Here is a 72,089-nt window from a genome sequence, read left to right on the forward strand (position 1 = left end):
TAAGTGAAATCTTTTCTGTTTGTTATTTTCCTGATGCTCAGACTCTTATCTGATACAGTTTGAAGGATTTGATCCTTGAAAAAAAAAAAAATGAAAGTAAATAAATCAAAAGTAAATAAATCAACCCACTGTGGCCAGGGCCCAAAACAAGAAAGCAGTCAGTAAGTTCTGCCCTGCAAACTGGGTGTATTAAAGAACATAAATGAAGATGCTACATGGTGGGGGGGACACCAAAACAAAGCAAAGATCTGGGTTTGAAATCAAAGGTAAATGAAAAGTGCAGTTAAAGAAAAAAAGAGATAAAGCACTTTAAAAAAGTTAAAAAAAGGTTAAAAAGGTTAAATGTCTTTCCCTAAACATAAGAACAAAAGTAGAACTCGATACTAGGTCAAATTAAAGCAGAAAAAGAACAGGAGGAAAATGCATGAAAGAAATGTCCTTTAGGTCTCTTCCAACCTTAGGAATACAGAATACTGAGATGGAGCTTTAGAACCAGAGCTAAATAAGTGGGAGCCAAATAAAAGGGATACCCTGCTTGGGAAACCCAAGGACACTCAATTTGCTGTAAAGCAGCACAATGCAGCAATAAAACTATACAGACACCAAAGAGAACATTAAAGTTATCTGTATTTGAGACAAGGATTCAGGCCTCAGGTGCTTGCAGGAATGGCTGCAACAAGACCTTAAAAGGGTTTTCAAGCCACTAATAGTTTTATTTCCTTGCTTTACTTCTTTCTACATGAGCGGTTGCAAAGTGATAAAGCACAGGATAAGCACAAAGTGATAATAGAATTTGATAAGACAGAACATGTTCAGGGCAGTGCAGTTCATGCCAGATGGTGAAACTAGCAGAAGTTACACACAAATAAAAGAGATTGCTCATTCAAGTCCAAAGCTGACCTCCCAGAATGCTGGGGGGATGTCTGATAAAAAGAAGAAAGCATTTTTGCCCCACAGCATGATTGGAGATGAGCTACAGTACAAGAAAGCTTGTGCCGAGCCAATGAGTCCTCTCCTTCCATATTCCTTACCTGGCTATAGTTTAGCCCAACACCACTTCTACTCTGCCTGCCACTTCAGTGGCCATTGTGGTGTTGGGCTGGTGATCTCAGAGGTCTTTTCCAGCCTCAATGATTCTACTCCAATTCTAGGATCTCCAATGCAGTTGCTAAATCCTCCCATTCCAAGGACATATTTCCCCTCTCTTCCACCACTGTTTGACTTAGTTTCATAGCAGGGAGGCAATCCGTGTCCTGTCCTAATTCAAGACTTATTGTAAACCACACTAAGCCCTCAGGGAGCCAAGAGGAGAGAAGCAGGGGAACAGCAAAGCCACCAGAAGCATAGAGTCATTCATTCTTGCAAGTCACAAAGGTTCCCTGAGCCCATGGTCTGATCTGCTCAAACCCAAGGAGGTCTATTGCTAAAGGGTGAGCTTTAAGATACAGACTCCTGCCAACAAAGAAATACTTCAAGACTATTGATTAACATCAGGGAGACCATCACCTGGTACAGCTCTGTCATTTCTAGCCTGAGCATGCTTCAAACCAGCAGCTAAAAGAGAAGAGTCTTTCTTATTCCCTGTCAGCCAGCCCCTTCCCTGCAGGCAGGACAGGGTTTGCCAATACTTCTGCAATACCCTCATGGGCACAACAAGAAAAAGTATTTCTCTTAACTGGCCACAGTGCTGACTTCACACTTGCTAGCTCCTCTGATCTCGGCTTCCTCTGTTCCCAGATAGCAGAGTATGCTTGTTTGTAGGCTTCAGGCTGGAAGCAGGCACCCTCCCATTCAGCTGGATGCGGGGCAGTGACTGCTGCAGCTGCAAAGCTGTTCAATTCAGAGGTCCCTCCAGCCCCAGAGGCTTGTGCAGCTGTGCCTCCTCCTGGTAGCCTGGCTGCTGCAGTGCCAGTGCAAGCCCAGCTCAGGTGACTGCCCTGCTTCCACAGCTCTTTTGTGAAGAGTAAGGGCATGACACCCCCACCCCCATTTCCTTGGGCAGTGTGCTGTCATTTACTTCGATACAAAGTGAGTACAGAATACTTTTGGAGCAGTACATTAGACAGATGAAAACTACCAAAGTCAAGCTATCAACACGAGATGGTTTCCTCTCAGCAATGCACTTCAATAAGACACTTTCAATTTAAGTGCAAAATTCTCTCCTCTTTCTGCACTGTAGATTCAGCAGGGGCCAATTCTTTCACAAGCAAGCCTCTGAGCTGATTTTTTTTCCCCTTTCTTTCAAGGCTTCTTGTTTTCCTCCCAGCCCAGCAAACACAACTGAGGCTGTAAAGGTATCTTAGGAGGCTCACCTGATTCACAAAGTTGGCCACACCAAGACAAGAGATCTGATATGAAAACAGACCGATAGAGGGGAAAGAAACAGGGATCAAAGATAAAGGGAAGGGGTAAAAGTCTTCCATGAGCTATGCATGCAAAAATGCTGTGAAAAAACTGTTGCATTTTTTAGCTTTAATGAGAGAGGGAGCAATGAAAGGGCTGCTGTCTCCCAAAGACAAAAGTTGTGCTTCCCCCTCTCCTGTACATACTATAAGGAAATAAGCCCTGGATGAAGGTCACAGGATGGATTCAGCAGAAATGCAAGAACAGAAGGCAAGAAAAGCAGGGGGAAAAAGAATGATGCAACACAGGTCACATTTATGACCTGTAACTTTCAAGGGCCCAGAAGAGAGCCCTATCTACTTCCTTACTTTTGGCTTTCTATTTTGTTTCTCCTGTGGTTGCCAGTTCTCCAGTTTGTTTCTTTTCCACGCCCTGTACTTTTACACAATGTGTCCTTATTGCTAATTTTACAACTGAAAGGTTTGGGTCGGCTTTTTGGGTTGTTTGTTGGGGGTTTTTGTTCGTTTGTTTCTGTCAGATGTAACATCTTGTGTAAGGGGAACACACAGCTTGAAAGATATTGTGGCTGTACAGCATCTTCCCCTCTACCTACAGGGGTAGGGGCTGTCAGAACACGCTGTTTGGAAAGCCAACAGTGCCTAAGTAATTCAAACATCAGCGATGCTACGTACCCAAGCATGTCTGAATTGCAGTTCAAGGCAAAAGCACACAAGCCAGCTTTGAAGAGAACAGCTTGTGTGCCAACAGCAATGCGTCTCAGCACCACCACGGCTCCTCTTTCCCCACTCCAAATGAATTTCCTGATGTGATCTATGTGAAGAGAATTACAGAGTTCACTACACCTGTCAGTGCAGCCTGGGAAATATCAGTAATAATGGCAGCTCTTTTGTAGTAGAGTCACAGTGATGTGTAAGGGGAATATGCTGCATAGAACAGATCACTTTAATTAATCCTCATGTTTGCTTTCCAGGGGGAACAACATTCTTCCTTGTCTAAGCATTAGAAAGATGTAATCATTACATTTGATGAGTACTCCATCCATCCATCCATCCATCCATCAATCCACCTGTAGACAGGAATAGCTCTCAGAATGATGCATTTCCCTCTCTCCCTGTGGAATCACACTATTTACTGGTAAGTAACACTGAGGCAGGGGACCAGTCCCTGGGCAGATGGTTTGGCTTAGCTACATCTACACTACACAGCACTTAATATTCTTCTTTTGCTGGGCTTTGGTCACCTTAAGTCCTGCTTATCATCCTAATGTTTTCTAGAGGTGTCTAGACTACTGAGCAATCTGTGTTGCAGCCTCTCACTGTTTCACTGTCTGAAACTGGATGTGTTTTGGAGGCTCTGGGCTGTAGGCTGGGTGTGGGCACGTGAGAGTGCTCAAGGATGTCAGTCTTGTAGGGATACTCTTGGAGGACTGTCCAGAGCAGACTGTCCAGAGCAGACCCCCTCATGGACAGGGATATGAGGACTCTCTGACAGATGCTGTCCCTGAAATTCCACCCAGAAAATTCTGCTGGGTACCAAAACCATGACTGGGGGCATGCTAGCAGTTAAACAACACACACTATGACAGAGTAAGTCCTTAAGCCCACTCCCTGGCTCTGGATCATTCAGCAGTGTAGATAGAGTTTATGATGAACACATGCCTGACTAATTTATCCATTTATTTTGTCTTGTTCTTTTATTAATGCCCCAGGCAAAAAGGATTACAGAATGCAACTGAGGCAGTGGTCTCTTTTACCAGGACCTAGCAAACAGGGAAAAAGAAAAGAGTGGGGATGGAAATAATTAAGTATAAAGACAGGAACAAGCATAATTAATAAAAAAAAGCAATTCCAGCATGCCATTACATGCCATTAATGGTAATCCAAACCTTAGAAGCAAACAAAGGCTTCGATAACCACGGCAGCAATATTTCCATTGTTGTGCTGACCTACTCCAACATGCAAATTACTCTGTCCCTGATGTCACAGATCACTGCTACAGCACAGCTACAAACCGTATCTTAAGGTTTAAGGGTTTGATTGCTTTTATTCCCCTCAGAAAAACAAAAACCAAACAAACCAAAGAGCCAAGCTAGAGATCCAACTGCAGAGAGAGACAGTAACAGCAGCATGTTACTGACAAACTAATCTAGCAGTTCGGGTGGATTCCTTGCTGCTTTGCAATTAGTTATGAATTTTGTGAAGCCCTTTTTCTCCTTGCAGCGGAGCCACAGTGGAGATAATGAAGGCTAATCGTGGGGTGAGCGCCAGCGCTCCCATTAGCCGGCTCCGATGCGGCCGCACCTCCGCTAACTACCTCTGAGCGCTGAGCAGCCTCTGGCACGGCAAGCCTGAAGTAAGAACAAATGTAAAGTGTAATCAGATTTATCAAAACACCTATGAAGGAACTGAAAGCTCATGAATATGTGCCGAACAAAAAAAAAGGGGGGGAGGGGGACACACACGTGCCTTGTTTTTCCAGGGCTGCTCAGTGCACCACTTCTTGCGCTGCAGTTCGTCTCCAAGTAAATGAATGCGAAGCCGTTATCTGCTGACCAGTGTAATTAAAGAAGTGATTACTTTACCAAGTAATTGGTAACAAAATGCCTAACCCGTAATCAGAAGCACAGGCCGTACGGGTGGTTTTTTTTTTAAGTATGACCAAATGATTTGCATAGTGTTTATGGGCAATGAATTAAAGCCAAATGAAAAATCTCCTGACAGGAAAAGGAGTAGCAATGAGGGGAGAGCGATCTGTTAAATCCTTCATTCTGGATCATTTAGGTAATGTTCCATTCATTTGAGATTCATGAGTAGAAGCCTTTACAGATTGGGCATGCCTACCATAAATCTCAGGTTATCCATTATTAGGTGGCATTCTGCTGTTTGCAATTGTACATGTTTACTTTGTGCATAATTAACTGCATAATAGCTGTCTGTGCTCTGCCCAGAATTTACACTCAGGCTCTCATCAAAACGAATTACTCCAGAAAGTAGGGCAGTTCCATTAAGCTCTCCCCAATCTGCATTTTCTAATCGTGGTTCTCAGGGAACACATAAATAAATAAATAAATAAAAGGAGCTGGAGCTGTGGGGTTTTTATCTACTTTATTTTTTTTCCCCAACTGCAATCAGAATAAAATTCACCCTTTTGAAGGGCTCCATGTTTGTTTTCAAGGTCTTTTGTTCAACCTCACAGAAGCAGTTGGAACTCCAAGGAGCAGAGATAGGTATTCTCAGCCTCACTCCAACAGAAGCTGGGATGATACATTTCCATAAGCAAAAGAAAAAATAAGTAGCAGAGCAGATTTGGACAGGCAATTGATCACTGCACAGCTCCATGCTATGGATCAAAAACTTCACCCTGCACTTCTATTTCTGTGCATGATTACCACTACTAGGTCAACTACTCCTGCCTTACACTTTCTTTTTACACTCTATGTCAGCAAAAGCCCCCCAGATTTCTTCCTTTGCCATAATGCAGAATTGGACAGAGAATAGAAAATAAATAAATGGAACAATTCTGAAAAAAAAGGAGGGAAAGCTGCTAGTAAAATAAAAGTGAGGCTCAGAGAGGGGGGAATGCTAATATGGAGGTCTGCAGCCACAGAATAAAATGAAACCAAAACATAGGGGAAAAAAATAATAGGGAAAAAAGAATAGGGGAAAAAAGAATAGTAGGGAAAAATAATAGTAGGGAAAAATAATAGTAGGGAAAAAAGAGTAGGGAAAAAAGAGTAGGGAAAAAAGAATAGGGAAAAAAGAATAGGGAAAAAAGAATAGGGAAAAAGGAGAAAAAATAGAGAGAAAAAAAGGACTAAAAATAGAGAGAAAAAATAGAGGAAAAATATAGAGAAAAATATAGAGAAAAATATAGAGAAAAATATAGAGAAAAATATAGAGAAAAATATAGAGAAAAATATAGAGAAAAATATAGAGAAAAAAAAAGAGAGAAAAATAGAGAAAAAATAGAGAAAAAAATAGAGAAAAAAATAGAGAAAAAAATAGAGAAAAAATAGAGAAAAAAAATAGAGGAAAAAATAGAGGAAAAAATAGAGGAAAAAATAGAGGAAAAAATAGAGGAAAAAATAGAGGAAAAAATAGAGGAAAAAAATAGAGGAAAAAATAGAGGAAAAAATAGAGGAAAAAATAGAGGAAAAAAAAGAGGAAAAAAAAAGAGGAAAAATAGAGAAAAAATAGAGAAAAAATAGAGAAAAAATAGAGAAAAAATAGAGAAAAAATAGAGAAAAAATAGAGAAAAAATAGAGAAAAAATAGAGAAAAAATAGAGAAAAAATAGAGAAAAAAATAGAGAAAAAAATAGAGAAAAAATATAGAGAAAAAATATAGAGAAAAAATATAGAGAAAAAATATAGAGAAAAAATATAGAGAAAAAATATAGAGAAAAAATATAGAGAAAAAATATAGAGAAAAAATATAGAGAAAAAATATAGAGAAAAAATATAGAGAAAAAATATAGAGAAAAAATATAGAGAAAAAATATAGAGAAGGATTTGACTGCTCCATGGAAGTGCAAGCTGATGTCTCTGTATTTTTGAATGGTCTAGATGCTATATAAAGAATATTTAGTACCAGTGCAGGTATGCAGTGAATGTTATTTTACAGCTGATCTGCTGCATAAAGGAAGTGTTTTATAACAGGAGTTGTTTGGAAAGTGATTACTAAACATGTGTGGGAAGAAATCTTATCACCTAGCCTTATGTTGGAAAGAAGCATTGAGATAAAATGTGATTACCAGGGTGCAGAATAATATAAACATTCATCCAAATAAAAGATCTCAGACTGGGGCAGCTCAAAGTTAAAAAGCATGAAGAACATAAATGGCTCACTAATGCTAATGAGCTTCCCATTTTCCTCCCATGAAATGATATCCTGGGTCACTGCTACATTTATCCTGCTGGTTTCTCTTGTTTTGATCAAAGATTCCCTTGGCAAAAGGCATTCATTGTCCACTCTGCCTAGCTTTGCTTATTCAAGGTAGCTGGATGTTTTCTTCGGGTAAAACCTGTTCTCATCTGTAAGCTGCGCTGTGATCAGAGTGAAATTCGGAGGCTGCTTTTCTCCCCAAGAATGCTGAACTAATAGGTGTGAAAGGGACGACTGCTCAGATCTGTATTCCAGAACGTCTGCAGAGATGCAAACAAAACAAGTTCCATTTAATGTCACTGATTTCTCCTTTAGCAGGAAGAGGAATTCTAATGCCCTGGGCATTTCTAGCTATTCACCAAAGGATTAGGTGAAAAAGAAGCCCGACCAGCACTGGCATTCATAAGAACCATTCCACCACAATGTGTCTTCCTCTGGATTATGCAGAATTGGCTTAACTTAGATGCTCTTGGTTGATTCCTCCAACCTTTGTAAATCAATTTGCTCACAAAAATGAGCACTCTGCAAGTTATCTGATATAAAGAACCTATTACATTTGCATAAGCATTTAGCGGGGTCACCTAGGCCTGCTTTTCACAAAGGCATGCTTGAATCCATGCTTACAGCTTGTGTTTGAGTTGCTTTCAGAGCGTGGTAGCAGTTATCACCAGAAGATATCTGGAGCAGCAGGAAAGGTAACAAAGCTAACCTGAGCTCCTTCTTCCACTGCTCTTTATGAACACCAAATCAGGAAAATTAAAAGAGCATCCTCAGTTGCACTGTAAACACAGAGGCTTCTCAAACATGCTGCCTCACAGCCAACTCCACTGAGATTGAAGGTGCTTCTCATAACCATAATCCCCTAACCGCTGTGCAATGCTCTGTGTCCAGCACCCACTTCCTTGCACACCTGCAAAGCCAGCCCAAGGCAGGCCCCTCTATGAATCACATCACCAGCACTGATGGTTTAATTTATTTTCCAATCCAAGTGTCTCAGACACACCTGGATGCAATGCATGGCAGCCCATAATGGCTGGTGTCTGTTTAGTAATGGGAATGACAAATGTACAGGCTGTAGCAATTTCTGTCAAAGCAGTGGTGTGTGATTTTGAAGCTGTATTTGGTAGGGAGATTGAGGTGTTGTGAATAGGGCTATCAGTCTCTCTACCACATACAGCATCTTTGGAGACCATTTTCATGGCATTCAAATAGTCTTGTGGCACAGAAACGCTCTGAGATCTGGAAGCAGCACTGATCCACAGGATTTGTTCCATGTATTTTCTGAAACTGGGAGGGGAAAAACATGTTTACTTTTTTTCTGCCTGTCTGGAAATTCTCTTAATGTTTCTCCTCAGTATGGGAAAAAGTCACCAGAAACAAAGTCAAGGCATTCTGCAATGCTTTGTCCAAACAGGTGGTCAGAAATAACACCATGACTTCCCCTAGAGACTATCACAGAATCACCCAGCTTGGAACGGACCTCTGAAGGTCATCCAGTCCAACCCCCCTGCAGTCCAACCCCCCTGATCTCTATGAGATCAGTCCAGAGCCCCATCAAGCCTCACCTTGAATATGTCCAGGGATGGAGCCTCAACAACCTCTCTGGACAACCTGTTCCAGTGCTCAACCACCTTCACTGTAAAGAACTGTTTCCTAAAATCCAATCTAAATCTTCTCTTGTCTAACTTCAAACCTACTGTCACCCACAGCATGATGGAAGAGCCACATATTCTAAAGACCAGAAGATGGAGTGCAGCCTAGAGAGGAGCTTTCACTGACAGAAGGCAGAACTTCTATCGAAACCTAGTGAAGAAATCTCCCTGAGGTTTGGTGAGATCCTTCTGTACACAACAATAGGAAGGACTGCTGCTTGTGTTCCGCTCTGCACAGCAGCTGGGGGCTTCTCTGTAAACAGTGGCTGATCACCATGACAACTTCCACCAGCCTGGATGTTTACAGTTTGTTGTTTCTGACAGAACTTTAAATTCCTCAGTAATCACAACACATGAAGGCTGAATTAAGAGCCCAAGTGCTTGTTTTCACTTTCTGTCTACCATTTATGCCTTTCCTGAGCTCTCTTATTTCAGCTTGCCTGACTCTGACCAGGTCTTTGCTTGCATTAAATTTCTATCCACAATTATGGGAGCTGACATTGCAAAAGGAATGATGAAAATGGGAATAGAGAAGCTGCCTTTAACCCAGAAACTTTTATGAGTGGTAATATCTTAATGAGACATCACTTATATAAAAGAACAAAACAAGAAAACAAGGTAAGAACACAGCTAAGAGATCTGTTGTGCAGCAATCAGAATTCATCTACTGTTTCTTTTCTAATGAAACACTAATGAGCCATCAGCTGGGAAAGCCAACCAACAGAAACTATGAGCACAGGAAAACCAACAAACAACAAAATACAAATTATTTTGCTTTAATTGTTGATTAACTTTAATTTCTCCTGCTGCTGATCAGTTGCTGCTATGAACAGATTCTCTTTCTTTCAGTTTATAGTTTGGGTTTGGGTTTTTTCCTCATTCAGCAAAAGACCTTTTCTATTTTCTTCTTTCATGTGGATCTCAATCCCCTAAAATGAGTGAGGAGTGCTTGAATCAGGGAAATCAGCCTGGTATTCCCAAGGACCCCACTGTGCATCATCTGCTTGCCAGGAGAACTGCAATGGAATTACTGTTATTTTGAAGAAGGGCAACACTGCTCCACATTAATCACCATTAATCACCATTATCCAGCAGTCAGGAGAGGCAGCTCCCATCCTTCACTTCTGTTTTGACACATCCCTGAGGTTTCGGTGTTCACCATGGAAATTTGGAAGGGAAAACATGAACATTTCAAAGTAACACTCACCTGCCCAAGCAAGTTTGTTTCAAGTGAAAACAGAAGGCAAAGAGGAGAGGTTTAAAGCCAGTACCACAGAGATGTGCCTCCATATGTGGACTCCTTCAGCATTTATGTAAAACCAAACTGGGAAAGGGGTTGAGAGAGCCAAAGGTCCTCCCAGATCACTGTGCTGCCTCTGTAATTGTAATGTTGTGCCTTGTGAGGGTGAAAATGAGGCAATCAAGTCTGGTGCTTCCTCCTGTCTTCAGCTATGCTCCTTTCCATCCCTCATTTAAAGACAAAGATGCTTTCCTGTGAGAAATACAGCTGCTGTGTTATCAGTAGAGATTAAATGACCTAGCAATAAGACAGTTCAGCTATCAGCAGCGATTTCACCTATGTGGCAGTAATTTAGCTCTGTTGACTAAGGAAGGAACCCAACCTCTTGGTTGTCTAATGAGTACTTGTTGAAGTTAACTGACACAGATCCCACCATCGTCACCTCAACACTGGGTGGTTCAACTGGATGATCTTAGAGGTCTTTTCCAAGCCAACAATTCAATGATCATAGAATCAGCCTCACTGGGGCTTGGTATTGTTTTCTATTTTAGCTTCCTAGTACATCCAGTGTTCTCTATACCCTTTGTTATTTGCTGGGAGGCAGAATAGGCTGGAGATCCAAAATGTGGACACTTTTGGAGCAGGAGATCAGAGTGCACTCATTGGGGAGCACAGTGGCTTAATACAAGGGCAAACCCCACAGCTTACCATAAACTCAAAGACATTCACTAAAGGAACACCCAAATCGCTATCACATGCTCTCTGGACCCTCAGCTCAGGCAGATATGTAGTTGTGTGCTGCAATAGGAAGCTCTGCTACTCCCCAGCAGTGCTCCAGAGGTCTGTTCACTACAGCTGGACAATGAAACAATTTCACTTCCAAAGCAAAGTCCCATCACTGTTCCTACCACCAAACTAAAGGTGCTCTGCTCCACCATTCCTGCACCGAGGGGAGCCATTGCTTTTCTCTGACAAACTCCTCTGGAGCTCTCGTGTCCCTGCTCGTTGCTGTCTCTCCAGTGGGCTGTAACATTAATTATACATTCTCTATCTTTGTACACTTGAGTTCGATGCAGTTAATGTTTTTCCACTCGACATAACTTCCTGCAGGATTAGATGAACTGAACAGAACCTGAACCAATATCTTCTGAGAAGCAGGAAAGGGGAAAAAACTTTTCTAAGAGACCACTTTCATTTTAGTTTTCCTGTGGGTCACTGAGGGGGGGAGAGAAGGGGGGGTGGGGGTGTCCTAGGTACATTTTCTAGTTGCTGAGAAAATTGTGTCTTAGCTTCAAAGATCTGGCATGAGTCTGGGTCACAGACAAATATATTCCCAAGCATTACAGTGCCAGTGTAAGCTCCACAGTGCTGTTACCAGCAGGGATTGGCTCTTTTGGTATATAAACTCTGGCAAAAATGCAGCCCTGATCCCCCTCTAACACCTCTGCTCAACAGCAGGCATTGCTTACACTTCTCATGGTTATAGCTCCAGCCTGGGAAAGATTTGCTTTTATTTGAGTCTTTATTTTCTGACTTCTGTCTGCATTTCTCCATCTGGGGCTCTACCTTTTCCTTCTCCCAGTCAGCAATTTTCTTAGGAATTTTCAGCCAGCTGGGAACTAGATACACAGATCCCCATAAATGTTCAGCTAGACAGTTCTAATGGGGTCCAGTGAAATACTCAGGCAAGATTTTTGACCTTATTCTAATCTAATACAATATTCCCTACACTAGTCTATTTGTTTGGTTTTAATTACTCCTCTTCCTTTAATAAACACTGCCAGGACTACCCATTTATATCTTAACTAGGCATGTATTTATGCAAAGATCTCAGTGATATCCTTGTGTTTAAGTGTTTTAGCCACACCCAACAGACAAAAGTTGACTGTCAGACAACACTGACACTATGTTAGACCTAATTAATCCACTTACATTGAAATTGTTGCAACACATCCAAAACTTACCTGAGTGGAAATCAGGTGGCAGGATTAATGGTGCCTCATTCCTTAAGGTAAAGAAGTTTCCAGACCAGGCTGAGGTCTTTGTCTTGTTTGCCTTGAGGAACACACAACAGAGAAGAGATGCAAGAGCAGCTTCATCAACCTGGATCCAAAGCAGCACTCTTTCAAAGCCCCTTTTCCTATGTGTTTCATTTACTTTTCTTCCTTAGTCCCTAAATATTTTTCTGCCTTACTGACCAGAACATTGATAAATCAGACTCCTGAAGGCTATTTCAGTCATTTATTAAATCTGAATTGTCTCAAATCTCTGTCAGCAGTTAGCATCCCACTGCAAGTCTAAAATTGCATAACAAATGGCAAAGAGCTAGCTAAAATATCTCCTGGCATTCCCTTCACTAAACACACCTCTCCATTTCTTCAATTTTCTTTCCAAGGGAGTTTTCAAGATAACAGAGACTCATCAGTGTTTCCTCAACTCACTTCATTTTAATTAGGAGCTCATTTCAGCCCTATGTTTTCCAGCTTGCCAGGGAAAGAGAAAAATAAAGGAAGAAAGTCATTAAGGTCATAAGAGAAAAGTTTCATATTCCCCTTACACATCAGATAGAATATTCTCTCTACCTTGCTGTCTCTTTAGGAGCAATTACTTTGGTTTCACCATATTATTTCTTTTGGTGCCTTTTCTAAGCTTAACTCATTCTCTGATCACCATAGTCACGAGGCTGGCTCCCATTGCTGTTATTCTTCACTGCAGCTCCCCTTCCCTTCTGATATTTGGGGTTTGGTTTTTTTGACTGCTTCAGAGAAACACTGAATGCATTTCAGTCCTGAAAGCTTAAAATGTAACACACCCCCTCTCCTGGCTTATTTAGATAGTTCTTTTCATCTGGAAAACCTCTCAGTTGAATCTTGCTTCTGGCAGGAGTGCACCAATATTCTAGCACAACTGTACCTGGAAAACTCCCAGGGAACCACAGAGTGGTAGGGGTTGAAAGGGACCTCTGGAGATCATCTAGTCCAACCTCCCCGCTCATGTGAACATCAAGGTGAGAGAAGATGGAAAGGAGGAGATGGCCCAGAAGCTGGAGCCAGTATTTCCCTGGAGCCCATGGAAGTTTTGGAAGTAACAATGGTGAAACATTACCGTGGAGAGGACCACACCAGAGCAGTTGGGTATTTCCTGAAGGAACTGAAGCCCACAATGTGGATCCACAGAGAAGCAAGGTAAAAGTGAGTGAGGAGGTTGGGAGGAGAAGCAGTCAGGAGCTCCTCTCATTTCCCATCCACCTGTGCTGCTTGATTGGGGTGGAGGAAGCAGAGAAGTCAGCAAGAGGGGAGTGAAGCTAAGCCTGGAAAAAAGAAGGGTGGTGAGGAAGACATTGTTCTAATTAGTCTTGTTTCTCCCTCTCTGTTTTAATTGGCAATAAATGAAATCCATTTTCCTCAAGTCTGTCTTGCCTGTGACAAGAACTGGTAACTGATCTCTGCCTGTATCACAGCCTATGAGCTTTCCTTTTTATTGCCCTCTGTCTTGTTGAGGAGAGGGAGAGCATCTGGGTGGGTGTCTGGCAGCCAGCCAGCCAAGGTCAACCAACCTTGCTCTGGCCAAGTGGCTCCTTGTTGAGGAGCAAGTTTGTGGTTTTCCAGATCAACAGATAGCTTACACTTAGGGGTCAGGACTTCTACAGTAAGCTGTAGCCTCTTTCTTTCACTCCCTCATGTTTCTCAGTTGGTTTTTGGTTCTTCAGCAAGCTGGAAATTTGGGGGTGGTTTATTTAATTAAGGCTATTCTGAGTTATTTGCTGCTCCTTTATCGCTGTGCATCATGATGTAAGGACACAGCAAGGATGATGCTCTGGAGAAGAGTGACCAAGTAAGCAGAGTGTGTTATAATAAACAGGTTCATTCTATTAGCACAGGGTAATTTTGCAGATGCTGATGCATCACTAATCTGCAGGATTTGGAGTGTCAAGAAATGAGGTAGTTAGGAGCTTCTCATTGTCACCACTTTATCAAAGTGCAGCCACTGGAACAGTGCATACAAGTGGAAACCTCTTCTACTGGAACGTGGCAGCATGAAATATTATTCACTAACCATTCCCATTACTCATGTTAGATAGAGGCAGGGTGGCATCAAAAGAATCTAACTGCAGGGACTCGAGTGGTGAATAAAACTAATTAGAGTCACATTTAATATCTTTATGTGGTTTATGTCAAGCCAAGAGTCTGTCTGTACTTCCCAGGGCAAGGAAGAGGCCTCTCAATTCTTCCACGAGAAATCACTGCAGTTCATCTTGGATAATTCTGGAAGAACATGAAATTACAACAATTTTGTTAGAGAAGCATTTTCCTCTCCCATCTACCTTGCCAGAAGGGATGTTAAGGTAGGAAATCACTCTTATCTGTTATGTAGAAATGTTTCAGTCTGAGGTGTGAGGTAATAAGGTTGTGGATAAATAGGTTGTGGAGTCATTCTCTGGAGACATTCAAAACCCACCTGGATGTGTTCCTGAGTAACCTGCCCTAGGTGATGCTGCTCTGGCAGGACTGGATGATCTCTACTCTGTCATACCTCAGACTTGTGAGCTCCAGTTCCTTCATGACTAGACAAAGCCTTCTGCAGATGCTGGGTTTTCAGGCATCTGCTTCTTCACAACATCAACTCCCATAACCAAGTTCCTCAGTTGCAAAGAAAGTTTAATGGATCTTTCTTATTCTTTTTGAGGAGGTTTTGGGCTGTTTTTACTGTTGTGTGCAGTGGGTCATAACACCCTGAACACTCTGGAGTACTATGAAACAAACGCTGAAGTCAGTGCCATGAGCACCATCCCCATCATCTAAAGTATTAATTGTGTTGCAGGGCAGAGCTGCTGGAGTTCAGCCCTGCTCCCACTGACTTTTTCACAGGATCAAGCTCAAGCTGTGTCAAGTCAATTCATTTTCCTTCTCTCATCTTGTCAATATTGACATAAAACTTCTTCATAAGGAATATGAGACAGACAGGACATACTAATTGGGAAGGGGTGAAGAGGAGGTCTTCCATTCTCAGCACAAGCTGTGCTGCCTCATAAACACCGAGTGATCAGATCTAATAAAGACAAACCCTTGAATTCCAGCTGCTCTACTGCAGCAACACACTGTGAAGACTTCAGGCACTGGTTTCAGGGAGACTAAATCCCAGCAACTGGAGGAACTGCCAACAGACCTACAGGAGAAAACCGAAGCTGAACTCCTGCATCTCTATTTCCTGCTGCCTCTGCCCAGCCTGAGGCTACAAAGCCATTTCGGATGCTGATTCTTAACAACACACAAACAATGAGGGGGAAAAAACAGCTTTAAAAATCAGTCTTAGGATGCAAAGAGATTCTCTTTAAAGGAGCCAGAGAATTTGATACGGGGCAGAAAGGGACAGGGAACTTAGAGACAAGTGTGAAGTGAGGATGACTGACTGCCTTTGCTCTGCAGAAATTTCCAGATCTAGGCTTCCACAGCCAGAAATCCTCACTGTATATTAAAAATAATAATAATAATAATCAGCTTTATTATACTGATACAACTAGGATTGATGGAAGGGGGAAAATAAACAAAAGAAAGAGAAAAAGAAAGGAATTTCTAAAAGGGGAAGGAACAAGAAAAGTAAAGATCACAGAATTGTCAGGGTTGGAAGGGACCTCAAGGATCAGCCAGTTCCAACCCCCCTGCCATGGGCAGGGACACCTCACACTACAGCACATTGCTCAGAGCCACATTCAGCCTGGCCTTAAAAACCTCCAGAGATGAGGCTTCCACCACCTCCCTGGGCAACCTGTGCCAGGCTCTCACCACCCTCACAGGGAAGAACTTCCTCCTAACATTCAATCTGAATCTACCTATTTCTATTTTTTCTCCATTCCCCCCAGTCCAATCACTCCCTGCCACCCCAAAAGTCCCTCCCCAGCTTTCTTGTAGCCCCCTTCAGATACTGGAAGGACACAATCTATGCATGGCCCTTGCAATTCCATCTGTATTTCAACTGGAATTGGAATTATTAAGAACAAAGAAACTGCAGAGACCAAAGGAGGATGTTTGGGTGTGGGCATGCCTCTAATGCCACTGAAATACAGGAAGGAGCTTAGAATGACAAAAATGTGCCTTAGGCTGGATATCCCTACTCATAATGAAGTGCTGAGGGAGATGATTTCATAGGAGGAAGGGGTCTTCATCACTGGAGATGTTCAGGGTACACAGAACAAACCCCTGAGTGCAGTGGCGCAGGGTCAGTTAGTGCTGCCCACACAGAGCTGGGCTGTTTCAAGGTTGTCTCCACTCTGATTCCCTAAGACATTACCTATTAAATGCCCTCTCTTCAGAAAGGCAGGGACATATTTAGTGTTGTGCCATGCCAAGGCATCTAGCTACATGATGTATTTCAGCAGGCACAGCTGCCTTCTCCTTAACCTCAGCAGAGAGAGGAACAGCAAAACAAGAGCTGCATTTCTGTTACCTATCTCCTGCCTTTGGTTTTTCATCATCCATCAACCCCTGCATGCTGCTATAGGAGCAGCAGCAAGCCAGGTCAAGCACTTACTGTGCAGTTTTGCAAACCTTAATAACTAAATTCCTCCATCTGAAAGAGATATGCTTCTGGATAATGCAAGGAAGGCTTTTCCAGGGGAAGAATTTCAGGGGAGAAGTTAAAACTGGTAAAATGTCACTGCTTCAATTATGTTGGAAAGCACTTACAAATGTGCCTTCAAAAACGTGTGTGGAGGCAGTCACTCACTGCTCTGCCTTGGTGAATAAAAGCCTCACAGCTGAGAGTGGTGAGACACTGGCACAGGTTGCCCGGGGAGGTGGTGGAAGCCTCATCCCTGGAAGTTTCTAAGGCCAAGCTGGATGGGACTCAGAGCAACCTGGTCTAGTGGAAAGTGTCCCTGCCCATGGCAGGAAGGTTGGGACTACACGAGCCTTGAGGTCCCTTCCAACCCTGGCACTTCTAAATAAAATCACTTTTGAATGCAAAATCTCTTTTGTTCTGTTCCTGTGAACATCCCCCTGGGATGGGGGGATTGGGTGGTGTGGGTGTGGGTTTGCTTTTTTAATGTTTGGCTTTCTTGTTGGTTTTGTTGTTGCTCTTTGGGGGTTTGGGAGGATTTTTCCTTGTTTGGGTATTTCTTTGGTGGGATAGGGGTTTATTTTTGGTGGGACGGGGGTTTATTTTTGGTGGGACTGGGGTTTATTTTTGGTGGGACTGGGGTTTATTTTTGGTGGGACAGGGATTTATTTTTGGTGGGACTCGGGTTTATTTTTGGTGGGACAGGGGTTTATTTTTGGTGGGACTGGGGTTTATTTTTGGTGGGACTCGGGTTTATTTTTGGTGGGACAGGGGTTTATTTTTGGTGGGACTGGGGTTTATTTTTGGTGGGACTGGGGTTTATTTTTGGTGGGACTGGGGTTTATTTTTGGTGGGACTGGGGTTTATTTTTGGTGGGATAGGGGTTTATTTTTGGTGGGACAGGGGTTTATTTTTGGTGGGACTGGGATTTATTTTTGGTGGGACTGGGGTTTATTTTTGGTGGGACAGGGGTTTATTTTTGGTGGGACAGGGGTTTATTTTTGGTGGGACAGGGATTTATTTTTGGTGGGACTCGGGTTTATTTTTGGTGGGACGGGTTTATTTTTGGTGGGACTGGGGTTTATTTTTGGTAGGACTGGGGTTTATTTTTGGTGGGACAGGAGTTTATTTTTGGTGGGACAGGGGTTTATTTTTGGTGGGACTGGGGTTTATTTTTGGTGGGACTGGGGTGTTTTTTGTTGTACTCCTTCCCTCCCTAAAAAACCCCAACTAAACACATCCCCCCCCCACCCCCAGCAAAGCGTTGCCATGTTCTCTTTTTAAATCAGCTACAAAGATCTTATTTCCCAACCCAAGAATCCTCAATCTAATTAAATTTAAGCATGAGCAGGAGAAAGAAAGGACATTAGAGGGGGAAAAATAATAATCCAAACTCTTGAATCTCAATCAAATTAAAATATCTGCATTAAAGTGGCTTCACTCATCCCTAAATGCTGCTGCCCACTTAGCAGCTCTCCCTCTACTCCAAACATCAATGAAACTGGAGCGCTGTCACATCTGAACACGCTAAAAGCAGATATGCTTGACTGTAGTGGGACAAAAGACAAAGGATTTAGTGAGATTTGTGGAAGAAGCCACAAAAGAACTGGGTGATTTGCATTCTCACAGAGGCCTGCCAAACGAATTAGCAATCACTGGACATTCATTTTCAAGTGTCACAAGAAACTCTTTAGCAATCACCTGCCAGAGGAGCACCAGTTCAAAAATCTGTCACGTACAGCAACTGCCACAGTGGGGAATGAAAAATAAGTTCCCTGCAAAATAAGCCCAGTTAACCCTCTGCTACCTCACCACAGGGCTGAGCTCCACTCTGCCCACCAGCCCTGCAATCCTGGACAGCAAAGCGTGCAGCTCACGCAGCAGCTTGTCTGGCGGTGCTTGTTCAGCGGAGAGCAGCAAGGGTGTAAGTTATGCCTGAGTAGAAAGGCTGTCATCTCAGCAAATAAAAAGAGACTCCCACCTGGCAGGAAGCTTGTTAATTCTCCTGGGATTTGATGTCTCTTTTTACTACAGGTTGTTATCAGTTTGGGATCGGATAACTCCTCATCTTTCATGTTGCCAGAGGATTGTCAAGGAAAGAAAGATTCATTAAGGGAGCAGAAAGAATGAGAGCAAAGGCAATGTAAGGTGGCTCAGAAGCAAGTGCTTCTCTGGAAAAGAGGCTGCTGGGGTCCTGGGGACACCAATGAGCTTTGCTGTCCCTGCCCAACCCCTCCTGGACTCCTCTAACCTTGCCTATGGTCCAGGACTCAATTTCAGCCCTGCTCCTGGCTGAGGCAGTGGGACTGGTCTTGGCTGCCAAGATCTGCCCTGACAACCCCCATGGGAAAACCTCACCACCCCAGGTCCTCAGGGAATGCCTACTTCCTGACAGAGAGGAGAAAGATCAGAGTCCAGGATCCATTTCCCAAACCAAACTGAGGTGTTTTGTCCATTTTCTGTTTGCATGGTCCAGAAAAAAGCTCAGAGACAAAGATTTGAATGCTTGACCATGAGCCCCAACCTCTACTTCACGCAACTGCACTGCCTTTTCCTTTTGGTTTTGGTTGTTTTCTTTTGCCTTCAGTTCTCTGTTGCACAGTGGCTCAGCAACAGAATGTAAGAATTGAAGATGATCCTTTTCCTAAAGCCTGCTGCACAGTTTTCTGCATTTCTTTTCCCCCCTCCCCCATGTCGTGCAGGCAGTCTGTGGTAGGGATTCTTGCTGCTCTGGACTCAGAATTTCCCCAGGCACTTTCCTGTAAAAGCAAGCTTTCTGACATGACAGTGACACGTCAGTCAGTGTCTTGGTCAAAACCTGACCCAATATTCAACACACACTTTGTGAGCTCTACCCCAAAACTCATCATTTCCTAGCAGAAGAACGAAGCCCTGGGAACCCAGATGTGTCACTGGTGTCAGTTGGTTTAGATCTTGAAGGATAATGCTATGAAGATCAAAGCAGGATGGAAGTTCTGCCACCCCTCTCTGCTTGTTTCAGCTGCTAGAACTTCAGTGGCCTGGTTTTAAAAAGACAGCTCAGCTTCCAGAGCAATTATGGATTCTGTGTTCCAAATTTTAAGTGCAGAAAGATCAGACAAGAGCAATTTAAAGTTACAATCTGCATCACTCCTAGAATTGCATTTATAGATGAAGAGATATATAGGGCATGTATTGACTCACTTTGGGGGCAAATGTTGGGGGCTCCATTGGTTCCTTCTCTGAATAAAATATTTATGTCTAAAATGTTTTAACATTACATCTGGTAAGACCTCACCTGGAGTGCTGCATCCAGCTCTGGAGAGCCCTCAACACAGGAAGGAGATGGACCTGATGGAGAGAGTCCAGAGGAGGGGCATGAAGACAAACAGGGGGTTGGAGCACCTCTGTTATGAGGACAGGCTGAAAGAGCTGGAGGTATTCAGCCTGGAGAAGAGAAGGCTCCAGGGAGACCAAATAGCAGCCTGCCAGTATCTGAAGGGTCCTACAAGAAGGCTGCAGAGGGACTGTTTGCAAAGGCCTGCAGGGACAGGATGAGGGGCAGTGGTTTGAAAGGAGAAAAGAGCAGATTTAGATTGGATGTGAGGAACAAATTCTGCACCATGAGGGTGGTGGAACACTGCAGCAGGTTGCCCAGGGAGGTGGTTGAAGCTCCATCCCTGGAGCAGCAGAATGCTGCAAGTTTTGCAGTTCCAAGCCAGAATTTGATGTGTCTCTTCCACTAACTCAGACTGAAACACCAGGGGGGAGAAAAATACCAAAGCACTAAGGTTGAGGTTTAAGGAAAAACAATTTATTTCCAGATCAGACACCTGCTGCTTCCAATTTAGATATTGGATAAACTACCTGAAATGAAAGCAGCACAACTGCAAGTGAGTGCTTTCCTAACCCCCTCTAATTAGAATCAGCTGGTTCAGTGCATCTCTAAACTAGAATCATCTCCTCCTCTTCACCTGGCTAGGATGACCCTACCAAACTGGAGGTGTGAAATGTTGTCAAGGAACATCATAGCCTCCAGATAAGGAATGAAGGCTTTGAAGAAACTGTGAACACCCTCTGGGGAAGAAATTAGACTTGTGAACCTAGAGGGGGGGTGGGGAGGGGGGAAAGGCACATAAATGGTTTAAACAAGAACTGAAAAGAGAGGCCAACAAGGATGTTTCCAACTGGAAATCACCTGCTGGGGAAGAAATTAGTTTTGAACACCTAACACCAATCAGCGGAGTAGATGTGAGATGTCTTAAATCACTGGTCTTTGTCAGGAAATCCTGGTTGCTGTCTTCCATGACCTCCTCTGCTCAAGGTAAGTTATTGGAAAACTATAACTTGAGATGAACTGCACTCTAATAATAAGAACACCAACATACAAGCACGACAAGCAAGCACCTGAGAAAAGGTCCCTGTGGCCTGCACCCCGTTTCTGAAAGGGGCTTCTCCTGAATGTATGGTCAGAGAGCTTAAGAACAGCAAAAGCAGAGACTGCTACTTTCTATCACTCTTTTTCTATTTTCCAGCAGTCTGCAGTTCTTTTTCCCTGCTTTCAGTTAAAAGCTGCATCTGCATCCTATTTGATAGCCCTTGATTGATTCTTCTTCCATGAATTTGTCTAAGAGATTTTCAAACTCATTTACACAAAAAGCCTCCACAGGAGCCTCTGGTGATGAGTTCCAGACTTTTCCTGCCTGCTGTGTGAAAGAGCACTTCTTTTTCCCTTTGATTTATACCTGCATCCTGACCACTTCATCTGATGCTGCACTGCTCTGTTGCTGTGGGGAAGGAGGAATAATTGTTCCCTGTTACATTTCTTTATACTACTCTACTATATCCCACCCCCCTACCCCCTGCTTCCCAAGCTGTTTTCCAGACTGAAGAGTCCTCATCTCCTGAAACAATTTTCCTACTCTACTGGTTCTTGCTGGGATGGAGTTGGTTTTCTTCAGAGCATCCCATACGGTTGGGGTTTTGATCTGTAACCCTGACAGTGTTGGGAACACCCCAAGGTTCTGGCCATTGCTGAACACTATTTGTGCAGTGCCAGAGGTTTCTCTGTTCGTCACCACAACAGGAAAACAGGATGGGCAAGAGGCTGGGGGTGGATACAGGCAAGAGAGCTGACCTGAGCTAACCAGAGGGTTAGTTTACACCATGTAGCATTCAGCTCAGCAATAACACCAGGGGAAAGCTTTTCCCAAGTGTCTATTGTTCCAAGGCTGCTTGGCCATCAGTTGGCTGATGACAAAGAAGATGTTTGTACTACTTGGGTTTTCCTTTCCCTTCCCCTCACCCCCTCCTCATTGAACTGTCTATAACTCAATGCACAACGTTCCTTGTGCTAAATGGCAAGCATTAACAGCAGGCTGACCAAGGTACACTGGAATGGGTTGGATCTCAATTTCAAACCAACTCCTCGCACCTCATTGTCTATTATCTGAAGGGTTCTTCACACTGCTTGCCTGGAGAAAGAGCCACAAGGTAAATAAGAGTAAATTGTGGTGGCATGAAGTGATCCTTGACGCTGCCACTGAGGCAAAGCAGTGCAGGTAATCACTGCAGTGTGGGATCTATTGTAGCTCCACTCCAGCTGGAATTTAAACAAGCAGCAGAGGAAAAACAGGAGACACACAAAGGAGGAGGGAGAAAGCATTGCAGCAGGGAAGAAATTGACATTTGTGTTTAAAACAAAACCCCACCAGTAAAAGCTGGAAACAGAAAGGAATCAAAAGGCTACAGCAGTCCAAAAGGAGTCTTGACTTCAGTGTGCTGCTGGATAGCACTGTAGGAAATTTTGTGCAATGAGCAAAGTTTCCTTGTTACTTCCTCGAATAAGATTCTGCCACAGAGAGTTCTAAAGTCAAAAAAAGTCAAAACCAAAGGGAAATTTCTGCCAACTTCTGCTTTAAGGAAGAGTGCAGTTAGGTGTGTGGGGGGGAGGTGGTTTTGCTTTGGTCTTGGATTTCTGTTTCGTTTGTTTGAGTTTGGTTTGGGTTTGGTTTAGTTTGGGGTTTTCCTTAGGTGTGTTTTGGGTGCTTTTTTGTTTCAGTTTGGGGTTTGCTCCGATTTCTTTAGGGGTTTGCTTGGTTTGGTTTGGATTTTGTTGCCGCTGTTGGTTTGGTTTCTTTTGGTTGTTTTGTTCTGGTTGGGGTTTTGCCGTTTTGGTTTTGTTGTTTTAGTTAGGCTTTGTTGGTGGAGGATTTTTGTTGTGCTGGTTGGGGTTTGGTTTCTTTATTGTTTTGGTTGGGGTTTTGCATTTTGATGCTTTTTGTCTGGGTTGGGTGGGTTGTTTGGTTTGGGGTTTGGTTGGGTGGTTTGTTGGGTTTTTTGTTCATTTTGAACTGAATCACTACGATTGAAAAGGACCTTTAAGACCATCAAGTCTGGCCATTGTCTAACTCTGCCAGAGCCACTACTACACCACATTCCTTGAGCACCATAGCTGGATGGCTTTTTAAATACATCCAGGGATGGTCAACTACCAAATACTTGGTATAAATCAAATCTTGGAGCTTAAATCCAGTTCAGACTATGTATTGACTTTGAGACTACATGGCAACAAGAATGCTTGACTGGGACATCACAAGAATCCCTCTTTTCTCTTCCTAAATATGGCAGCTGTGCTGAGAGGAAACTCCACAGCTGATGGGGCCCAGGAGAGAAAGTTGCTGTGCTTTTCTGGGTTCATTACTGAGCTTAATTACTCTCAGATTACAATGCAGAACGCATCTGCTTTAAATGGCATTCCAGTAATAGGCACAGAGAACCAAATGGCTCTTCCTAATGTCATACAAGGGATTTCTTCTTCAGGAGGGTGAATGGCATCAATTTGCACATCCAGAGTGTTCACAACAACTTCACCATTTACTACTAATCGTTGACAGCAGCTGAATGGGGTCCTATCATGTAGCCCAAACCTCAGCACTGTGGGCGACATCTGTATTACTGGATGTACATTTAAGGACAGGCTGAGGGAGCTGGGGTTCTTCAGCCTGGAGAAGAGAAGGCTCCAGGCAGACTTAAGAGCAGCCTGCCACTACCCAAAGGGAGCTACAAGAAGGCTGCAGAGGGACTGTTTGCAAAGATAGGATGAGGGGCAATGGTTTGAAATGAGAGAAGAGCAGATTTAGATTGGATGTGAAGAACAAGTTCTGCACCATGAGGGTGGTGGAACACTGCAACAGGCTGCCCAGGGACATAGCTGAGACCCTATCCCTGGAACTGTTCAAGGCCAGGCTGGACAAGGCTCTGAGCAAGCTGATCTATCGAAGGATGTTGCTGCTCACTGCTTGAGGGTTGGATGAGCTGACCTTCAGATGTCCTTTCAAACCCAAACCATTCTATGATTCAATGATTCATGTTCTCAGGTCCAAGCACTCCCATGACTACCCACTTCCAAGCCCAGCCTGAAAGACTGGTGGTGGCCCAGGCTCCTCTTTCACTCCATCTCTACAGCTGGTTTCCATACAAAGACAAGCAGAAAACCCTCAAACTTGCAGGGGAAAGTATGTAACATGGATGTGTAAGAAAATCTAAGTCTTTTCCACTCTTGCTCTTGCTTTCCAACCAGATTCTCTCTCTGATCATTCATAACAATTAAAGGTGATGTGTCAAGTTTGGCAGCTATGTGAGTGGGCACATGGATAAACACACCACAATAACAACGTGCTAATGGTGATGAGGGCTGGTAATGAAGCATCATTATGGCATTTTAATGTCTCTTATCATTACTGCTCCTGTTGACTTGCAAGAAAACAGTGCTTTCAAGACATAATCCAACCTGAGGTCTTGCTGGAGGCAGGCTTTCCCACTCTACAGCAAATCCTGTTGGAGGTGCAGGTGCCTCATTTCAGATTTATCAAGAATTCGATAGCAGTCAGCCAGTGTTTGTGTTCAGGGGTCCTAGGAAAAGGGACAGAGCAGAGCCAGCAGTTTGAAAACTACAAAGGGGATTTAAAAGTACTTTTACCTCTCCTCAGATCCAAGCATTTGCTGATGTCCAAGCTGTCTTCCAGGCTGCCCACAGACTGGACTCCAAGGCCATGTCTTCACTAGGCACTCATTAAATTTGCAGATGACAGAATATGGACTTTGTCTGCAGCCTGAGGGAGAAGTATCCTTCACTTTCTCCTCTTTACAAAACAATGGGGACAAACCTTGGTCATTTTGACTTAAACTTGAGTCTTAGCCATTGATGGGCAGATGCTGGAAATTTTGGTGAAGAGTTCTAAACATGGGGGGGAAAAAAGGCCAAACAATCAATCATAGTTGTGGTTTGTGAGTGATGGAATGAAATAATGAGATCTCCTTTCTTGTTTGCCTGAGTTTAGTGATTGTATCGCTACAGTTAGAGTTTGTGCCTAATTGTGCTAAATTAGCAATGAAATAAAAGCCTCAATGAGATAGTCTGAAGGAATCTCTGCATACAGCTGCATGCATCCAGCGGTACAGTAGGAGTTACTTGGAGAAAAGCACAGACTGAACTATTTGGGTGAGCTGGAACTGCACCCTGAGAGGAGCACCCCACAATCCCTGCTCTGCCAAGGAGAGAGGACAGACACTGGAGGGGAGTGCTGACTGACAGGTTAAAGGTTTGGGTCACTTTGCTATTTGTTACCCAGATCTTCACAGAACTTTGCCTCACAGCAAGACTCTGCCCTGGCTTCTTTTGAAGCTGAAAGGGACAGATGAAAAAGGAAAGAGGAGAGAATCATGGAATTGTTAAGGTTGGAAAAGACCTCAAAGGTCATCAAATCTAACTACCAACACACCACCACCATGGCCACTAAGCCATGTCCTGCAGTGCCATGCCTACACATTTCTTGAACACCTCCAGTGATGGGGACTCCACCACCCCCCTGGCTGCCCCCCAGTCCCACTGGAGTTAGGAAGAGTAACAGCTCACATTTCTCTTCTCTTTCAATCCAAATGTTCTTTCACTCTGTTTCAGCTTGGTAACTTTGAGAACTTAACAGAACAATAACTTCATCACAGTTGTGACTGAGCCCATAAGATGCTACCCTTATTTTTCCTTCATCTGAGATTTAGAGCCCTTCCAAAGGCTCTGCCTTCCACACTTTATGTGCCTTCCTCCTAAAACTCTCCTTCAGACCATTTTTCTGCCTTTCTTCCAGCAGCAATGAGCTCTTTTCCTGTCTAGTGAAAGCTCTGAACCTTTGCAACCACACTTCTTATAGGATCAACTGCGGTTTTCCCACCAGCTCAAAGTGGTGATGTGTTGTTGGGATCCAGAGGTGCAGCCCATGAGACAGGCTGTGAATCAGAGCTCTGCTCCCTGTCATCACTATAAGCAGTGCAAAAGCCTAGGGAGGGGGAGAATAATCCAGGCTACTCAAACCCTGATTTAGTTCTATATTTATACAAGCTTCCTGCTGGTAACTTCTGTGAGAAAATGTTTATGCTTCATTATTCATCTGCATTATGTCAGCTGAATTAAGAGGTCCAGCTTAGAATAAGCACAACACAGCATGATGAAATCAGGTCTTGTTTTGAAGTGCCTGGTGTCAGCTTCCTGTGATAGCCTTCATAATGACTTACTCCTCTTCTGCATGAGGTTTCTGACCTGTTACACCAGTGTCCATGCCTTATTTTTGTATCTCTTGAAAGCCATTAGAACTTTGCATCAGAGAGAGAGATGTAAAATGACACAAAAGAGCTTAAAGAAAAATGGTTTATAAGGCTGAGGTCCCAAAATAAATAAGGTTATAGTTCTACACCCTGGAATGATATTAGTTCTACACACCCATGGATATGAACATTCTGCTTAATTATAGTGAAATATTGGGATGTAAGATTAACAAGCTGGCACAGGACTCAGGGTATATCTGCCACTTGCCAAACCAAGACCTGGATGCTAGGCCACTGCCTAAAAGGGCAGCAGAAAGTTGCATCTAAATCTTTGCTGCAGTGAAACATCACTTCTTTTGTCTGCTCCAGCTGCCAACCCAACACCACCACAGCCACTAAACCATGTCCCAGAGGGCCATGTCTACATATTTTTGAACACCTCCAGGGATGGTGACTCCAGCATCTCCCTGGGCAGCCTGTGCCAATCCCTGACCACCCTTGCAGCAAAGAAATCATGCCTAAAGTCCAACCTAAATCTCTCCTGGCACAACTTGGTGCTCTTTCCTCCTGTCCTATCACCAGTTCCTTGGAAGAAGAGACCAACACCCACCTGGCTACAACCTTCACAACTCCTTCCAGGTAGTTGTAAAGAGTGAAAATGTCTCCAGACTGAGAACAAACAGCCTACAAGCTTTGTCTTTTATCTTTAACCTCACAGCAGCTCACCCACCTGAGCACCACCAAAACCAAGTCACACTCCTTTCTGCCTTCCAGCACAAGATTCTGCAGCACAATTCCTTTGCCTTGGTTCTCTCCCATTCCTTCTTTTCATTTCCAGAGGTTTCTAATTCCCAGCCAATTAATACTGAATGTAAGAATTAACCTAATAGCAGGATAATTTGTAAAGAGCTTTGGAAATTCAGTGCAAAGCATTTAATAAGGCTAATGTGCTTTTCTCACTCATACAAAAATAAAAGCCAACCATGAGTTTCCCTCCAATTATTTCCCCTGTGAGCAGTTCACTTTGTAAAGGCTTCTTTTGTAATTGTAGGTGTACACTGCCAAGGAAATGAGCAGGTATTTTTAGAGACAGGTAGCTGCAATGCACACCTGATTGGTCTGAGTGATAGCAGAGATTCTCTGCTGCTTGCAAACCTCTCACAGAAGAGTTCTGGTATTTATTTATTTAATTGATTCCAGAAGACCAGCAGAAAGTACTCCAGGAGGAGAACAGCCACAACATAGCTGAATGCATCACCTCAGTGGGGTTAAAAAAAAACAGATCACCCAGGCAGAAAATATATTAAGGGCATAAAAAGATCAGAGCTATGCTGTAGATTCATAACTGTGCTGCTGTAAAGACAGATCCCACTTCAGGATGTGTACTAGAAGATCCAACATAGGACAAGAGAGGTAGAGATCTCTGCCCTGGTTACTGCTAGCATGGAGTCCCTAGCTGGAGGATTCAGGCTCATTTTGGATACCTTCCTCTTAACCATGATGCTGGCAAGCTGCAGAGTTCAGAGAGGAGGACTGATGAAAAACACAGAGATGCAAAGAGGTTTAGAAAACATGGCTTAGGAGGAAAAGCAGAATATGGATTTAGACCAAATCCAAACCACCAGAAGAAGAATGAGCTGGCTAGCAGCAAACATAACTGCCTTTGATTCCTTCCAAAGCAGCTCTAAAGAGGGAGATGAACATTTGTTCTTCACATACAGAGAGGGAAGGACAAGAAGAAATCATCAAAGTCTTCAAGTCCAGAGCAGTAAAGACGTTTTAATGAAGAGTAATGAGGCACTTCAGCAGGCTACTCAAGGATGTGATGAACCATTCTTCACTGGCTTTAAGAACAGATTAGACAAGCATATGGCAGTTCTACATGACCCAGCATCCGTGCAATGGGTTGAATGAAATGCCTTGAACTCTGGAGAGTCTTCCTGACAGCACATGTCCGTGGTGCTTCCTTCTTCATGTTGCCCTGAGAGATCCTTTCAAAACTCCACACAGTGATTGCACCTCTTTGAAGGAGGGGAGTAGCACTCAGTAGACAGTGCCAGGCAATGCTGCAAGCGACACAAGCTGAAGTATTTTCCTAATGAGTCATTCAAATGGTTCCTGCCTTTGCAGGACATCAGGAAGAAGGCTTTCAATGCTGTACACTCACCTACCCTCCCCACAATATCCTTTTTCTCCTCGAGAAAGGACTTTAATCAACTATCCTTCACAAGAGATCCAATGAGTAAAATGAATGTATTTAAAGACAGCAGAAGCAGGCATGATTAAGTGCATAAAGAACTGGAGGTTAAAAGTGGCTACAATAAAAGGTTGAGTAAAAATTAATTTTAGCATATGCTTTGTATAATACTCCATAAGCTATTCTTTTGTTTCCTTGCCTCTTTTTTTGGGGGGAGGGGGAAGGGGGGAGCTTTAATTTTCAGTTAGTCACTGGCTTACATCTTATCTCCCACCATAATGGCAGAAATTAATGGGATAAAAGTACTCCATTCAAAGACAAATTATCGTTTCACTGATCTCCTTCACTGAGTGCAAATTCCCTCTGCTCCCATTAAAAGCTTTAGAGCAGCAAAAAAATGCTAGTTAACTAAAATTGTGTTTCTTTTCTTAGACCATAAAACTTTCATTTATTCTGTCTGTAATACCTTTGTGTAAATACAGTCATTTTGAAGCCTTTCAGGAGGCTGTGATACGTATTTTGGCATTGTTGCATATCTGGATTCCTTTCCTGGCACTTTAATTTTGTGGTTCAGTGAGCAAAACTAAGAGTTCCCCTGAAGGGGTTTGTGCTTAAAACAGTCAGGGGCGTGTTGCCTGCTGAAACAGTCAATCTTTCCCCTTGAGCAGAGTGTCCATCCCCTCTATGAGCTGCATCTTTGCCTGAATTTGCATCACTTCTTAGCAGCGACTTCTTCCAGGCAAGTTACAAGCTGTAGGCAACAGCTAGACAAGGAAAAATATTTGCAGGATGTGATACAAGAAGTGTGGTGTCTGTTGGGAAACTTGAAGAGGAAGCTAGAATTCACAGAATCATAGAACTGTCAGGGTTGGAAGGGACCACAAGGATCATCCAGTTCTAACTCCCCTGCCATGGGCAGGGACACCTCACACTACAGCAGGTTGCTCACAGCCACATCCAGCCTGGCCTCAAAAACCTCCAGGGATGAGGCTTCCACCACCTCCCTGGGCAACCTGTGCCAGTCTCTCACCACCCTCATGGGGAAGAACTTCCTATCATCCACTCTGAATCTACCCATTTCTATTTTTGCTCCATTCCCTCCAGTCCTATCACTCCCTGACACCCTCTAAAGTCCCTCCCCAGCTTTCTTGTAGCCCCCTTCAGATATTGGAAGGCCACAAGAAAGTCTCCTCAGAGCCTTTTCTTCTCCTAACTGAACAACCCCAACTCTTTCAGCCTGTCCCCATAGCAGAGGAGCTCCAGCCCTCTGATCACCCTTGTGGCCCTTCTCTGGACACACTCCAGAGAGTTCAAACAAACACAGAGAAAGTAGAAGCTTTTGCTGAACCCTTGGGGAACTTTTAAGGACCCAGAACAGGAAATGTGGGGCAAGGTGATGGAAGCATATTTCTGTCCATGACAACTGGGGGAAATCCAGTCTTACCTGTGTCATGACTTCTACCTCCCTGGTCTAGGTGGAGGCAGATCAGAGCCAAGAGAAGGCATCCCACATGCCAAGGAAAGGCCTTGGGGCTGTTCTTCACTGAAGCAGCATTTCCCCAAAAGTAATACACACCAAAAAAGAGAGAGAAAGAGAGAGAATATTAAACTTCATTTCCAAAAATAACATAAATTCAGTCTTTATAAACTATTAATCAAGTCTGATTTAATGGGATCATTATATCTGGCATTATGCATGTGCTAATAGCATCTAATGCACAGATGCTTTTTTTTGACTGTTGAATGAATAATGATCTGGGATTCAGGTTTCCTTAATGGTTCCTTAATATCAACCACTTTGGCTAGAGCTGCAAATAAAAATACATGGCATTTATTTTATACCAGCAGCATGGCAAGTGTGCTTATTTGCAATCAAGGTAAAAATCTGACAATGCAGACTTAATGGCTTCTACTGAAGAGGGGATGATTATGGAGAGCACTGCTTCCAGCATATCTATGGAGTGCTGTCACATTCCAAGAGTGATGGGAGAACAAGCAAAATATTGGTAAGCTAGTGTGAATTTACAGAGCAAAAGGGAATTGCTTCTTTCTGGAAGAAATTGCTTCTTAGAGACTGAGCAAAAGCAGGTAGGGAAGCAAGGCCAAGACCACAAATTCAGGGAGCACAGCAGGTAGAGAAGAAAACCCAACCCAAACCCAACCCCTAACAACCCCCAACCCCTAACAAATCCAGCAACAAACCCCCACACCCAGCAACACAATAAAAAGCCCCAAACACAAGAAACTTCAGAGGGCTGTACAAGATATGTGTAGCTCTCCTATTGATTCCTGAGGTTAGCATGAGTAAGTCACTTAATCCTATTGCTACACAATTCCTATGTGTGAAATCTGTGTCTGCCATCTATAGAATACAACTTTTGCAATCTGTTGTATTGTTTTTTCCTGCTATGGAGGAAGCATGAGTGAAAAAAAGCAACATTGATTCTGTAGTTCCATCAGAAATCTGATTTCAGCATGCACAGGCACAAAAATGAGCCTGAATATAGCTAGACAAGTATGAGCAAGCCACTTGTGAATGAGTCAAGGCTCAGCTCAGCCTGTGTATGCCCAAACCAAAGCACAAGCCCCTGGGAACATCCTCTTATCACAAGTAGCTAAGTTAATGTAGGTGTGATGACTTGCATTACAACCATGAGTTGTGTTATTGCTCCTAATTGTTGCACTGGTTTTGTAGAACCACAGAATCACAGAGGCACAGAATGGTTTGGGTTGGAAGGATCACCCAGTTCCAAACCCTCTGCCATGGGGGGGACACCTTCTGCTAGACCAGGCTGCTGAAAGCCCCATCCAGCCTGGCCTTGAACACCTCCAGGGATAGGGAAGCCACAACTTCTCTGGGCAACCTGTTCTGGTGTCTCATTCCCCTCACAGTAAAGAATTTCTCCCTAGAATCATAGAATTGTTAGGGTTGGAAAGGACCTCAAGGCTCAGCCAGTTCCAACTCCCCTGCTATGGCCAGGGTCACCTCACACTACAGTAGGCTGCTCACAGCCACATCCAGCCTGGCCTTCAAAACCTCCAGGGATGAGGCTTCCACCACCTCCCTGGGCAACCTGTGCCAGTCTCTCACCACCCTCATGGGGAAGAACTTCTTCCTAACATCAAGTCTAAATCTACTTTCTTTCAGATCAAAACCATTAACAGCTGTACTTTGGACAAAGAAAGCAAGAGCACAAATGGGAAGCGTCAAATTTGGGTTGGTAAAGCAGAAATGAGTCAGATTTGGGAGGTTAAAGTTGCAGGCTAGAGAAGAATGCCAAAAAAAAAGTTAAGTGATGTTCTTATCTTGGGGTTTGAGTTCTCACATGCACACAAAACCATTGAAAGGACTATCTCAAGAAAATGTGTTTTAGTGTTAATTAATTTTGTCAGACTGCAAGATTGTTCAGTCTGGGTTCTGTTAAATTTATGGATCGTTAGTCTCTTATCTTTTCATTATGGTCTCCTGAGAGGAACCATCATAAAGTTAAATGAACACAGCAGGAAATTATTCCAAGCTTCCTTTCCCTTTTACTCTACCTCCCTCACTGGGTGAGGCAGGGTAGCAGTGCATTCACCCCACGCAACAAACTCCAAACATGATTTCAAGTCTCTAAGGACCTGATTTGTTTGGTCCTTTTATAAGTGCAGTGATTAAGGAGAGAGATGTACTGCACAGGGCTTTCCCTACACCAGAAGTGCCAAGCCCACACTGAAGCTTGGCTGCCAGTGCTTATGTAGAAGACCCAAACAAAAAGGCAAATGTCTGAAAGGGAGAAGAAAAAAAACCCAAAAGCCAACTATTTGTTGTACTCCAGGAACTTAAGATGGACATTTCTCCACCCCAATGGCAGAGCTACAACTGTTGTGCACACAAAATGGTTTTGCCCAGAAGTGTATGCTCCATTCTTTAGCCCTGAGCTTATTTTTATGCCTCACTGAAAGACCATTCAGCAGTTCAGAGAAAGGCAGGGCTATGCCAGTAAGTAAAATAATCACCCCCCAAAAAATATAGATAGATATAGAAATAATTTCATTTCTTGTAAACCATGCTGCCAGAAAATAAACTGGAGGGAAGAGTCATCATTTGTAGGCTAAAATCAGCCCACAGCACTTCTTGTAAACGTTGCAATGCGCAGCTCCTGCTGGCCCCAGGAGCAGAAGGAGCTTGTGGAAACGCAGGGCTCAATTTTCATTGGAATCACATTTTGACTTACCAGACTCTTTGGCTGTATTCATCACAACTGCACTCCTGGAGTTGGTTTGTTTGCTTTTTTTTCTTTGTTTCCATATCTTGCCTGCTTTCAAACATATTAAAAGTATCTAAAAATAGAGGAACAGAAAAGGAAGTGTTTGGTGCACAAGAGATTGAGTGACCCGAACGGTTGTGCCTCTGCGCTTTATCTCCCACACACAGTCGCCTCCTTGGCATGAGGTATGATTCACTACAATGAAAGGATACAAAGTGCAGCTGCTTGTAATAAGGAGAAGAAAGCAATTAAGTGTTCACAAATGCAATTTGAAAGGTTTGTGGTGCACAGAAGGGATTTGTGTTTAATACCAAACCAAACAGACATACTTGACTGTTGGATAGAAGTTACGGCGTTTTCCAGGCTGGGTTTTTCTTCTCCCCCTGTTTATCAGATGGGATGGGAGAAAATTCAATTTCCCTCATTGTCCCAGAGATTTCAACACTGAGATCAGCAAGAGCCGTGCAGCAGCTGATAAGCTGGCCAGCCACTTTCATGTGCCTTTGGTGGAGCTTGTGGCAAGCTACTGCAATCAGAAGTCATTACCGAAAGCCAAACTCAGCAGTCGCTTTAATCAGACGTTGGCAGAGTCAGCAGCAAGGGTGCTAAGTGGATATATTATTTCTGAGATGTGCCACTGTGATTTTAGGAGTGCTCTTGAAGGGAAACAACATGATACTATGTAAAATCAATAATGGCAGAATCAATTACTTCTGTGGATGGATGTCACACTTGATTGTGTAAAGACACTGACCATTGCTTATCCAACGATAGCTGTGGTTAATGACTCACATGATGTGCAGATAAAGTGAATACCTGCTGGGCTTAAGCTAGAAGGAGAAAGCACAGCTTAAAAAAGAAAATAAAATAAAAAGAACGTGAGCCTGATCTCTTCTCGGTTTCAGGCCCACAGAGCCTTACTAATGCAATTTATTTCTGGCTTCCTCTATACAACCAAAGACAGAAAGAGACCCCAGGCATATGGAGAGCTGCAAAGAAACATGGGCCAGTGCCTTCCTTTCCCTGGGCAGCAATTCTTTCATTCTCAGGAGTTAATTAATTCTTCCTTTTCTTTTCTTTTTAATATAAAGGGAGAAGCAAAGATTTCCCAGCTTCTTAAGACAGATAACTTGGCGACATTCTCCCTTGTGCCACGGATTAAGCTTGAACTCCAATTTACTCAGCTAAGTAAGGGTTAAAGTGATGAATGATGCTGCAGCAGCTGGGGATGACACTGTGCCTGTGATCTAACCATTCACTACCAGCAGATCCATGTACTTAGGTAGTTCAGTGACTCACATCCAGCCTTCTAGTTTAAACTGCCTTCTACAACAGCCCACACCAAGCTACAAGACAAGACCCCAAAAATAAGAGGGCAATGGCCACACATTCAGGCTAGCAGTAAATGGATAGATTAAGCCAGCAATTAAAGTACCAAGTAAATAAAACTTGAGAAATATTTTAATCAGATTGAGTTGATTAAAACCAGGAGCTGGTTTAAAAGACCATTAGGGATGAGAAATTTAGGTCTGCTGGTGATCTATTGATTCTTGGTAGCCCAGGAATCACTTTAGCTTCACTCTAGCCCCTAAGTCATCCGTGTTAGTAAGCACAGTGCAAAAATACCAAAATATCCAAAGGCAAAGTCTCCCTGCACTTGAGTTCTTCCAGACAACCACAAGCAGCACAGACTGTTGAATTCAGGAGAGGAGACCCCTTAGAATCCAGGGAATCTTTGCAGATATCGATGCCATGTGTCTGGCTCCAGCTGCAGACAGCTGAGAGAAGAAGGCAGCTTTTCTCCTTTCATGAGCTGGTAACTGGCTTCTTTAGTTCCTATTCACTTCACCTCACTTAGGTGCAGGAATCAGCCAAAAGCAAGGAACAGCATAAAGGGGCATAAATCATCAACTCCAAATGTCTATCGCTCTTCACTCCCCAAGGCTCTCACCAACTTGGCACAACTGGGCTCCTATTTTAGGTGGAGAATGATGAAAGACTGCAATATCTCCTTATTCCTCTGGCACAAAGACTGATGACATTTTTGTTTTGCAGACATCAAGCAAGAAAATTAATAGAGGGGAATATACTTGGGTAAATTTCAAACAGACCTCTAGCTGGTTCCCAGTTTTGTGAAGGATAAACAATGCTCCAGGAGCATTTGCAGCTGAAGATAGGGTCAAATTTTCCTACTCCATTCAAGTCTCTCAAAAAGTATAAGTCAACTTCTGCATGCTTAACATCTAGTGCTTTCATAAAGACTTCACAATTTATTGTCCTGTATTTGATACAGACAACAATTCTATCGAATCAAAGACATGGGCAATCCAAAAATCATCCTCCCTAAGCTATTCTTCTCTGCCAGCTGAGGGTTTCAACATCCTAATACCCAACCTAAACCTCTCCTGGTACAACTCAAGGCCATTTCCCCTTGTCCTATCACTCTGGACGAGATCAGCACTCACTCTGCCACAGCCCCTTTTCAGGCAGGCATTGAGGCAAGGTGGTCTCCCCTCAGCCTCCTCTGCAGGAGGAAACCCCTGTTCACTCAGCCACTCCCATGGATTGTGCTCTAGATCCCTTCACCATCTTCTTGCCCTTCTTTGGACATGCTCCATCACCTCAATATGTTTTATGTAGTAAGAGCCCCAAAGTGAACCTAGTGTTTGTCATACAAGGACACCATGTCAGTCCTGCAGTGGTGCTGATGGTTTGTGCTGGTCTCAGTCTTAAAGGCCTTTTCCAGCCTCAGCAGTTCTGTGATTCTCTTCTATGATTACCTTTTCCTTTCACAAAGCCATTCTGGACAAGACCTGTGCAGCACACCTCACCAGTCACACCCCTTCCAAGCACACACATCCTGCAGCTCTGGGCTAGAGCAAACTGAGTCCAGAGCAGTGGATTCCAGCTTGGACAAGTGGGTTGTCTGGCTTAATGTGGGAGAAGCATCCTGCATCCCAGAGTGGGCCAGATTCCTCCCAGCTGGTCTCCAGATAGTTGGCTGCAAGACCATGTGTTGCCTGTGTCACACATGGAAGATGACTTAGCAATGCTTTGAAAAATGCACTTTGCTCTAGGTAGGCTACTTGGCCACTCCAGCATTGCCAGGAGTCCTGCTTTATCCACTTTTTTTGACAGCTGCCCCAGGCTCAGCAATGCCCAGTGGATTTACATCCAGTCTTCCACAGAGAAAAACATTTACTCACTCTGGTGTTACATAAAGATGTGGATGCTCCAGAAGCCTCCTGTTATTTCCCAAGCTATTTATCACAGAGCTACATTCCTCTTTCTCCTTTGAATACATACAAGAAGCTCTTAGGTAACAAATTCAGAGGGAAAAAGCCTACCTGAGATTTTGGCCATACTGGTTCAGGTACACCAAACCTAGCCTCTTGTCTTCAAGTTGGTCAGACCTCATGGCTCTCTACAACTCCCTGAAAGGAAGGCATAGTGAGGTGGGGCTTGGTTTATTCTCTCTCTTGAGAGGATGGGAGGAAAGGGCTTCAAGTTGCACCAGGGGACATTTAGGTTTGGATGCTAGGAAGAATTTCTTCACTGAAAGAGTAGTCAGGGATTGAAACAGGCTGCCAAGGGAGGTGGTGGAGTCACCACCCCTGGAGGTGTTACAAAAACACCACATAGACGTGGTACTTTGGGTCATGGTTGAATGGCCAAGGTGGTGTTGGGCTGACAGTTGGATCTTAGAGGGCTTCTCTAATGAAAAGGGTCCTTGCAGACATCAAAGGGTAATTGGAGAGGGCCATATTCACCTCTTGTTCAAGTGATAAACGTTACGAGTGTACAGAGCAGAAGGTATTAAACTTCCTTGGAGGACAGAGCACAGGCTCAGGTTGTCCAATTATGAGCACACATAAATTATAATGGCAACAAGGGAAGGGCAAAGTCTGTGTGACTGAGATTAGCCACCAAACAAACCTTCCTACAAAATATGTGCATGTGGTGAGGATTTGATGACTGAATAAATCTTCTGAAGTTTCTGAGATATTCCCAACAAACAGCCAGATGATTTTGCAGAGATGGGTTCAGAGAGCTTCTGGGTATGAGCTATGTGATTCCCACCACTAATGCTTGCCTAGCAGTGGCTAGGCAGATTTCTGCTGCAAATGGAAGCTTCATTTGAGTCTCTGTTGAATCAACTGCACTATGAATCAAGTCTGAAGCTCCACTAAGAGAGACAAGCTGCTGCAGCTGTAGAGCCACACTTTTTAAGACTGCTGTTCATCCCAGTGATATTAACTTGACTTTTAAAGGCCCATCAGAACCATGTGAACCAATGCCTGACTCATGCAAGCACTGCCCTGTGGCACTTCAGCAATCCATTTTTGGAAGAAATTCTTTACCACAGGGGTGGTGGAACGCTGGAACAGGCTGCCCACTGAGGCGGTGGAAGTCTCAGCTCCACAAATATTCAAGGTCAGGCTCGATGGGGCTCTGATCTGGCTTGGGATGTCCCTGTTCACTGCAGAGGGGTTTGACTAGATGACCTTTAAAGACAGAATTAACCAGGTTGGAAAAGACCTTTGAGATCATCAAGTCCAACCTACCACCCAGCACCATCTAATCAACTAACCCATGGCACCAAGTGCCTCATCCATGCTCTTCCTAAACACCTCCAGGGATGGTGACTCCACCACCTCCCTGGCCAGCACATTCCAATGGCCAATCTCTTTCTGTTCCCTTCCAATCCAATGCATACTATGACTCTATGATAGGTTCAAAACAAATACTACTGCATGTACTTCCACATGAAGAGCTCTGTCCAGGTTGCTTTTAGAAGGTGACTGCTCACATTACAAGGATGATAAATCAGCATGCTATTATCAATGCAGTGGGCACTTCCAGCTGACTGACAGGTTGTTCTACCCAGGGACAATGATGAAGAGCCTTGCAACAGCATCAGGCAGGAGGCAAAAATGGATTTTGATCTAAGGAGACAAGAGGAGAACGTTTGCTGCACACTGAGACTCTACCCTGCCCGAATCTGACTTCTGATCTTAATGCTTTATAATTAAAAAGAGAAAACTATTTGTGCCAGGAAACACAGGCAGGGCTCACAGGAGCACTGAGAGGAGTGGGTGAGTTGTGCTTTTTGCTCTTTACCTGATTTTTACCTTGCTTGCAAAGGACTGACTTGGAAAAGGGACCAAGGAACAACCAGGTCTGGAACAGCAGCCCAAGATCCATCAGGAACACGAGGCTTCAGTGGCTTGGCAGAGGTTGATGCCTTCAATAAATGCATTTAAAACTACATCTTTCTAACAGGAATATTATTGACTAGCCTAACATATACCCAACCACCTATCAACATGTGCACACTAGCTACCTGTCTGTAGAAACCCAGAAATATTTGGCCTTTATTTTCACATTTTTGCTCATCCTATGTTAAATTATCCTGCCAGAAGCTCTGGATAACATCAGTCACTGGGATAAATCAATACAGCTTATTTTTCTTCCTTCCCCCCCCACTTTAATTACAGTTTTCCAGAATCCTAGAAAGAATAATTGCATGCAGTTGTTTCCTCTTGATAAATGTTTTATTATTTCTCATCTCATTTAATTTTAAACTCTCTTCTTGCTAATTCCACCCATCAAAAAAAAAAAAAATCATAATTACTGAAGCCATATCCTATCTCACTAGCAATAAAACAGCTGACTTACTGCCACAGTTTCTGTTTAAAGTGAAAAAGCACTGAATAAAAGCAGGAAGTTATTACAGAACTAATTGCAGCCTCGAAACAAACCCTGCAAGAGCCAAGATTTTAAGAATACAGAATTAACCAGGTTGGGAAAGACCTTTGAGATCATCAAGTCCAACCTATCACCCAACACCATCTCATCAACCAAAGCAAGGCACCAAGTGACTCATCCAAGCTCTTCTTAAACACTTCCAGTGCCCCCTGGGCAGCACATTCAATACACACCTCTGAATTCAAAGGTATTCAAAACACACCTTTGACATTCTGGAGGGCAGGAAAACCATCAGTGGTTTAACTAGTGTTAGTGCTTAGGTATATTGTTCAGCCTGGAGAAGAGGAGGCTCTGCAGAGATCTAACAGCAGCCTGCCAGGACCTGCAGGGGGCTACAAGAAGGATGGAGAAAGACTGTTTGCAAAGGCCTGCAGTGAGAGGTTGAGGGGCAATGGTTTGAAATGAGAGAAGAGCAGATTTAGATTGGATGCTAGGAATAGGTTCTGCACTATCTGGGTGGTGGAACACTGCAAAAGGTTGCCCAGGGAGGTAGTTGAGGCCCCATCCCTGGAGATATTCAAGGTCAGGCTGGCCAAGGCTCTGAGCAACCTGATCTAGGGGAGGATGTCCCTGTTGACTGCAGGGGAGTTGGACTGGATGAGCTCTGGAGGACCCTTCCAACCCAAACCATTCTATGAACTGGCTGGTTTTTATGAGTTCTTCCTAGCTCAATACAGAAACCCAAGTTTGCCCTTGTGCCCCTGCCTCCCACCTCTCCTTCTTACTTCAGATTATTACAAGGCAATTTTTCCCTCCCATAATCTCTGGCTAGAATATAAATGTCGAGGTTTAGATTTCAAAAGGCCTCCTCTTGCAGACTCTTTGAGATTCAGCTTCAGCATTTTCCTGCTGTTCAGCCTGTAACTGTGGTAGGCACTAAATGGCTTCTCTTATAGTGAAATTTAAGAGGTAGGTTTCAGAAAACAGAGATGGAGAATGACATGAGGAAAAAGCAAAGCAAAAATAAAGGCACTCTAGGCAAACAGAAGTGACAAGCTCACCTTTTTCTTTTCTCCCCCTTTCTTGCAGCCAAATGTGAAAACACAGCAACCAAAGCTTAATAAAATTCCAGTGACTGTGCTGATTAGAATAAGAGGATTTTGATTCACACTTCAGGCAGTGCCCATTCTCAGCTCCTTTTGCAAATTATGCATATACAAGTGATTTTTGCAAGAAAAAAGGGGGGTTTCAGCCTGCAATGGCAAGTTCCCTTTCTGTTGTTGTTGTTGTTCCTGTGCATGACAATTTCTGCTAAGTCTGAAAGATAGAGAAAAGAGGGGAGAAAAAACAAAATTAAACTGTAGGACCAATCTCCTATGGCAGAAAACACAAAGCTGAGCTTCACATGGAAAACAGTGAGACTCATATGGAGGATATGGAGGCCCTGCTGACTGCAGGGGGGTTGGACTAGATGACCTTTGGGGGTCCCATCCAGCCCAAACCACTCTGTGGTTCTATATGAATCTCTATTTCCAAATGATTAGATTAATATCACAGGGCAAACAACCCAAGAATTTGCTGTCAACATATAGGGGCAATACTGCCACAGGAAAGCCATCCTGTCTCTACCCCATAGGGTTTGGTTCAAAACTCCAAACAGCCCATTCCCCTCACCAGTATCTAACACTCTCCTCCCTCAAAGGTCATCTTCTCCAAGCCCCCTGCAGGCAGCAGGGACACCTCCAATCACAGCAGGCTGCCCAGGGCCACATCAAGGCTGACCTTGAATGTCTGCAACCTGTTCCTCTCATTGGGAAGAGCTTCCTCCTTATGTCCAACCTAAATCTCCCCAACTCCACTTTCAAACCATTGCCCCTCGTGCTATCCCCACAGGCCCTTCTTCGCAGTCCCTCCCCAGCCTTCCTGCAGGTCCCCTTCACATATTGAAATGTAGCTCTGTGGTCTCCCTGGAGCCTTCCCCAGGCTGAACAGCCCAAATTCTTTCAGCCTGTCTTCAGAGGAGAGGTTCTCTAGCCCCCTGATCATCCTGGGGACACAGACATGAGGACTCTCCTCATGTAGGTAGGCAAGTACCTTGTATGCAGCACCCTTGGAGTGGGGCTTTGGGGGCTCGGGAGACAGAATTACATTCACTGACCAACATATCCATGAGAGTCTTCTCTATACACCCAACACATGTGCAAGAGCCTTCTCCATGACACATCCACACAGGAAGGGAGTCTGGTTTGTCACACAGCTCACTCTAATATCAGGTTTGGGGGTAAAGTTTGTTTTGCTGTACCCTGAGGAGAACGATTCCAAGCCCGCCACGTACTGGGTCTGTTTAATTCCACATTGGAAACAAAAAGCTTCCAAGCTGCAAAGGAAGCCTAAAAAAATCAGTTATAAAACACACAGCAAAATCAATTAGCCACTTCAGTGAAACAAGGAACAAGTTCAATTGATTTCAGGGATGTGTAAGAGTTTAACTTTATGGGGGTTTTTTTAGGCCCTTACTGGATAATTATTATCATTAGGGTAAATTTGCCATTTAACTGACAGGCAGGAGAAAGGCTTCAGCACACAGCAACCCATCATTACATTTTGGATTTAAAACAAATCCACTTGAGGCATGAGAGATGTTGGATAAAGCCCTCCTCAGCGATAAATAAAAGTGTTTATACAACATCAAATGCTAATTCTGGACGTAGGCACAGTATCATAGGTGGCAAAATTGAAGGCTTCCTAATGAAAACCATGCCCCCAGAGTGGCTGTTTGCTTTGGGAAGCACCAGCTTTCCCATTTCCCCCTTTGAAAAAACATCATTTGTGTTGCCTGTTCTATTTCACAGGCTTTTGCCAGCTTGTGAAGCCAGGAAAGACTTTGCATACTCATTATTCCTTAAGCACTTTTTTGTTTGTGAATAATTATACCAGAGAGCTCCACAGAGCCATTAAAGAAATAAATATCTTGTGTGGGTATTTGTAAAAGAAGAATAAAAAGTACCTGAAGGGACATTCAGACCACACAGGTATCCATTTTTTTGCACTAGGGATTTGTGAGAGACTAAATCTTGTCTCTCTTGATGTGATTCAACAAAGATAAAATCACCTTTGCTGCTTGCCCAGACAGTAGCTGATGTGTGTTGGGCAGAGATGCTGCATAAGGACTCTGGAATGTGCACAGATGAGATCATCTCTACCCATCAGCTACCCTGGAAAGGGAGGATGGTGCAAAGGATTCACCACCTGGACACACACCTAAAACACTGCATAAAAGAGCTGAGCAATACTGGCTCAGGAGAAGGGAAAGACCTGGGCAATGCTGCTCTGAAGAAAATGCCAGGAGAGAAAAGGACAGAGAATCACCATGGAGCCTGGAGGCAGCAGACCAGGAGGAACCCTCTCTCTGTGTCCTAAGTTCCACCTGCTGCAACTCATGGATCTGAAGAGGCTGCTCAGAGAAGGGCTTGGACTTGGACTTTGGGATCTCTCCCTCCCCTCCTCCAGCGGAGGACAGCACAGCCAACAAGGATGACCTCTCCTCCACGCCAAAGCTGCAGCAGCCTTCCTTCAGAGATCCAAGCTGTCTTAGGGGGTGAGGGGTGTGGTAATATAATTCCTTTCCTCTTCTATCTCCCTCTTCTCTCTCTATTTTCTCTTTCTCTCTCCTTCTGATCCGCCCACTTTATTCTGTTAATAAATAGCCTCAAGGGCTGTGGATATTTTGGCCTCATTTGTGCCTCTAATTTCCTAAGTGGGAATGTTCAAAAGAACTAAGCCTCTTTCGCTCTCTGGACTGAGACAGGATTCTAATGAAAGTAAGGACAAAAAGTTTCCCATTTTTAATTCCCTAGGAAGCTTCTAAGTGGTACAAGACATTGCCTTATGTTAAGACATTTCCCTCACCTTTCTCTTTTCAACTTTGAGCATCAGACCTTTGAGTTGAAAGGGGAAAGGCAGCCAAGGAGCAAAAATAAAAATAAAATAAATGAATGCCAAAATGTGCACTGACAGATTAAACCTCCCAGGTGAGAACATTAAGAATGAATTCTCACTGTTCTCCCAGGACAGGCTGACACTTTGATGTCAGAGCACCTGCTGGGATGGAGGCCTCCTTTGAAATGCTTCAGATGATGTGGTTTTATACAGCTCTCTAAGAAGATCTTTGTGGAAAATGAGATGCTGGAAGCTGGTGGCAGAGGCAGGTGACCAGCTGGAGTTTTAAGGCCAGGCTGGAGGTGGCTCTGGGCAACCTGATCTAGTGTGAGGGGTCCCTGCCCATGGCAGGGGGGTTGGAATTAGATGATCCTTGAGGTCCCTTCCAACCCTATCAATTCTGTGATTGTCTGTCCAGGCACTTGTACTAAAGTGTAACCAGCCACAGGAGACAGAAAGAGCCAAACTGCTTCCTTTGGCAGCAATATCCACTGGCCTCTGATGCTGAAAGGTAAAACCTGACCTTCTCTGCACGGACAAACAAAAAGCAGACCATTGCCCACTCCCTACACTTGTGTGTGTATGGCCAAAAAGGATTCTAAAGATGGAGAGAGATGCTCTGAAAAGCACAGATGCAATGGTCACAGCTGGTGAAAGAAAAGTCTTGTACCAATCCCAGTTTCATAGTATCAGTCAGGGTTGGAAGGGACCACAAGGAGAGTTATGCCTGGTTTCAGCAATGGAAGTCATTCACCACTGGAACAATCTCCCCAGGGAAGTGATTTCTCCATTATTGGAAATCTTGAACACTAAAACAAGTTCTGTACTTCAAACAACTCCTTCAACTTAGAGAGAACCCAGGGAGAAGTTTCTGTCCTGGGTGGCCTAGACTGCAACGTCCACAACAGCTCCTTCTGGCCTTGAAATCTGCTGCTTATGAGCTACAGCATCTCAACTGAAAGCAACTTCTGTGTGACCTCCCTGAAACACTAGCTCTTGAAATAGTCCTGTTCACTCCCCAGAGCTATCTATATCAAAAAAAGAGATGAGCTGGATGTGGTAACATCATGTTCTCAGAGCCAGGCAATCCTCCCACAGCCAATTGCACAAAGGAATCAGGAAAGCACACTTGTGGGGAAGGCAGAAAGCAAAATAAATGTATGGATAAAATGATCCCTTCAGTATCTCTAACTCTCTTCTGGGCTTCTCCTTTGTCCTCAGCACGCACTAGAATGACCAGCATCCTTTTCTATCAACTCAGCCACTGTGCCTGGAGGTCTCCTAAGTAAAATTTCTGAAGTACACGAGACAGAGGAGAGTTTATTTCCCCCAAAACTGCAACATGAATTTCATCAAGTAGTCCCCTCAACAAAACTCCCCTCTAAGGGTATCAGCATCAGTGAAAACTAACACACAGAACACCACCACCCATAAAACAATCCTAGTTGAAAGTAAGAGAAATCTACTCAAAGCTTAACTGATGCAACTGAAGCAAAATTGGAAGAGTAAATAATTGATCATCTTTGATATAATTGGATGGATTTGCTTGGAAGTCACAGCAATTGGCACCTGCTCACACCAAACCTCATTTTCTTCAAATGCTTTTCATAGCTGACATGTCATTAATTATTCACTTTCCAGCAGCACACCGAGAAGCCCCAGTGCTCAGCACCGTGCCAGATACTACACAAGCTCGGGGAAGAATGATTGCCTGTAGTACTCAGAGTGTTCAGAGCAATCCCACACTCTGCTTCCAAAACTTATCCATCTCCCTTTTCATTAGTAGGGTCTCACTTCTGTCCACAGATGTGAGAGTAATGCCATCAGTGTTAGGCACAACCAGCTGATTGGCTTCTCAGCATCCCAACATTTAGCAGCAGCATCAAGATGCATAGAAACTGAGTTGTTCACGGAAAGTCTGCTCAATTTGCAGAGTCAGCTCTCATCCCAAGATGGTCAAAAGGGCCAATGGCATCCTGGGGCACACTAAGAAAAGTGTGGCCAGCAGGGCTAAAGAAGTTCTCCTTCCCTTCTATTCTGCCCTGGTGAGACCACACCTGGAACACTGTGCCCAGTTTTGGGGCTCCCAAATCCAAGAGGGACAGGGATCTGCTGGAGAGAATCCAACAGAGAGCTACAGGGATGATGAAAGGACTTTAACATCTCTCCTATGAAGAAAGACTGAGGGACCTGGGGAAGAGAAAGCTGAGAGGGGATCTGATCAGTGTCTGTACATATCTGAGGGGTGGGTGTCAGGATGAAGGTGCCAGGCTCTTTGTGGTGGTGCCCAGTGATAGGACAAGGAACAACAGGTACAGGCTAGAACACAGAAGGTTCCACCCCAACACCAGGAGGGAGCAGGGATTGGATAGTGGTTAGAACTCTGATTTTCCTGTCTGCAGACCCACCTAAAATGAAAGACCTGACTGTTTCTTTTTCCTTCCTTCTCAAAAGAGATGTGGTAGGAAACCAAAACACAGCTTCTACAGCAACTGCATCTCAACTCATTTATTATTCCTGTACCCATACATGTTAATTGACCTGCATGACCCCAGAGCACAGACACAACAAAGAACATGGCTGAAGTTTCTGTGTGGCAAACCTAAAGGAAATATTTCAGGCAGCACGTTTCTATCTGCACTTCCAGATTTGCAACACCAACAGGGACAGCTTACAAGTGATTTACTACCACTGAGCTAAGCCTCCCTTCACTCCTGCTCCTGCTCTTCTGTGTCCCTCTCAGAAGTGCATTTTACTGCAGCACATGCCACTGGGTGATGGATCACTGGTTGCTGTGGGTGTGTTTATCATCTCAAGCTGATTTTAAACAATAACAGAATGAAATAAAACCACCACATCTCCTTGAATTTCCTGCCCACAATCTCAACCTTCCAAAAGGTACAGAAAGAAACTCAGAGCTACTCTCAGGGCAAGCTTGCCACCGGTGGTCCATCAGAGCATGCTTTTACTGGCCAGTGATTTGGATTGAACCAAAAGGAGTTAACAGCCAGATCAACACATACAAGATGAACACCTCTAAGAGTTGTGTGGAAAGTGATTACATAAAGAAAACAACAGTTTGGGAGAGAAAAATCCACCACATCTCTCAGCATTTTCCATCTGAACACCAGAAAACACTTCTGTGTTCAGCACTTCCACCTGAACATCAGAAAACAACTACTGTGAAGGTGACCAAGCACTGGCACAGCTTGCCCAGGGAGCTTATGGCATCTGCACCACTGGAGACATTCAAAAGCCATCTGAACACAGCCCTGGAAAGCTGGCTCTGGCCAGCCCTGCTTCATCAGGGAGTTGGACTAAATAACCTCCAGAGATCCCTTCCAACCTCAACCATCCTGTGGCTCTGTGAGATCTCTATTCCATGGACAGGTTTGCATCAGGTGCTGTGAGCCTTGCACCTGACAAACCTACCTTTCCTCCATCACTAAAGGGACAAACCCCACAACCTCCCTAACACCAAGAATCCCTTCTGGCTGCCACCTTCCCTGTGACATTTATGCCTTTACTCTCTGCATTCACTCTGCCATTTTACACACATAAACATGCCATGAATATTTCACAGTGCAAACACAGTCAGAGCTCCATTTCAGCACAGTTCCACAGCAGAATCCCCACCTGCTCACCTGCATCCTGGCCCACTAAGCTCACCCACCCCTGGATGAGTTAGAGGCTGTTCTGTCCCTCCTGTCTGAATCTTGCTCCACAGAAGCACATTAGGAAAACTGCTGGCACCTCTGATATGCATATGGTGTTATATCAAGGTGATGGCTGGTTTTATGCCTTCAAACTGCCAACAAAAATATTTACCACCAAGGATAAAACTCCTAACAGGCTACAGTGCTTAGAGACCTGCAACAGCCATTTACTTCTAGCATCAAAACTTTCCTAGAAGGCTTAGGCAGTTACTACACAGCCCACTGATACCTCCCCAGACATACAGTCTGCCTTTATTTCACATTCTATTTTTTTCCCCTAGAGGAGTGGTATTTAGCAACAGCAGCATGCACATGAAATCTGATTTGAGTTTTATGCACATCCAAATTCTCCTGCACAAAACCCCTGCAGCTCCCTGTTAGGATGTTACCTGTTGGCTATCTCTTCTTTTTTTTTCTCCTGCCCCCCTCTCCTTTGTATTGATGTGGACTAAGCACTTCTCAGTGATGTTTCATGGCTTGTAGAACATCTCTGAACTTAGCTGAGAAGTCATTTCAGAAAGTAGGCTTCTGCTGGGCATGGCAATGAGGTAAAGGCATTTTTGACATATTATCTGCATTGCTGAGGTTTATTTGATTTGCAAGATTAAAAGGGATTGAGCTGAAAGAAGCAGTGAGCTGCACCTTAATGGAACGATAGCCTGACATCAAAGATGTGTGTGATTTGAAAGGCTGAGTGGCAGCTGCTAGATGGAGATTACAGAACCAGGTTTCCACAGTGTACTCCAGGTCTTGGTGTGGAGCACAAACCTACAGTCCAGCTCAGGAATAATTTTAGCACAAGAAACATGAAATCTGTGCTGAGTACTTTCTTGCTTCCCAGCTTTTTCTCCAATTAAACAACAGTCAACAGCTTACATCACTGTCTGAAATATCCAGGAGGGATTATATTGTACTTCTACTTGCAACAGCTCTATTTTTAGCCTGAACTCACTGTCCTCATCATCTAGGGAATGATGCAGTGAGTGAGGGGAGGTCAAAAACGATAGGCCAGACATGTAACTACACTTCCCAGGAAAAGAAAGCAGAAATAAATGACTGGAGTCAATCCCTCACTCCTATGCAGGGGAATAGTGAGGGATTTGAACCCACAGCCTGCTGGGTAGTTTGGCTCCTGGGCAATGTGGGGGATTCTTTTCTAGGCATTTGTCATTTTCTTCCCCTTTTGGAAATAAATGTCTGACCTGGTTCTGACACTGGGCAGCAGCTACATCACTCTGATCATCAAGTGTGTTCCTGAAGGTTGTCATGTTTGGGACAAGGCCAGGCCTTAGCACTTTGCCATTTTCCAATGGCCAGCTTGAGGAGGACAGATTTGAACTGGAGATTAGGAAAAAATTCTTAACAGTGAGAGTGGGGAGGCACAGGTTGCCCAGGGAAGTGATGGTTCAGAGCTGGATGAGGTGTTGAACAACCTGGGCTAGTGAAAGCTGTCCCTGCCCATAGCAGGGGGGTTGGAACTAGTGAATCTTTCAGGCCCCTTCCACCCCAACCCATTCTCTGATTCTATGATGTTTATGTTCTGTGCAGAGCTGTGGCTGTCTGGAGCCAGTTGTGAAAATCTGAGTTACACTGAGAGCAAACAGGTCAGAGGAGAACAAAGTGAAGAGACTTCAAAGCACACCCCCCTCTGTGCTAGTCTTATTTAATTACTACACCAATTCACATCCGTATTACAACAGCTTTTCTTTGTGGTTATACCAATTAACTCTTGCTTTCCCTCAACCTCCAACACAGTTCTGCAGTGCCTAGAATGGTCCACCCACAGAGTTGAAAATGCCAACAGGTCTGGTCAAAGCAGGACATTTTCCTAACCTGAATATTCAAAGGCACATTCTCAGCCCACACTGATGGACACTATTTTTCTCTGGAATCAAAACTGTGCTGTGAAGCTGTTGAATAATTCATCTCTCATAATGCAATAATTATGTAGTAAAGCATGTCATGTCAAAAGGAATATTTCAGTATCAGTCAGGAACGATGGCACTTGGAAGAATTCTCTTTGTGGAGAACATTTGCCAAAATCAGAGTAAAAATATTAAATCCAATCTATAAATTCATCTCTCTTGCTATTTTCTATATTTATATATGTTTTTGTTTGCTCATTTACAAGAGAGAAGGAACAAGGGGATTGTATATAAATGAAAGGCTGAAACATCAATCTGGTAACAGGAAAACCTTTTCACCTGGCAGGTGAAATCCTATATCCTGTCACATCCTTTTGGTTTCTCTCATCATTCTTTTAAAGAGGTGGTACTGCCCACTGCCAGAAAGAAGGTAAAATACTTAGATATTACTCTCTTATTCATATATATGTGTATAGATAGATAGATATGGATATAGATATATATATCTAAGAGAGGGATAACTAAGAGAGGGATAACTAAGAGAGGGATAACTAAGAGAGGGATAACTAAGAGAGGGATAACTAAGAGAGGGATAACAATCCATTCCAAATCTGTGGTCAATCCTGTGTCTGACATCTGTCAGTACCTGGCAGCCCTTCTGCTTCCTCTGTCTGGATATAAACAAACAGAGGCAAGGACTCTGCAAGGCTGCTGAGGGTTTCCTACATATTTAAAGAGTTCTAAAGCTGCATTTTGGCAGCAGAAACACAGCTCTGCTGCTGAGATACTTGATCCTGTTAGTGTCAAGAATCTCAGTACAGAAGCACAGCGAAAGCCCTGTCATGCAGATGCATAAAACTCAATGTTCTGTTGCCATTTGTGATTTAAGTAGTACTTATGTCTTGGGTTTGAAGGGAAGTGTGTAGCAAGAGGAATCCCTGAGAAAACAGAAGCCCTTCCCCCGAAGGGAAAGGCTCCATTATGGTGTAAAATCCTTCCTGTGCATAGGATTTATTAATATTTTGCTGATGGTAACATTCATCTCTCTACTTCAGACAGCTCATTAAACAACTGCTAAAACGTTTAATAAATCAACTCCTGACAATAAATTAACAGCTTATCCAAGATCAGAGTCATTTTGACCGCACAATTATCTCCAGCTCCCCAAGGAACCATAACTTAGATATCAAAGAAGTCAGAAAGTAATCTCAGTGAGGACCAGGAGCCACAGTCTGTCCAAAACCGCAGGTGTCCTATCAGCAAGTGTATCAGCCTTGCTTGGAGGCTCACAGGGATGGAAATGTGGATCTCAGCAGGAGTGAGAGCACACAATCACAGAATATATCTGATTGGAAGAGATCTCAATCCAGCCCAGCTCTTGACTCAGGACTGAAGGGTCAACACTAAACCATGTCCCTGAGCACCAGGTCCACAGGCTGCTTAAACACTTCCAGGGATGGTGACTCTACCACTGCTCTGGTGCTGGCTTTGTCTGTTGCCATGTCCTAAATGCTGAGGCTTTCTTAGCCCTGTAATAGAATCAATAAGGTTGGAAAAGACCTCAGAGATCATCAAGTCCAACCTGTCACCCAACACCTCATCACTAACTAAACCATGGCTTCAAGTGCCACATCCAATTCTGTTTGAACACCTCCAGGGATGGTGACTCCACCACCTCCGTGAGCAGTCCATTCCAATGGCCAACAACTCTTTCTGTGAAGAACTTTCTCCTCAGGTTTCTTATCTACCATCCTAAACCAGCTTTTATACTGAGTCTCTTCTTCAACAAGTTGCTGATCCTCATTCCAGCACTACAAGTGGCTGCATTTGCTGACAAGTTAGACACACTAGCAGGAGCTGGTAACCTCAGTTTCCTTCCAACCCTTTCTAGCTCTACACCTTCACAAGCAACCCCTCTCCAGGATGTCACATATGGTATGAAAACTACCCAAACCTGATGAATCCAACCAAATCTACATCACACACATGCAGATAAAAACACAGCCTTCAGCTGACAAGGAACTGCTTGCAAGTATGTGGATCTTGGTCATTTCCACTCAGGAAATGCTGAGACAGTAAAGCAGCATGAAAGCTTTACCATACCATGTTAGCAATGTCCCATTACATATTATTAGGAACTGTCACATTACCCTAGAGTCCAGCACAATCACAGATCTCCATTAGCTTAGCAGAGAGGCTTCCTTTTCTCCCTGCTAAACTACACAATACTACTCATTCCTTCTGTCAGAGTACAGCTCCACCAGGTTAACCATCTGGCCTGAAATCCTTTCCTTTCTCATTCAAAATCTCTTCCATATTCCACCCAGAAGAGTTTCTGAACACAAAAGTGTTATTCAGGCCTCACCATTTATCTGGCAGAACAGACTCATATCCAGCTGCAGATAGACTCACAGCTGTGATGGAGTTCTGCAAGAGACTCATTTTCTATCCACAAGAGAAACTGTTTAATGGAAAGAAGAACTTGTTCTCTGATTCAGAAGGAAGGCAACATCACACAAGCACAAGAGTGCACCGTAGCTGTGGTTGCTCTTGATGTTTGTAAACCAGTGCTGGCTAATTTCAAGCATCTGGGGCCAGACTGAAGAAGTGTGTAGCATACTTGAGCACATTTCAGGGAAGGCTAACAGTCAGAGAGTCTTCACTCTTTAAACTACCATTAGAGACACAAGCTAGAACTGAGGGTGCCATAGCATTCCTGTGCCATTTCCCAGAACCACAGACTGGAGGGGCTGGAAGGGACCTCTGATGATCATCGAGTCCAGATCCCCTGCCAGAGCAGGATCACCTACAGCAGTTTAAGCAATGCAAAGCTCTGTGTTGCAACGGCAAATACTGGGCCACAAACAGTTTGTGCATCTCAAGTAACTAGTGCTAAAACCAAAAGAAATGGCCTCAGGCTGCATCAGGGGAGGTTTAGGTTGGATGCACTGAGAAGACAGAGGGTTCTGGTGCAGCAGGGGAAGCTGGAGGGAGCAGGCGTGAGCTACACCAGCATGCTCTGTTCCACTAATGCAATCACAGCTGCGTGGTACCACAGTGGAACATGCACCAAGCTTGCCAACCTGTGCATCCTCTTGGAGGGACAGAAAAAATGATCATTTTGCCAAGCATCAATCTGCAGCCTGAGCATTTTATTAAGTGTAGAGCTGTTAAATTAAAATAATGATCCATGAAAACTTCTCCTTCCCTCAGAAGCTGCATTGAAAGGTTTCTACTGCAGGGCATGCTGAAGGTCATTTGCTGAGGGAAAGCTTTCACCTGGTAGGGGTTGTGACAGCCATAAGTGCCTAATCATCTGGGATCAGGCCAAATCAGCCGGGTTACTATTGATAGCATCCTCTGTGGTTGCCTCCAGGCCAGCACAGCCCCAGCTGCCTCCACACCCTTCGCTGCAGGTTCAGCATTTCACACATTCCATTAAACAGCCCTATTTTTAGGCAGGCTATCAAATGCTCTTTGCACTTGTTTTAAGGAAAGGCATTCAACAGCCATCCAGGTGATCTGAAACACGAGCTGAATCCTTAACACCCTGCAAGCCTTCCATCCCTTACATACTACAGTTACAAGAAAAGACAGGAGGATATCTATTGGTTTTTTTTTTTTTCCCCCCCCTCCCCTCCCTGAAGACAGACCCAAAAAAATAGAGGGAAACAAACAACTTAGAAAGGTGACAATATGATTTATAAATTCAGGGAGCAAGGGAAAAGCATTCAGAAAAACAATATACAGATTTTTCCAGTGGGTACCCAATTTAAAACGTGCCTGTGCCATATGGAACAGCAGTGATTTATAACCAGGGGACTTCAAGCTTGCAAAATGTATAAAACTATTCCCAGAATATTTATTAAATTGAAGAATAGTTCCCAAGCAGAACAGAATTTGCTATGCTAATTTCTGCCATTTAAAGGGAGGAATAATAAAAAGAAAAAGAAAACCAACACCAGCCAAACAAAAGCCAGCCACAACTTCAGGGATCAACCATCTCTTCTGTTTCTTGATTCTTAAGGATGTGCTTTAACACAGCAATTTATCCTTACTTATTTATTTGCCTTTCAAGCTACCCTGCGAGCCTGGATGGTGTCAGAAAGCATTAGCAAAGAATTGAAGGGCATGGGAGGGCTGCTGTGGTGTGAAGCTGACCCCCTCCTTGGCCCTGGGTTGCCAGCATAGGGGTGTGAAGAATCAGTTCCCCAGCAGCACTGGGCACGGCTGCGGGCACACAAAGAGAGCTGTGAGGACACTGAGGGCCAGTCCTGATCCAGTGGTGCCAGTGACAGGACAAGAGGTAACAGGCACTAAATGAACATAGCAAGCTCCATCTAAACATGAGGAGGAACTCCTTTACTTTGAAGGTAGTGGAGCACTGGACCAGGCTGCCCAGTGAGGTGGTGGAGTTGCCATCTCTGGAGTTATTCAACCCCCACCTGGATGCTATGCTGGGGCAACCTGCTCTAGGTGAAACTGCTATAGCAGGGGGGGTTGGACTGGGTGATCTCCAGAGGTCCTTTCTAACCCCCACCATTCCGTGGTTGTGGGGAAAAGAGCCAGTCTACATGAAGCAGGAGCAGCTGCATGTATGTTTTCTGAAGCTATGAATGTGTTGTGGATTTAGCTTTGCTTTGGTTCTCTGTAGAACCCCAGAGCTCACCCTGAATCTTCTTAAATTCCTCTTTCAATTCCTCTTTCTTAACTATTGTTACCAAAAGCAAGCCAATAAACCAAGCCCAAGAAACCTAAGAGAGCGATGCAGCCTCTATAACACACCTTTCAAGCTTTAATATTCTGTCTTACACCTTCCCTAAGTGGTTTAATTGATTCCCTTTCCTGAGCGATTGCTGCGCAGGATTTTATGTGCTGCTGAATGCCACCTGTTCTATAATCATTTTAATCACTGAATTGCATCGTTGTACCAGCACAGAACATCTTCACCTTAGGTTAGAGTGACAGATCTATTTATGCCTCTGTATGATCTCTCCTTGCATTAGGATCTTAGCTGTCATAATACAAATCCAGAGGCCCTTATTTAGGAACTGGAGCAGATCTTCTCCCTTTTCTCCCCCCTGTATTTACTCTGTGAGGTGTGAAGCAGAAAATAAGAGTACTTCAAGGCAATATTGGTTTTTAGAGTAAGGCAGCTAAAAGCAAGGATGGATGAAATTAGGCATGCTCAGGGTGTTTTTTAATCACTGTTACGACCCAACTGTGGGGACAGCTGCAGAGGGAGCTGCTCTGCTTTGTTTTCTTTAAGTACAGAAACCTGGGGGAATGGTTTGGTACATTCCACTCCACAATGCAAACTCCTTCCTCAGATCACACCAAACAACTCTGCACTGAGCATTCATGCTTATGGCTATGGCTGTGAGAAGAGCTTTGAAGAAAATCCCTTCTGTAAGCACATCAGCTGAGGAACACAGCAAACAGAATGTACCTCCCTGCGCCATTCGTCTCGCTGCTCTCTCTTTGGCGTGATCCTGTTTCATGTTTATCTACAAAAAGCCTTTGTAAACATCCTTTTTAAGAAGCCACTTCTGGTCCCTGCTCTAATGACCAGAAAGCACAAAGTATTGCCCAGGATATTAGCTGGAGATTAGGAAATACTTCTTCCCTGCAAGAGTGGTCAGGCATTGGAACAGGCTGCCCAGGGAGGGACTGGAGTCACCATCCCTGGGGGTGTTCAGGCAGACGTGGCACTTGGGGATGTGGGTTAGTGGCCAAGGTGGTGTTGGCTTGGTGGCTAGACTCAATGACATCAAAAGGTCTTTTCCATGGCCAGACTCAATGACACCAAAGGTCTTTTCCATGGCCAGACTCAATGACACCAAAGGTCTTTTCCATGGCTAGACTCAATGACATCAAAGGTCTTTTCCAATCAAAACAATTCCATTACTCTCCACATCCACTGAACTGGACAAGCTTGCCAGCTACTGAAATGAAGCCCCCCAGCTCAGCTCTCTGGTCTGCTGTTTCACATGACACCAGAACAAACTGGGACTTCTTCATCTGCTGTTTTACTGTAACCCAGATTCACAGCAGCAGCCTTCATTTTATCCCTGAACCTAAAATAATATATGCAGCTTTTATGTGGTGACATTAAAACAGGCTTTCCTGTGACTGCCACTGGTTTATAGCAACATTTTATTTCCAGATGTAAAACTCTGGAAGTGACCTAAATCAATAACACACATCTACAAGTAAGGCAAAGGATAGCTAAGCTGAAACTAAAAGCAATTGAACAAAAGAATAAAAGAGAGTATTAGTTTTATGTCCTCGTCTTCCCTGAGACCTGAACTCAAATTCAGGCTTGGATCATAAAAGAAAATTAGTTTGAACTCATTTTGGCATCCAGTTGTGGAAATTGGAGTACTTCAATGGAGCAGACAGTCCCTGGTCAAGGGAAACATGAAACTGAAAGTCCCTCCGTGTTCAAAGCAAGCAGATGGAGGTTGTTCTGAGATAAATTACCCTCAGCCATTCCCTTCCTTGGGACTGTGTCTGACACAAACCAGTGCAACTCATTTTTATTTTAGAGAGGCTGCAATAGAGCAGGGAAGCCTCAGGATGATAATTGGCTTAAAGAATTATTAGCAGGATGGACCTGGCACTTCCCATGAAATGGCAACAGCTCCTCTAGCATATTTATGAACTGAACACACCTGTTCTTTAATATTAATCTCAGTGTAGCCTTTTTAAGGACTGAAAAATCCCAATTGCTTCTCATTTGGAAAGAAATATCTTCAGGGCTGGGGCATCTACCACCTCTCTGAGCAAACTGCTCCTCTTTTAGTTTAAAACCATTGCCCTTTGTCCTGTTGCAAACAGGCTCACCCAGTGCAGGTTGCAGAGGAAGGTGCCCAGGTAGATTTTGAATCTCTCCAGAGAGTGAGACTCCCAACCTCTCTGGGCAGCCTGCCTCAGCGCTCTGCCACCCTCAGGTCATGCTCTATCAACAGTTCACTGAAGTTCCCCAATGATTTTTCCCATTTTTAAAGGAAAAACTGCCTGAAGCTGAGAGTTTCAGATTTCCCTTTGCTAATAAAAGGGTAAAGTTAGCTCCACAAAAGGAAGAACAACCAGGAGCTGTAATCTCTGTTCAATGTCTGCCATTAGCTGGTAGCCAACAGCTTTGCTTTTCAGCTGCAGCTCATATTTATGCAGGCAAAGCACAGCACCTTTTGCTATCATCAACTGCTTCCTTTTACTCTTGAACATGCAGAAGTGTTTATTCCCTGAGCTGGGTAACTCCCCTAGGTGTGTTGAGCTAGCAGGAGAGACACCAACTGAAATAGGCTCAGAGACATCAGTTACAGCAAAGCAGGCCACGTGCATCAACTGGTCCATGGCAACTGTTGATATCCTGCTCCTATCCCACAACAGGCCCAGAGGATGGAGGTCAACTTAGCCCTAAGGAGGATGGTGTGTGCAGACAACCAGTTCACACTGGGTGGCAGCTGGTCCTCTACCACTAGAATCAGCTCTCTGTTTCAGCCCTGGGTGCACCAAGGCTTCATGCAGAGCTTGACTTGAGTAAATGAACTTTGCTCTGTTTGTGTAGCAAGCAGCACAGTGCTGCCCGGGCTGTGGTGGAGCTCCAAAACTGGTTGTCATAAGCTGCAACACAAGTTCCAAATGCCAGAAGGAACTTTAAGAGTCCAATTATAATTATTGGCCTAAAGAAGCAGGGCAGTGCAAAGGATGTTCTGATATCAAGGTTAAGCAGAGATAAACATCATGCCATTTTCAGAGGAGAACACAAGTGGAATGCTCCTGAATTCCCTGTCTGATGTGAAGGGGATTTTGAGAGACATGGCCCAGAAATCAAGCCATCAGAGGGAAGTTCTCAGAGGAATACATGGCTTCATGTCACAGAGCTGAAGAGTAGAAGGGAGAAAATTCTGTGGTTATTCTGGCAGCCTCTCTTTAAGAGGTCATTCAGATTCTGCCAGTTACTTCTCTATGAGTCCCATAAGTTGTGTTTGACTTTCAGAAAGGACACCCAGCCATGATTTGAAGGCTGCAATACAATGAGAATTCAAGCACTTCCTTTGTTCCAGTGGTTAATCAATCTCACTTTTAAGAATATTGTGCCTCATTTTAATTTTAACTTGTCTGTCTGCAGCTCCCAGCCATTGGTTCAGCCTTCTGTATTTCCCCCCTGAAGACACTTAGACACTATAATCAAATTATCTCTCAGAGACTGTGCAGGCTCTGAAGGGCATTTTATGTGGCTCTTTTCTACACCACCACTCCAACTTCCCTTTAAAAAATGTTGCTGCCAGGGCAGCATGGGATACTCCTCTACCAGGCTCACCATGAGTACAAATTCAAACCACTTTCTTGCTCCCATGTGTTGCCCCCCTGCTCATACACTGAAGGATCTGCATAAGACAAGTACAAGTTTAGCTACTTGTCCACTAGAACTCCAAGTTATCTTCCAGCACTGCTTTCCAAGCTGTAGCATTCATTCTGGTTATTTTACTGACTGCCATATTTCCATAGAACCATGGAATTGTCAAGGTTGGAAGGGACCTCAAGGATCAGCCAGTTCCAACCCCCCTGCCATGGGCAGGGACACCTCACACTACATCAGGATGCTCAAAGCCACATCCAGCCTGGCTGCAAAAACCTCCAGGCTTCCACCACCTCCCTGGGCAACCTGTGCCAGTCTCTCACCACCCTCATGAGGAAGAACTTCTTCACTTCTTCCTCACATCCAATCTCAATCTACCCATTTCTAGTTTTGCTCCATTCCCCCAGTCCTATCACTTGTGGTTTTAAGACTTTTCTACTGCACTGCAGATTGGCCTCAGTATAATATTCATGGTCCACAGAGAGGTTGAGGGTGAACTCAGATTTGATCCACACATTCTTTTCAGGTTCTCAAAGAAGAACCAGGAGAAAGGAGCAGAAGGGAACAAGAGAATCCCCACATAATGAGGCATAAGACAAAGCACAGCCTGGACTCAGTCCTTGGAACTGCTGCTTCCCATGTGTGTGGTTATTAAAATTGCCAAATGATTCTGCAACGCAGATCTCACCAAGCTAGAAGGCAGCCACAGAAAACATCCCTACTAATTTGACAGAGGAAAATCCCTTCTGGATTCCAAAGCTGCCAAGCCTGATAGAGCCATTTCATTACTTCAGACAAAGAAAGTGAGATTTATTTCCATTTCTGTGCGGAAGCCAACAGACCATCTTAATCAGATCAGCGTATTACTGGAATGAATGAATGAGTGCATGAAGTTCTGATTTGGGGCCCAGCTGGAAGAACCTGACAAGTAAGTAAACACCACCATGAATGCAGAGAATGGCTCTGCTTGTCCTGATGCCAAAAGCAGGGCCTTGGGTGGGCACAATACATCCAAGCCCAAAGCCGCTGATGAGCTGTGAAGATTTAACAGTGCACAGCTCCAATTGCTCAGGGACCTTGGAGCATCTCCTCTTTACGGTGCAGGCACACCCCTGGGTCATCACCACTTTTTATCCCAGTGAAGGCTGTCACCTTTCAAAGTTAACAACCTGAAATACAGGCTGAAACCAGAGTATGAAAATATGAAACACAGAGCACCCCTACCTGTACCATCAGAAATACAACCCCACCGCACGCTAGTTCTGTCCTCTCACATCCTTCACGGCCAGTTATTTACCTCCATGGCTAATACCCAACAGATCTTTCCCTTCAGGGAAACTGAAACTGTCTGAAAAGCAGAAAAAACCATTTGGCAGGAATAACCCTAATGAAGATAAGTGTTAACACAAGAGGCTAAGCTCAGCCCGGGACACAGCCTTTCAAACTGCTATTTCCAGCTTGCAGTTGAGAAACCACTTCAGACAAGGCAAAAAAGCTGTACCTAACACTTTCTGACAGTGCCATATTGGCTGGGACTCACACAAAAGGGAGGTGCACATTAAAAGGCAAGGATGATTTCACCTTCATTGCTACAAAAAACCCTTCTGAGCTATCAAAATAATCAGAGAATTAGAAACCAAAATACGTGGAGAAAGAAAACAGGCGGCTTGCCTCCCAGCAGCTCCAGTTGGAAGATCAATGGGATCTTGACAGGATTGGTATCATCCAGCTCTTACAGCTATTCAGATGTTTGTTTAAAGTGAATTAAAGAAAGCCAAGCTTGAAAAGTGAAAACAGAAATAGCAATAATAGAAAAAAAACTCAATCAAGGGAACAAAACTCTCCCCAGAGAGCACAGAACAGAAAGGTGTGCACTTACCATTGATCAAGACAGGAAAAAAACACCAGTGAATAAAGGTTAAATAAAGCAAGAAGAAAGGGATCAGAAGCTACTGGAAGTTAGAGGGGGGAAAAAAGGAGACAGACTTTTAAAAGAAGGCTGCCCAAGCTTTGTCTACCTGGTATGGATATTGGCAGCAAGCAGAGAGCTGATCTGCATGCAGCGGGGTAGGGGTTCAGGCTTTCTCCTTTCTTTCAGTTGAAAATAAAACATATATTGATTTAAAATTGGCATTGTGTGACACGAAAAAATAGCACTGATCTCATGCTACTTACTTATTTTACGGTGGCAGCTCTTCCCTGTGTCTTCAGATCCCCAGGAATTAAATATCTTGGAAGGAGACAGCGCAAGAAACCAGCTCATGCCAGCTGCAAACTCCTGTCCTTTCAGCTGGGCTTCATCTTTTCCTGCCTGCATCCACAGGTGGGGTATGCAGCTTCTTCAAGGCTAATTTCATCAGAATAGGGAATAGGAATACATTTGAATCTCTTAACAACAGAGGCCTGCTTTTGTTCTTCCAAAATAACAGTAGTAATAATAATAATAATAATAGAATAAACCAGGTTGGAAGAGACCTTCAAGATCATCGTGCCCACCCCATCACTCAACACCATCTAATCAACTAAACCATGGCATCAAGCACCCCATCAAGTCTCCTCCTAAACACCTCCAGTGATGGTGACTCCACCACCTCCCTGGGCAGCACATCCCAATGGCCAATCTCTCTCTCTATGAAGAATTTCTTCCTAACATCCAGCCTAAACGTCCCCTAGCACAGCTTGAGACTGTGTCCTCTTGTTCTGGTGCTGGTTGCCTGGGAGAAGAGACCAACCCTCACCTGGCCACAACCTCCCTTCAGGTAGTTGTAGGCATCAATAAGGTCTCCCCTGAGCCTCCTCTTCTCCAGGCTAAGCAACTCCAGCTCCCTCAGCCTCTCCTCATAGGGCTGTGCTCCAGACCCCTCCCCAGCTTTGTTGCCCTTCTCTGGACACCTTCCAGCAACTCAACATCTTTCCTAAACTGAGGAGCCCAGAACTGGACACAGGACTCCAGGTTTAGCCTAACCAGTGCTGAGTACAGGGGGAGAATGTCCTCCCTGCTCCTGCTGGCCACACTGTTCCTGATCCAAGCCAGGATGCCACTGGGGCTCTAGGAGAGGGACATCAGGGGTGGTTTGGTTTACTTTTCACTCCATTTGGTTTTATTCAAGAACACCCCAAGTTTTGTTCCTCTCTTAGCATAACCTTTCTTTTGCTGCATGGAATGGAGGTGCCCTCAGTTCTGTGGGATACAATTTCATACAGGAAGTTGTTTCAGTTACAGATCTTTAAGTCATCTTTTGGTATAAACATGTGAAACATTTCAAGCCCCCCATATTCACAGCAGCTTTAGTCACAGCTGGTGATATCAATTGCTCTAATTTCTGCCTCCATCTCTCCCTCATTTTTTATTTTGTGCTTTCTCCCTGTTGGAGATAAATTCTACACAGAGTAATGTAGCACTTCATCAAGCAAGAGCAGTTGAAGCCATATGGCTAAGACCTTTGGTTTAGCCACTCCCCACTGCCATCAGCATCAAGCTGGCCTCCGAGGGGCTGTGGGGAACAGATTTGTGCCTCCACATTCTGACCTTTTTATTGCAGTTTGTACAACCCAGACCAGTGAAGAGATGCATAAGTGAGCATCTGAAGAGGAAAATTCCTTTGGACATTGCTCATCTGTGACCACTTGGGGGGAAAATAAAACCCAACAAAAAACCCAAACCTGCCCTGTCTGGTGCTTTGGTTGTAAAGGATAATTCATGAGCTGGATCCTAGGAGGAAAGTGGTCACTTCTGTCTCTTCTCATTGCCACAAACAGATGAATCTGCTGGGACACAAGGAGCACTGTGAGCAGAAGGCAGGCAGCATCAGCAGCGGAAATCCATCACACATAAAAGGGACATGCACACAAAAGGTCTATAAATCAGATAACAAATTCACAACAAACCCAGGCAGCTTCCTGGCTGTCAATATCCATCATGAGGGGAGCCAGGGAGCCATCAGACAGGAGATGTGTTGCTCTGGTTCGGCAGAAGCTGGTCCCTGATGGCTCTCAGCCGATGGCCAGCACGTGGAGCTATGATGGTTCTCCTCCAACACACAAATGAGCTCAGAAGACACTGGTCCTGTGCACAGAGTTCATGGCCTGCACACAGACTTTTGCAGAAAGGACACTTGGGGTATGTATGAGCAGACTCATTCTACCTATCTGGTGTAACTAATGCCCCTGCATTTTATTACCTAAATCTCCAGGTGATGAAATATATTGGTCTCTGAAGGCAGATAAAGAAACTGATGTGAGTGTAGCCATGTGCATACCTGAATTTATGTGAGGAGAGGAAAAGAGACTGTGTAGGATAAGAAGCAAAAAACCCAATAGGCTGGAGCAGGTCCCTAAGGTCCCTTCCAACCTCAGCCAGGCTATGGTTCCAGGATATTCTGTTTTTAATTATTCCTTTAAAAGCAAATAATTTACAGTTATTAGCATAATTCTTACATGTGTGCAGAGCAGTGAATTCTGTTATTCTACAGAGAAAATTACAGGGAAGAAATTAAAACAATAAACCTTTATTAGAGAGATAATTAACTGATGAGCGATAGCTAAGCAGGCAAAGAAATAAAGATACCCAGAGCAGCAAGGTGGGAGCCAGCTGGGAAACAAGGGTTGATTTTGTTCTGTAATACACTGGACCATGACAAAAGCTGGTTTCCAAATCTAACAGATAACTTCTTCATGTTCAGGCTGTAAAATCCCATAGGAAGAATGACCACTGAAGCATTTTAGATGTGGAATGCTACAGAGAAAGCTGCTGGCTTTGAAACACCGGAGAGGAGAAAGCTCTCACTTTGTCCCAAGGTCTGAGACAAATGACATTGCTAAGGACAAGCCAGAAGGCTGGGGTTGGTCTCTTCTCCCAGGCAAACAGCACCAGAACAAGAGGACACAGTCTCAAGCTGCAACAGGGGAAGTTTAGGCTGGAGGTGAGGAGAAAATTCTTCCCAGCAAGAGAGATTGGCCATTGGGATGTGCTGCCCAGGGAGGTGCTGGAGTCACCATCCCTGGAAGTGTTCAAGAGGGGATTGGATGTGGCACTTGAAGCCATGGCTTAGTTAGTGATGAGGTGTTGGGTGATAGGTTGGACTTGATGATCTCTGAGGTCTTTTCCAACCTTACTGATTCTATGATTTTAAGAAGAAAAGGTGTTAAACATGCTATCATATTGAAATATTGTTCCTTTGGAGCAGTATTTTTCCCCCTGCAGCGGCATTTACCTTTGTGAGGAAGAAAAAGATTTTTCTCACTGGCCACACGCTGGAAGAGTGCCAAAGGTGTGAGACAATTCAGACATTCCAAATGATACCTATGCTAGCTTATCTACTACTGAATTTATCAGGCAGATCTGGGACAGGCCATGTGTTCACATCTAAACCCATTCTAAAATCATTAAGGTTGAATTGTCTCTGGCATAACTTCATTTGTTAGGGTTGTTAGCACCAGAGGGGCTGTTAAAACTACTGGTTTTTAAAAGCAGGCTGTTAAAATCTATGATTATTCAACTGCAGTAATTAAGGCTCTAACAGCATTTGTGATTTTTCTACCTTAGCCAAGGAGAAAGAAGAAAACCAGAACTTGCCACTGTGGTATTGTGCAAACCCAACCATCAGACCACCTCAAAAAAAAAAAGAGGACAGAAGGACTGGAACAGCACAGAGAGGGTACCAAAGATGAGCCAAGTTACTGCATTTTGGAAGAGGACTGAGAAAACTCCTCAGAGATTCAACTGGAAAAGAACTTCTGCAGGAAGAGGTGGGATAGGGGAGAGGCCTCTGATGTCATGACTGTCACAAAGTTACAAGGCAGAAATTACTTTGCTATGCAGTAACGTGGATCCCTAAGCTAGGAGTTCATTGTTATGGTGTCCTGGAAACCAGCAGTGTGTGGTCAAAACCAGGTTGGTAGGCTGGCAGAAGAGGGATCCATCAGTCGCTGACATTAGAGACACACAGATTGATGAGGCTGGAAAGGCTCAGGAAAGGAAGCCTCAATACTCACCTTCTTCAGAACCTCCTTCCCTACACTTGTGGCCCCTTCTTCCCTCTGAGGGGAGACCCCAGGCTCAGCAGACTTTGAGTGCAATCCAGTGCAGCTATTTGCGTGGCTTGAGACATTATTAGGTGTGGAATTTTGGCAGTGGGTTTTAGAATCCCATTTTTCAGCTTCTATTTTTTACTAGCTTTGTATGCAAAGGAAAAGAAAGAGGGGGGAAAATCTGACTTTCCCACAGCAGCTCTTTGAGGTTCTTCTGTGGGGTCTGTGGCTGTGTTTTCCATCTTCACCTGCAACCAGCAGTCACTGATGGGAACGTCCTCTGAAGCCATCTACTGTTCATTTTAAGATCAAACAGCCAGGACCCAAAACATCTGAGCCTGAGCTGAGTTTTGCAAAACAGACCTTGTTTTCTGTTAAAAAGTTTCCCACAAGACTTCTTCAGCAGATGGTGGGAAGGTTCTGTATTATTAATGCCATCCAATTCCATTAGGAATCGTGGATTTGCTATCTAGGACAAAGGGATAATTCGTAATCTCCATCTGTATAGAATGTTTGATTCTGAGCAACTTTTTACAGCAGCAATGGGAAGAGGGAACTCCACTCCACAGCTATGGCAGCAGCAGAGTGCTGGGGACTGACATCTGCTTTTAAACCCATTAAAAGTTGTTCCTCCTCCTCTATTTTTAAACCCTAAAATGGAGACAGGTAATGGAACTTAATAGATCAGCCTGAATCGAGTCTCAAATCATACCACCACCATTTACAAAACAGAGACATCTCCCTCCCCCCTCCCATCTAGTTCAGCAATGTCTGCTGGGTTTTTTTAACTGTGGAAAATGTCACAACCACAAAATATTGGTCTTTTTCATCCAGGAGATGTTGATATTAATATTAAAACTGTCTGAGGCAAGGCGTTTTTCATCTATATTTCATCTCACATTTAGATTCACTCTCTCCTGAACCCATCTGCATCTCCCTCTGCCTTTCTTAAACGCTCACTGAGCAGAGCTCCCCTCTCTGATTCACACCTTGATCAAGCTGAGTGGAACAAACACAGGCCTTTTTGGAGGGTAGCTACAGGTACTGAGGCTCTGAAAAATGCTGAGAAGGTTCCCAGTTCCTAGCAGTTGCTCTGCACTGCACCAACAGCAGTTGTGGTAACTGAGGCACAAGGAAGAGCCTTTAGGACCACAGGGTCTGAAGGAAAACCAACCCTTATCTTAGAATCATAGAATCAATAGGGTTGGAAAAGGCCTCAAAGATCATCAAGTCCAACCTGTCACCCAACACCTCATGACTACTAGACCATGGCACCAAGTGCCACATCCAATCCCCTCTTGAACACCTCCAGGGATGGTGACTCCACCACCTCCCTGGGCAGCACATTCCAATGGCCAATTACTCTTTCTGGGAAGAACCTCCTCCTCACCTCCAGCCTAAACTTCCCCAGGTGCAGCTTGAGAGTTTCAGGTAGTTGTAGACAGCAATAAGGTCTCCCTTGAGCCTCATCTTCTCCAGGCTAAACAACCCCAGCTCCCTCAGCCTCTCCTCGTAGGGTTTGTGCTCGAGGCCTCTCCCCAGCCTCATTGCCCATCTCTGGACACGTTCAAGAGTCTCATCTTATCTCATCTCTTTTCTTCCACTGCAACATAAAAGAACCTTTTATTTAGAATGGATGGCAATTCATATTTTTAAGAGGTAGAAAAGCCTTTTCCCACTATTTTTGAGCCAAATAGAGAAGTCTGAAGAGACTCTTCCCACACACACTGCTGGCCAGACGTAGAAGGCAGTAGCTCACATCTGCCCAGTCTGCTTTGCTTCTTTCCCTTTCCAGAAAATCTAATGGTAAAATATTCAAGCTACCTGCCTGGATATATATTTAAATCTCCACTGAGACACCTAAATGACTGCATCAAATCTCTCTCAGGCAATAATGTGGCGTTTTGACCAAGACTCTCCAAAGTCACCGCAGTGTCCCCTAATGATAAGTTCTCCCCCACTGTAGATGGACTGCTCAGCCCCCACTGAGCCATCCCAGCTTCCCAAACCACAACCATGTCAGCACACCAGCTGATGGCTGCCCAGCTCTCTCTAGGTGGATCTCTGCATATGCCAGCAGTCTTCAAGACCAGAGGAAATAGTTTCAAGCTGCACCAGGGGAGATTCAGGCTGGATGCTAGGAAATATTTCTTCACAGAGAGGATTATCAACAATTGGAGATGTTCCATTGCCTTCAGCAGCTTTGGGGCTCTGTCCTGGGCTCTCTCAGACAGTCCCCTGAGGTCCTTGACCTGACTGGCCCAAAACTGGACAGAGTATCCCAGATGCAGCCTTACCAGGGCAGAGTAGAGGGGGAGGAGAAGCTCTTTTGACCTAAATAGAGTCATAAAATTGTTTTCTCTTTGGAAAAGACCTTTCAGGTCATCAAATCCAGCCATTATCTTACACTACCAAGTCATATATTCTGTAGCATGTGATGATTCCTGCTAGCATACAGTGTATAGATGGTTCCTTCTAGCCATGAAAACATGAGGCACACAGCAAGTGATGCAGGCTCTTGATAGACTGGGATGGACATGGCTCTGTGAGTCCAGACTTGATGTAGCTGACCAGAAAGAGAGGAAGCCCTTTGACCTCTCTAAGCTTTGTGTTAATTAAGTGGGTTAATGACTGCTCTAAGGCAGAGCACATTGTGCTCTCTACAGGGTAGTTTTAAACCTAGATGCTGGTTAGGAAAGCCTTAGTCTGAGCAGAGCCCTGCTCTGCAGAGGCTGGCAAACTAGAGTCAGCCACAGCCAACCCTTGTTGTCAGGAGCATAAATAAACATGGCAGCTTGCTTTTGTTTGGTCTGAGAATATTGATTAAATCCACAGAAAATGTCAAGGAACCAGCTTCACAAAATTGTGATGCAGAATCAGAGAATGCACTGAGTTGGAAGGGACTGTTAAAGGTCACCCAGTCCAACCCCTCTGCAGTCAGCAGGGACATCCCCAACTAGATTAGGTTGCTCAGAGCCCCATCAAGCCTGACCTCGCATGTCTCCAGGGATAGCAACACCACCACCCCTCTGGGCACCCTGCTTATCTTACATTATTTTTGTATACCTATACCAGCAGAAAAATACAGCCAGAAAAACACAAGCACAATAGCCAGGACATGGGGAATTAGGAGAGACACACACAAAAAGGCTGTGACCCTGAACAAGTTTCTCTTTGTTGCTTATTTTACTTTGACTTGCTTTTCCCTTTGCTGAGAAAACAGTTGGCATAAATGCTACTCCTCTCAGCACACAGCAGTTGAATTATTTAGGGAGGATGTCTACAGAGCTTTTTATCTTAATAAAAAGTAGCAATTAATAAGGAACAGTCTTTGACTGAAGCCCTAAATCAATCCATGCTGATCAATATTGTTAAAACATCCTTTCTGCATGTGTCAGAAGAAAAAGAAACCTCCAAAACTGCAACCTTTCTTCTGTAGCTAAGGTGGGTGAACCAGGAGTCAAGTGAGCAGGAGAGGTTTGAAAAGGTATCCTGTGTACTTTCCAACAATTAAAAGCATTTCCTGGCAAGACTCTGAGAGGTAATTTAGAGACTGCTTGCTGCCTGGAGGAAGAGGACAGCTCTGGAGAACTTCATAGAAGTTTCAGAGAAATCCCTGGGCTTTCAGGGCTTTGGAAATGTTGGCAGTGTTTCAGCTGAGCATCTTGCAGGCACAAAAGCAGCACTCCACAACAACTGCCCTCCTGCAGCAGTAACTGTGCTGGGTCTGGTTTGGCCTCACACCTCACCTCATTCTTTCTGTCTTTTTTTCCATAGACAAGTACAATTGTTTTGACTGGAAAAGACCTTTAATATGATTGAGTTCAGACATCAACCCAGCACCACCATAGCTTTTAAACTGTGCTCCCAAGTGCCATGTCCTCACATTTCTTGGGCATCTGTGGGGATGGTGACTCCACCATCTCCCTGGGCAGCCTGTGCCAATGCCTTTCAATAGAATCAGTATTGTTAGGCTTGGAAGGGACCTCAAGGATCATCCAGTTCCAACCTCCCTGCCATGGGCAGGGACACCTCACACTGCAGCAGGTTGGTCAGAGCCACATCCAGCCTGGCCTTAAAAACCTCCAGGGATGAGGCTTCCACCACCTCCCTGGGCAACCTGTGCCAGTCTCTCACCACCCTCATGGGGAAGAATTTCTTCCTAACATCCAACATGAATCCACCCATTTCTATTTTCACTCCATTCCCCTCAGTTCTATCACTCCCTGACACCCTCAAAAGTCCCTCCCCAGCTTTCTTCTAGGCCCCTTCAGATACTGGAAGGCCACAAGAAAGTCTCCTAATATCCAAACTAACCCTTTCCTGGCACAATACAGAGAAACTGAGAGAAACCAGACACACTGCATGAGGAGCAGACATGCCTGAGCCAGCTGGTTCCTTCTTGTGGACTGCAGGAATGGGATTGCATGGGCTGGATCAGTCAGCATTTTCACAGCCCTCCCTTTGCTCCCACAAGCCCTCCTCTTATCCTGAAATAATTAAAGCAAGGTGCACCCACATTATCCTTTAGCTCTATTAATGCACTGCCCTAGCACATTGCTTCATAAACCAATATCTATGTGTCAGATTCAAAGCAATAGGATGCAAGGATGTCTCTCTAGGTAGGATCAATGGCTCCATCATGAAAACTCATAGTCTCAGGGTGTTAATAACAAGAGCTTGACAGGGAATCTCAGGAAGAGAGAAGCTGGGAAATCCTTCAAAGAATACAACCAGGACATCTTCATATATTGGTTTTTAGTCTCTTTTTTATTACTTGTGAGCTGACATTCTATGAATTGATGAATTTTCTTAATTCAATGGGCCATCAGGCTGGCCACAGAGCAGAAGTGTTCCACGGTTTACCATGGTAAAAGCTTCATAACCTTCAGAAGGTAGTTGTTCAGTTCCACAAAGTTCTCTGCAGACAGAGAGGATTCTGTTTGTGGGTAACACCCCTCTGCTGCCTACTGCAGAGCAGTCACTTTTCTATGAGAGCAGCAGATATCATCTGTGTGTTTGAACTGAGAGAACTAAATTAAATAGTTAATGGATTTGAGGATCTTAAAGCTCTTGTCCAACCCAGCTGATTCTGTGATTCTATGCTCAGGTGTACAAACATCCTGCTGGACTCCAAGAGTCTTTTCTGTGCCTCAGAGGGAATTCTGATGCCAGGAACTCTGAAGTTACAACAGAGAACCTAATGTCCTTAATCCTTTTTCTGGGTCAAACCCCAAGTTCCCAGTACACATGTAGCTACATCTATCTATATATATATCCCTTTCCTTCTGTTCCACATCCATTTTTCTTCCTGATTCCCTCAGAAGGGAAAGAGGCACACTGGCTGCAAAGGAGATGTAACATATTCAGTGTGTCCCTGTTAGGCTGGCAGGCTGTGGCAGTTTTAGGCTGGGAGGCAAGAGAGGATCTGCCTGGCCTCAAACCAGGACACAGGCTAAAGACTGGGCAGTTAGCAAGGCCCTGCCCTGGGGTGAGGCTAGTTGAGCAGGATGTGGGAAACCGCTGGACACGACATGAGGAATTGCTGGATGTGCCAGAGATCAATGCAAGAAGCTGACAAAAGTTACAGGTAGTGCCAAGAGGGACATCTGAGCTTGGCAGATGGTTAAGGATGAGTTATGGGATAAAAATGTTGAACTTGACAGAGAGTGGAAGGGAATATTAGGAGCTTTTGGGGAGCAGGTTCCTGCAAGGTCAGCACTGCCTAGGTGACCATGCCAATAACACCTTCTGAGACCCAAATTATCTTGGTTTCAGTAGCTGAAGTTCCAGATTTGTGTACAGATGTATCACAACTGGGACCAATATGGCACCTAATTAGAGTTGGCCACATGGTTTACTGTCATCTGCTGTGCTGCTTCATGACCTTGAGCACACCTTGAGTGTCCCTGGCGGCGTTCAAGGGGAGTTTGGATGTGGCACTTGGTGCCATGGTCTAGTCATGGGGTCTGTGTTGATAGGTTGGACTTGATGATCCTCGAGGTCCTTTCCAACCTAAGTTATACTGTGATACTGTAACACTCTGTTTTCTAAGTTATTGGATCATATCATGACCAAGGAAGTAGATGTCTCTATCAGGAAATGTTGCTTTTAGCTTAGGTTGAATAGAGATTCCCCCTGCTCAAGAAGGCATTGGAAAGAAGAATAAGCCACAGCAGAGTCCTTCTCCTCTAACCATTCAGTCCATCCCTCACCCATGGTCTATGCTTCCTTCCCTCCTCTCTATATCATAGAAGGATCTAACATTGGAGATGGCAAATCTACCTCCACAACCTCTGTGCTATGAACACACATTATGTTCAAGGGCTCTTAGCACAACAGTATTTTAGGTAACTGAGGAATTCAAGCTTCAGGCCAGATAAGGATCACTGGGTTTTAGTGATGTCATCTGGATGGCTTTCCACAAGCTGATGAGACATTGTTAAATTGGACACTTCTGCCTCCAGTATGTACTGGCTCCTGAATGAGATCAGTGATCTCCTCTATTTACAGGCAATATTTCTCTTTTAACAAGTTCCATAATTGATGTGCAGGGCTTCCCTGTGGACAGCAAGGGTTTGCTGAGCTTTATGAAGAACATCAGCCTTTGGAGTTCCTCCAGACCCTTTAAAACAGGGATCAGTGTGGATGGGTAGAGCTCATTAGAGGACACTTTGAACAGCAGAAAACTATCAGTGAAAACAGCAGCTTGGTAATGCAGCTGAGGCAGTAAGCTACCTGAGAATGAACAGTGCCTCACTCAACCTGACAGCAGAGTGGAAGTCCTGGGGAAGGAAGAGGGTGAAGAAAGAGGGAAGGAAAAAGGGAAAAGGAAGGGAGAGAAACTGTTACCCCAGAGGCTTTCTTTTGCTGCAACCTTTCCAAGCACAAGCCAGAGCAGATGATCAGCACAGCACCTGTTGCAGAGCTCACTTCCAGTTTGATAAGGTCAAAGCAAAGCTGGTTTCCTTCCTTTCAGAATAGAAATGTCTTGTAAGAGACACTCATTAGCCCGAGTGACACAGTCTAATTATGAAGGCTGTGGCACCTCTGGCCAAAAGCCTTTTAAATCCTGGTTTGTTACAGCCCTAAAAACCCCAGCAGCTCTTACTGAAGCCTCTCAAAAGTTTGGTAGAAGAGCTGGTCCTCTGAGCGTGGCTCAACAAAGGAGGCACTGCTCTTTCTGAAAGCCTGGCACTGTGTCATCCCCTTCCCGTGCAGCCACACAACCAAGCATCAAGGAGCAGCTCCTATGAGATGAAGTCATATTTAGCTGTTCATATTGGCAACCTGAAGGCATAAAACTGAGGCAGCATGACATAATGGACAATAAATGGCAGGTCCTGTTGGTCACAGTGGGACTGTTGTAAGCTTAACTCTCTTCTAGCAGCCACTGTCCACTATATTTACAGACCCCAGGATCCAATTAAACCTCGAGCAAGAAAGCCTTTTAGCCTGGAACTTACCTTCTGCAATGTCAGACTGCAGAAAGTGTTTCTCTTTCTGAATTAGCAGCCACAAATTGCCAGTAATAGCCTTAATATTTAAAACTTCAACTTATCTAGTGATCCAAGCACAGCTCTTGCTACTAAGCATGTCCCATGATTGCAGCAGAGTTACTCTGAATCAGTTGGAATTTGCAGGGAATAAATGCCCTTTTATGCCAAGCAAGCAGAAAGCTGCAGAGGGACTGTTTCCAAAGGCCTGGTGAGATAGGATGAGGAGCATTGGTTTGAAATGAGAGCAGAGCAGATTTAGATTGGATGTTAGGAACAAGTTCTGCACCATGAGACAGGTTGCCCAGGGAGGTGGTTGAGGCTCCATGCCTGGAAACATTCAAGGTCAGGCTGGAGAAGGCTCTGAGCAACCTGATCTAGTGGAGGATGTCCCTGCTGACTGCAGGGCGTTTGGACTAGATGGCCTTTGGAGGACCCTTCCAACCCAAACCATTCTAGGAGAGTATTGCCCCTCATCCTATCTCTCCAGGTCTTTGGAAACTCCCTCTGCAGCCTTCTAGCCCAACTTCAGATACTGGGAGGCCACTATTAGGTCTCCCTGGAGCCTTCTCTTCTGCAGGCTGAACAACCCCAGCATTAAGCCTTTGTCTAAGTGTCTGATTTCTAAATAAGGAAAAAATCAAAAGGGGGGAGGGAGGAAAGACATGCTTTTCAAAATCAGAGGACCAGCTGCTAGAAGAGAGTACTTATGGAATCATAGAATGGTTTGGGTTGGAAAAGACCTTAAAGATCATCCAGTTCCAACCCCCCTGCCATAGGCAGGGACACCTCCCATGAGATCAGGTGGCTCAAAGCCTCCTCCAGCCTGGTCTTAAACACTTCCAAGGATGAGAAAAAAAACTTGCTAAATGGAAGATGAAAACAGTAATAGGTCACATGTTTTCTTTTTCCTCTAGTTAGAAACAAGCTAAAAATGTCCATAAGGAAAGTTCTAGAGAGCTCAAGCAGTGATTTTCTTTTGGTGATCCCAGCCACGTTGTCTCAATTAATTAAAAACCTGCTGAAGAAAATTCATTTCAGCAATCCATTCACTGCTTTGGACAGGAAAGCAAAGAAACCAGCACTGCAACTGTCTGACCTAAACAAAAAGTAGTAACTTATTACAAGGAGATGCTCTCTAAATACCTTTTAACAAGGCAAGAAGTGGAGGGTTTGACTTGCAAGTACAGCAGCTGCTGTAATGAATGGCTCTGCATCCAATAAAGCCTTGTTTGTAATGGCATTTAAAACATCTCCCAGTTCCTAGGAATGGATTTGCTTACAAGCTACATTGTTCTGAAGACTGCATTCCTTTCTCTACACTACCAGCCCTTCGGTTTTTCCACAGCTACAGAGCGTTTTCAAAGAGCTGCTTCCCATTATGCCTTCTCTTCTAGGGCTCAGAAGGCCTCCTGTGCTGTTTGGGAAAGAATAGCCAAAAAAATTAAACAACTTATGAAAAAAAAAGATGTCACAGCAGTTTACAGATTGCTCCCCTCTTCTCCACTGAACCCTCCTACTTTCCTAATTGACTTCACTCAATTACCTTTTGTGCTCTGCACAATGTTCCAATCCATCACATTTATAGCGCGATCCTCTTCAGAGGGTGACTCAGCCCTGACGCTCCGCAGCCTGCCTGTGTTGTAACTACAAACCACAACAAGCAGAAAGCACTATTTGCATAATAGTGCTGGGAAAATGACTCAGAGGTGACTGGGAGGGAGTTTGTGTGCTTTCCTTTTAACAGTGTTTACCACCACTTTAATAGCAGAGATCAAATAATGAGAAAAGATGCGGCTGCCCGCGCCGCTTCAATTTGCACTGCGTGCTGTGTCCTGTTTACAAGTCGTGTTCTGAAAGCTGTGTCAGATCTCCTCAGTCACTTCCCCTTTCCCCTCTTTTATCCTGCTTTTGTTTTGTTTTCTTTTGGGGTTGCAAGACTGTGGAAACCTCAGGAAGGCAACCCGCCCCGCGAAGGCTGGAAACAATTGTTTGTTCCTCAAAGGATCGTAGAGCTGGTTTGGTTTGGAGAAGACCTTACAGATCACCCAGTCCAACCACTCTCTCCCAAGCCTGGTGCTAAACCAGGTCCCTCAACACCGCAGCTCTGCCTCTTTTAAACCCCCTCTAGGAGTGGGGATTCAACCACCTCTCTGGGAAGCCTGTTGCAGGGCCTGAGAGACCTGGCAGGGAAGAAGTTTCTTCTGATGTCCATGGAAGCATGCAGAAAATGCACAGACATGGCAC

The 72,089-nt window shown here is 44.2% G+C and overlaps 1 long non-coding RNA gene across 1 annotated transcript; it reads right to left on the minus strand.

The window, feature by feature from the left end:
* Nucleotides 1–29,964: 29,964 nt before the first annotated feature.
* On the minus strand, nucleotides 29,965–58,636 carry LOC137452184 (uncharacterized). Its single transcript, XR_010989998.1, has 4 exons — nucleotides 58,492–58,636; nucleotides 39,490–39,745; nucleotides 32,687–32,792; nucleotides 29,965–30,012 (listed from the first exon to the last, which is right to left on the minus strand). It is a non-coding gene; the product is annotated as an uncharacterized lncRNA (long non-coding RNA).
* Nucleotides 58,637–72,089: the final 13,453 nt, after the last annotated feature.

Source organism: Melanerpes formicivorus, unplaced genomic scaffold (genome assembly GCF_026170545.1).
Source record: "Melanerpes formicivorus ecotype bairdi unplaced genomic scaffold, bMelFor1.0.p_v2 SCAF_50, whole genome shotgun sequence".
Lineage (NCBI taxonomy): Eukaryota > Metazoa > Chordata > Aves > Piciformes > Picidae > Melanerpes > Melanerpes formicivorus.